The sequence below is a fragment of the Podarcis liolepis genome (assembly GCF_965112155.1).
Source record: "Podarcis liolepis genome assembly, chromosome: 1".
NCBI classification, from domain to species: domain Eukaryota; kingdom Metazoa; phylum Chordata; class Lepidosauria; order Squamata; family Lacertidae; genus Podarcis; species Podarcis liolepis.
In genome coordinates this window covers 13,621,881-13,693,969 of record NC_139554.1, presented here as the reverse complement: position 1 = coordinate 13,693,969, position 72,089 = coordinate 13,621,881, and the positions used below count along the sequence as shown (strand labels likewise).

Here is a 72,089-nt window from a genome sequence, read left to right as displayed (position 1 = left end):
CTGAATACCAGTTGTTAAAGCCTGGTTGCCAGGGGAATGTGGAATAAGTTTTAAAGGTCTAAAACTACTTTAAAAGATGCTTATTTGTTACAAATCTACTGAAAATGTTTATTAATGTGCATAACATCCTTCACCCAGAGAGAGAGAGAGAGAGTGTGCCAGGTGCATAGCCATGGGTTGTTGCTGTTTTTAAAAATCAAAATATTACAACTACAACCGTACCTTGGTTCGCGAACACCCTGCGACTCAAATGTTTTGGTTGCGCTTCGAGGCCCTCAAGCCCTTCCCCTGTAAATAACTTCACACACTGACACGTAATTTTAGTTTAAGTTATTGGGCGGAATTTAGGCCACAACTTTTATTGATTACAGTGGGAACCTCGGGTTACATACGCTTCAGGTTACAGACTCTGCTAACCCAGAAATAGTACCTCAGGTTAAGAACTTTGCTTCAGGATGAGAACAAAAATCGTGCTCTGGCAGCGCGACGGCAGCAGGAGGCCCCATTAGCTAAAGTGGTGCTTCAGGTTAAGAACAGTTTCAGGTTAAGAACGGACCTCCGGAAGGAGTTAAGTATTTAACCCGAGGTACCACTGTACAGCAAAGTGAGCGGTGTTGACTTAGGCATTGGCAACAGACAATAATAATAATAATAATAATAATAATAATAATAATAATAATAATAATTTATTATTTATACCTCGCCCATCTTGCTTGGTTTCCCCAGCCACTCTGAGCGGCTTCCAACAAGACACTAAAATACAATAACCTATTAAACATTAAAAGCTTCCCTAAACAGGGCTACCTTCAGATGTCTTCTAAAAGTTTGGTAGTTATTTCTCTCTTTGACATCAGGTGGGAGGGCGTTCCACAGGGTGGGTGCCACTACTGAGAAGGCCCTCTGCCTGGTTCCCTGCAACTTGGCTTCTCGCAGTGAGGGAACCGCCAGAAGGCCCTTGGCGCTGGACCTCAGTGTCCGCGTAGAACGATGGCGGTGGAGACGCTCCTTTAGGTATACTAGACTGACTATAACTGACTCCTGCCTCTCTGGCTGATTGCGTGGCAAGTCCCCCTCCCCCCTTGTGAAATAAAGACACAGGACACTTTATTTAAGGTTAATGGGCGTAAAAGGCCACAACTTTATTGATTACAGGAATTGAGAGGTATTGGCCTTAGGCATTGGTTCCTATCGACTACCTGGGATGGAGACCCGGCATGAAGGGTTAACCACCAGCCGGGGGAATCCTGCTGAAGTACGTCAACTAGGATCCCCCGGGTGTCACAACTCGGGGGTGTGCCTTAGGCCCACACCTCCATAGGCTTCGGACAGGGCAATGCCCCCCGGAATCCTTTACCGGACTACCCTTTACTTGGGGAAGGTGATGGCGCTTTCTTCCTCCCACGTCATTTGCATAACAATACCCCTGCCAATGCCTAACCACCAATACCGGCAAAGTTGTGACGTTTTGCTATGATGTAGGCAAAAAAACCCCCAAATGGCCGGTGCCAATTCGCCAAGTGGAAAAATTTCTACCAGGCCCCTTGATGGAGACCAACCCTCTCCCACACTTCAAGAAGTCAATGCCTAACTGCGAAACCTTACAAAGTGGTGACAATTCCTAAGGTGGTAGGCGAAAACCAAGTGGCCAAAGCCAATTTGCCAAATGGAAAAAATTGCTACCCTGTTCCAAACAGGCGACCCAATATTTGAAGCAAGGCCAAAGCAGCACCACCTACAAATAGGGAGGGAGGGCGGGTGTTCAGCAGCCCGAAGCAAGTGCCCCCAGTCATGTCATGCCGCTGCTTTTATAGGCCCCAAGAGACACGCTGCCTGCCCCAATTGGCCCAAACAGCCCGGCGTAACTGTGGGGCCCAAGTGCTGAGGCCTGGGCCATGCCCAGCAACAGCTCACCCTGTGTGGGTGCCTTAGGGGCCTGTGCGCAGCAAGGACCCTCAATAAGGAGGACCCCATCTCCCCAACGCTGCAAACCCGGACGTGAGTGTTCCAGTTTGCAAACGTTCTTTGGAACCCGAATGTCCGACGTGGCTTTTGCGGCTTCCAATTGAGTGCAGCAAGCTCCCGCAGGCAATCAGAAGGTGTGCCTTGGTTTTGAACGTTTTTGGAAGTCAAACGGACTTCCAGAATGGATTCCGTTCAAGAACCAAGGTACTACTGTACTATTATTATCATCACCCTCATTAATCTGACATTAGTTGCTCACTACAAGGAGTCTTTAACTGACTTAGCGACTCCTTGTAGAGTCTTCCAAACTGGAAGGAGTCTCTTAATAGAGAGCCGCTCCTCTCTCAGCTTCTAATAGGAGTCCGGGGGTGGGGAGGCATGAGCAAGGTCCCCAGCATGCCTAGACAGGTTTGGGAATGACCCTGTCCGAGAACTCTAGAGAGCTGCTACCAGCCAGTGTTGGATGCGTACCCTCCAACATTCCTCGTTTGAAAATGGGAACATGTTCTCACTCACTTACCCTCCTCGATCACCCATTTTTGGCCCCCTGCAGAGCATTTCCTACCAGAAGAAGGACATGGCACACACCCTCCACCATCCTAAGAAAAACCCCATAATCCCAATTTTATTTTATTCTTTGGTAGAGTTACAAAAAGAAAAAGACACGCCGATAAATAAATGTTAGAAATGTTGCAGCTAGGGTTAGGGTTTAGGGTTGGAGCTAGGGTTAGGGTTAGGGTTGGAGCTACGGTTAGGGTTTAGGGTTAGGGTTAGGGTTAGGATTAGGATTGGGGTTACTGTTAGGGTTAGGGCTGGAGCTAGGGTTCAGGGTCAGGGTTAGGGGTTAGGGTTAGGGTTAGGGTTAGGGTTAGGGTTAGGGTTAGGGTTAGGGTTAGGGTTAGGGTTAGGGTTGGAGCTAGGCTTAGGGTTTAGGCTTAGGGTTGGGGCTTGGGTTAGGGTTCTAGGTAGGGTTAGGTTTAGGCTTGGGTTTAGGGTTAGGATTGGGTTTAGGGTCAGGGTTAGAGTTAGAGTTGGAGCTAGGGTTAGGGTTGGAGCTAGGGTTACGGTTAGGGTTAGGGCTGGAGCTAGGGTTAGTGTTTAAGCTTAGGGTTGGGTTTAGGGTTGGAGCTAGTGTTAGGGTTAGGGTTGGAACTAGGGTTAGGGTTTAGGATTAGGATTGGGTTTAAGGTTAGGGTTGGGGCTCGGGTTAGAGTTAGGGTTCTAGGTAGGGTTAGGTTTAGGGTTAGAATTGGTTTTAGGGTTAGGGTTAGCATTGGGTTAGCGTAACTTAGACGCAAGAAACAACTTCAAGGTGAGTATTGGCACCTATTTTTTCTAGAAAAAACACACTGAATACAAAAACATAAGAGGAACCTGCTGGATCCAGCCAATGTCCCATCTAGTCCACATATCCTCCCAATGGCCAACCAGAGGCCTATGGGAAACCTTAAGCAGGACCAGCAACTGGTATTCAGAAGCATCACTGCCTCTCACCATGAGGCAGAACTTGACTTGTAGCCACTGATAAGCCTTTTCCTCCATGAAACTCCAGCCATGCTCAGCTTTTACAAAAACTGGAAGTGCAACATAGTGGTGGCTTGGGTAGTAGCAGATAATTTGATCAAAGCAAGACAGCCCCTACTTCCAGATTTTTGTTCCTGAATGAGATGGATTCCAGAGTGACTCAAGGCTGGCAGAAGATGAAGGCACAGTACATGGGTTCTCTACTTGATGTATGTAACAAGTCCTGTCCATCTTTGCTGTCTGAGCAGTGCTTGGAGTTTGTGAGAGTGACCTTTCAGTGCATCAAACCCTGGCAAAGCTTTTGATGCTCAGCCCTTGCTCAAATTATATGCTGGGTGTATTGTTGCACTTGCTACAGATTTGCTATTTTTCTAGAATGCGTATTTTGTATAACAAAGATTTTCAGGCGAGAATTTCACCTTGGTGCTTTTGTGCTGTGAAGCAAAGTCTGGAGAAAGGAAAATACGTTGGCCTGATGTTGTGCAAATCAAAACACTCTCTGGCTTTAGATTCCACCATGCTGTTTGTTTCTCGGTTTGAACTGAGACACGCAGTGACCCTGCTTTCAGTCAAATGGTGAATGGTTGCCCCCTAAAGGGAAGGAAAAATACAATTCAGCCACCTTCGTGAACAGTTTACAACCTCTGCCGCTGATTTGCGGGTGGAGATGTCTGTAGGAGTCCCCAAGCACTCCACCCTGGTTAACAGCATTCTTCAATAGTGTGGTCTGTAGAGAAGACAGCAACATCAAATATTCCAAAGAGGAATGATTCCTATGCCCAGGATTTTTGTTTTGTTTACATATAACGAATAAAGCACAATTTAACTTATTTAAAGGTACTTGCAATTTTTTTGTCGTTGAGCCATTTGCAACAGCCACAGAAAACCAACCCACTATATGCAGCAAGCAAATGCGATTGTACAAAATTCCCATAATTCCCAGTTCTGGGCTAACAAGGCAATCAGCATCTTTATTATATGGAAGGCAGATTTATAGAAATGGGATTCATGGGTTATGCCCAGTGAATTTCCAAAAAGAGAGGTGTCCTTGGGGCCAGTGTGGTGTAGTGGTTAAGAGTGGTAGACTCGTAATCTGGGGAACCAGGTTCGCTTCCCCGCTCCTCCACATGCGGCTGCTGGGTGACCATGGGCCAGTCACACTTCTCTGAAGTCTCTCAGCCCCACTCACCTCACAGAGTGTTTGTTTGGGGGAGGAAGGGAAAGGAGAATGTTAGCCGCTTTGAGACTCCTTGAGGGGAGTGATAAAGCGGGATATCAAATCTTCTTCTCTTCTTCTCTAAGACTGCCAAGTGTGCAGATGCACCCCACACATTCAGCTTATTCAATACACACATCTCTAGAACATGACTTCTCCCACAACTACAATTGCCAGCGCTTTTAACAAACTACACTTCCCAGGATTCTTTGTGGGAAGTCATGTGCTTTAGATGTGCACCAAGAATGCTTTAAATGTGTGTTGTAGATCTGCCTGAAATAAAGTGAAGGGTCAACACACCCTCCTGCAGCTCAGCTCACACTGCATCCTGTTTTTCTGAGTTTCATAGAATCTGAGAGCTGGAAGGGACCTCAGGGCCATGTAGCCCAACCCCCTGCAATGCAGGAATCTCAGCTAAAGCATCCATGACAGATGGCCGTCCAGCCTCTGCTTAAACACCTCCAAGGAAGGAGAGTCCACAACCTCCCAAGGGAGATCATTCCACTGTTGAACAGTGGAATCCGCAGTTGTAATCTGCTTCCCAGAGAGTTCTGGGGGGAAAGCATATTGGTGTTTTGCAACTTTGACCTGTTGCAGGACCTGCTTGGCAGGGGGTTGGACTCGATGGCCCTTGTGGTCTATTCCAACTCTATGATTCTATGATTCTATGACCTTAGCCAGACCTTAGCAGAGCATACGCAGAGTTCCAGAAAGCAATCAGTTGCAGGCAGGATGGCCAAAGCAGGAACAAAATGTTGCTACTAGTAACTTGGTTACTTAGAGGTGTTTATTATTTACAGCAAACTCTACAAGTTACTATATACAAGAACAGAATACGGTAGCTCTCTCTTAACAAACTCCAAACGACTCTCAGAACACCACACTGACCAACACACTTTCCAGTCAGTAAAGGTCATGAGTCATCATGCCTGTGTGGAGACCTCAACCAATGGTAGAGCTGTATCCAAGGTCCCATATCTCCAGGCAGAATAACTCCTCTGCTCAGTCATCCTTGGCTTTCGGCCAACTTTTAATTGACTCTGTGTGAAGCTGCACAGAATGGCACGTAGTCAAAATCCCAACAAAGCAAGCCTAGGTAAGCATGCCCTTTTCTGGCAATCCTCTATCTTTACCAAGTGTGGCAGCCATGCTAGATGTCAGGAACTGGACTGAGGGGGATGAGACTGAGGAGGAATGGTGGAGACCCCCCCCTTCCTTCTGAACTTCCCAGAGAAGAGGAAGGCTGTGGGAATGTTCAGGGATGCAGGAGAGGATATATTGTTTGATTATAGCCTTTCCAACTTGTGTAAACAAGTTCACAATTTAGCAGAGTAACATTCCCCTTTTTAAATTCACAGCAGATGCGTTTGCTCAGGCTCACTAAAGCCTCTATAATAACTGTTATGGTATTCCCCCCTTATTCCCTCAGAAAAGATAAGACACAACACAGTCTTCTATAAAAGTATAAAAGAGTTTACTCACATTTTGTTCACAATTGGATCCCAGAAGGCAGACTTAGCTTAGAAAAGGAACATACACCTGGAAACTATCTCATAAGGAGACAGTCCCTTTGTCCTCTCTTGGCTGGAAGAGAGGACATCTTAGGCTAAGCAGATGTTGCTTCTTCTATGCATGTAGTCAAAGAGAGAGAGAGATGGCTGCCCTGCCCTGTGCTTTTGTCATTACCTGTGCAGGTGAGGCCACGCCCACCTCTAGTCACATGCAGAGGAAGTCTGTCCCAGCCCAGAAGGAAACAGGAAGTTTACCTGCTGGCTGGACAAACATTCCTCCCCATCTGTAAACATGTTCACTCTAGGAATGTTGTACTTGACTGCTCTTGTGTTTCACATCCCACAAAGGCAGTATTGAATTACAGCAGTGGTTTGAGGAAGGTCACCACTCAGAGACAGGTGAACACAAGAGTTGGAGCAACTCCATTTTTACCAAGGCTGCATTCCTTTGTCGTTCTCTGTGAATTGTTGAATAAATGCCTTGGTAAGAACTCTTATCACTTCTCTGATTCTGGGCTGCCCTGTGGGAGGGAGCTGATTTCCCCTAAGCCTGGCACTAGGTTGCTCTCCAGACTGTCAGTATTTTGCAGGAGGGATTCAAATGCATACTGGAAATTTAGGTTTATGAAATTAAAGTGGATTAAAGTGCTCTGTTGCTCCAGGTGGAGAGAAATGAGATTTGGGGGCAAAACTAGGGGGCAGCATTTTTAATTTTTTTTTAGGCTTGGGGGCAGCTGTGGTTGTTAGTCACCTCCCCCATTTACTAATCTTTCGCCAACCGGTGGCTGCACCATTTTGTTCCCAGAATGCTCCAGAACAATATGTTACTGGAAAACAAATGGCAGCTGCAAAATGCTGAGAGGAGCAAACCGACCAACCCTCCAACTTCTTCCATTAGTGGTAAATCCTCCTGAAGAAAAGTCACCTCAAATTTATCACCTTACAATGGACTAACAATTTCTCTCCTTTTTTTGGTGGGGGGTAGGATTGGGAAACGGCATCTCAAGTGAGAGTTCCAAAAACTTGTGGGGACACTTTTGTTTCAGGCCTTTTAGAAAAAGGCCACGTGGAACCAGACAACCACGTCTTGAGCGTTTGCGGTGAGTTTGACTTTACCTCAGCATGGCATCTAATAAATCATGTATCCGTGCAGTTGACCATATACGGCAAGCTCTTATTGAAAGGATATTGGCACTGAAGGCTAGCTGGGGCTGGGCATTTATTAAGGAAATGAAAGATTGTCCCTACATATAATACAGCATATGTCTGTGAGCGTTATCGGTTTGCAAACGGAACAGTCTTTCTTCACTCCCCACCTCTCCCCACAATCTCACCTCCCCAGCGCAGCGCACGAGACAAACCCCTGAACAATAAATATGCTCTCAGATTGAAGTCTAGCACTCTTTGCTTCCCCTTTGAGAGAGCAGGAGGGGGGCCTGAAATCGCCCCCAGCACCATGTTTTATGCAGGAAGGAAACATACCTGCGGAGAGCGCTCCAGGTGGCAGTAATTAAAATGTGACCATGTGTCACACAACCACGAGGTGCATTCCTGGTTCAGCCTCTCACCTCAAATTTCCTTTCTTTCCTTTAACATTTTTTTTAAAAAAAACTTGTGGACCAAATACAATATACAAAGCCTGCTGAGAGAATAATACTAGCCTCATTCCTCTTCCTTGTATAGAGGGAAGCGTGGAGCCATGCACCTCAGCAAGACGTATCACTGTTTTAAGTTATTTGATGATGTGACGCATGTCTGTTTCCCACAATGGCTGCTGAAAATCAAAGATTTGCCATAGAGAATGCATTCATTTGTCTACAAAACTGCAGAAGAATGGAGTTTTTTTTGGGGGGGGCAGGAGTGACTGGAGAGATGAGCAAATTTCATGAGGAGAAAGACAGTGTAAAAGCCATAATTTGTGCCAAACTGTCCCTTTAGCCCATCAGCGTCGTACTTTCTCCCTCAGATGCCCAATAAACTCCCATTTTCCCCCTTACACGTGGCACCCCATTTGCCAAAGAGATGTGTCAAATGTTTCAAAGAGAGGAAAGAAAGGAGAATCTTGATTATCTCCAGGGAGAAGCTGCTGTTGGAAGTGGTGCTTGCCTGTGGGGAGGAAGCTGGGGGAGGGGCAGCTCTACTTTCATGTGCGTCTGCCTCCCATCCTCCCACCTGCGAAAACACTCAGATGCAGTGCTCTCTACCTCCATCTCATCAGGGGCGTGTAACGTAATGTGACACAGCCAGAGCAACCTGTTGTGATTGATTGCAAAATGTGAAAACAAATACCAGCTCCAAATCAGGGCGAAAGAAAAACATGGGTGTTTTCATAATTTCCTCCCATGTCGCAGACAATAAAAATGGAGGGGGGGGGGGAGAAGAGAGGCTGGAGAGTGTTTGGGGACAAGGGAGAGAGAACAAAAGCATGGAGAGAAATTCAAGTTTTTTGGGGGGTGGGGTGGGGATGAAGGTTCCAGCCAAGGATGTGTGTGTATTTCATAGAATCATAAAATTGTAGAGTTGGAAGGGACGCCAAGGATAATCTAGACCAGTGTTTCCTAACCATGGGTCTCCAGCTTTTTTTTTTTTTTAAAAAAAAAATACAATTCCCATCATCCCTGCTAGTTAGGGATGATGGGTGCTGTGGTCCAAAACAGCTGGAGACCCAAGTTTGGGAAACACTGATCTAGACCACCCCTGCGATGCAGGAATATGCAGATGTCTCATATGGGGATCAAACTTGCAACCTTGATATTATCAGCACCATGTTCTAGCCAACTCTCCAGGCTGACGTTCCAGACCTATTCTTGAATATATGGGATAAATAAATGGGATGGGGTGCAATTTGCTGAGCAGTTGTTGCACAATGCTTTTCTTTACGCCTCCAACATAGATAATAATAATAAATAAATAATAAATTTTTATTTATACCCCGCCCTTCCCGGTTTAAAAACCAGGCTCAGGGCGGCTAACAGCAAATATAACCCATTGATTAAAATGCAACTTTTAAAACAGCATTAAACAGCATAAAATGCAACATAAAATGCAGCATCAGTATCAATAAAATTCAAAAATTCAGGGGTCATTTTGGGGGGGGGAGAAAAAAGGGGGGAAAACCCCAATCAGTAGACATCAAATGATCACCAGGGCTAACTGGCCAAGATGGTCCTACTAGGGCCAGCAAGGAGACCAGGGAAGAATTTAAATGTGGGGTCCCAGAAAGGGTTTTTTCATAGAAGAGGAAAGGGAAAAGGGAATAGAGGATCAGGCTAATTCAAATTGAAGGCCAGGCGGAATAGCTCTGTCTTACAGGCCCTGCGGAAGGAGATCAAGTCCTGCAGGGCCCTAGTCTCCTGGGACAGAGCATTCCACCAGGTCGGAGCCATCACTGAAAAAGCCTTGGCCCTTGTGGAGGATAGTCTGGCTTCCTTAGGGCCCGGGACCTTTAAGCTATTATTATTCATGGACCTTAGGGTCCTCTGTGGGACATACCAGGAGAGGCGGTCCTGTAAGTACGAGGGTCCTAGGCCGCATAGATGATTGAGATGTCATTGATTTGATGGGTCTAACCTCTACTGTTTCAACTTCTGGATGCCCCATGTCCTTTTAAATTAAGGAATGCAGGCTCATAGCCCAGGATGGTTGGTTGATGTTTCCTCAATGGGAGCTAATTATTATGAGATAGTTGGTAATCACCCTGGAGATCCAGGGCCTCTTTTTATGGCAGGGGTGGGGGATCTAATCTGACTGGTGGACATTTCTCCTCTTTCCACCTTGACTTTAGATGCTTTGAAAGAGGGAGCAGGAATGCTGGTTTGGTGTAGCATACCTAGACAACACCACCATTAGACGAAATTCAAGAGTGGAACAAAGGAACATAGGAAGATGCCTTCTACTGAGTCACTCCATGGGCCATTTGGCTCAATATATTGTCTACAGTGAATGGAAGCAGCTCTCCAGGTGTTCCAATAGCAATCCCTCCCAGTCCTACTCAGAGATGTGAAGGATTGAACCTGGAGCCTTTTGCAAGCAAAATGTGAGCTCTACAACTGAGCTATGACACTTCTCCATTCAAGCAACACTTTGAATTCCAGTAATGCTGGAAAGCCAATGCAGATGGAAGAACTCATTCAAAGTTGGGCACCCAGATGGCCTGTGATGGACTTCATTTATGGGACCTCTGGAGAGTCAATGCTCAAGACCGACAGCATTCCCCTCCTCTCTGTGTCTCCAATCTTTGCCAAAACCAAACTAAGTTTGTCTGAAGTCTCTCTGCCTTTGATGAAGCGATGCTTTCAAGCCAGCACAGATAATTACAGGAAATAAAAGCTAAATGAAAAGAGATGAATAGCAAGACAACAAAATATGTAAACTGTTAAGGGTCTAATGCAAGCAAATTCGAATGAAGCGCAGACTGCTTTTAGCTATGACTGAACTGAGTTTGCCCAGACAAGTTTGTGCAAGGCAAAATAAGGTGAATCAAACCAGAGTGGCCAAAAACATGGAGGGGGGACACACACGCAGCAAAACGATTCTGATCTATGCATTAGTTTTCTCTGAGCCTTGACATGGGTGGGGGCTAGGTTAGTTGGGATATGTAAGAAGCACCTGGGCCACATGCAGCAGATTGGGGTGAACCAGGACTTAGGAACCAGTAGCTATAGGAGAAGTCACATCTCAGGACCAAGGCGAGCCAATGGGATGTAGTGGATAGAGTGTTGGACTAAGGTGTTCACATGTAATAAAGTTTATCACAGATTGAGATCCCATGTGGTGTAGTGGTTAGAGTGTTGGACTTGGACCTGGGAGACCTAGGTTCAGATCCCCACTCTGCCACGAAACTCACTGGGTGGCCTTGTAGTGCATAGCTGGGCAAGTTTTAAATTATTATTTGCTACTTTTTCTTATTAATAGTTTTATTGTTTTGTCTTTTTTTGTAAACTGCTTCGAGGTTTCTTTTTACAATCAAGTGGGATATAAATTTTATGAAATGAATCATATAAATATTTGGCCCATGGGCTAAATTTGGCCCGGCATGGGCCAAATTTGGTGAACAAAGCCTTATCCACAAGCCACACCCATCTGCTCTACACCTGATGTCATATCAGGTGTTGAGCAGATAGAGATGTGGTCGGATCAGCTGTGTGGTTGATTTCTCTGTGGAAATCACCAGCTGATGGGTAGTAAGTTCAATCCTGCTGGATCAGTTGCTACTGGTTGCTATGGGGCACTTAGTCATGCAGCTGATCCCTCCAGAAAGCAGCTTTGCCAATCCCATGCTCAGTGCTTGGGAAGCACTGAGCTCAGGGCATTTAATAATAATAATAATAATAATAATAATAATAATAATAATAATAATAATAATAATAATAATAATTTATTATTTGTACCCCGCCCATCTGGCTGGGTTTCCCCAGCCACTCTGGGCGGCTTCCATAGAAACCAAAAATACAGTAAAATATCGCAGATTAAAAACTTCCCTGAACGGGGCTGCCTTAAGATGTCATCTGAATGTCAGGTAGTTATTTATCGCTTTGACATCTGATGGGAGGGCGTTCCACAGGGCGGGCGCCACTACCGAGAAGGCCCTCTGCCTGGTTCCCTGTAGCTTTGCTTCTCGCAAGAGGGAACCGCCAGAAGGCCCTCGGCGCTGGACCTCAGTGTCCGGGCAGAACGATGGGGGTGGAGACGCTCCTTCAGGTATACTGGGCCGAGGCCGTTTAGGGCTTTAAAGGTCAACACCAGCACTTTGAATTGTGCTCGGAAACTGGGAGCCAATGTAGGTCTTTCAAGACCGGTGTTATGTGGTCTTGGCGGCTGCCCCCAGTCACCAGTCTAGCTGCCGCATTCTGGATTAGTTCCGAGTCACCTTCAAAGGTAGCCCCACGTAGAGCGCGTTGTAGTAGTCTAAGCGGGAGATAACTAGAGCATGCACCACTCTGGCGAGACAGTCCGCCGGCAGGTAGGGTCTCAGCCTGTGTACCAGGTGGAGTTGGTAGACAGCTTCCCTGGATACAGAATTGACCTGCGCCTCCATGGACAGCTGTGAGTCCAAAATGATTCCCAGGCTGTGCACCTGGTCCTTCAGGGGCACAGTTACCCTATTCAGGACCAGGGAGTGCTCCACACCAGCCCGCCCCATGTCCCCCAAAAACAATACTTCTGTCTTGTCAGGATTCAACTTCAATCCATTAGCCGCCATCCATCCTCCAACCGCCTCCAGGCACTCAAACAGGACCTTCACCACCTTCACTGGTTCTGATTTGAAAGAGCGGTAGAGCTGGGTATCATCTGCATATTGATGGACACCCAGTCCAAACCCCCTGATGATCTCTCCCAGCGGCTTCATATAGATGTTAAAAAGCATGGGGGAGAGGACGGAACCCTGAGGCACCCCACAAGTGAGGGCCCAGGGGTCTGAACACTCATCCCCCCCACCACTTTCTGGACACGGCCCTGGAGGAAGGAGTGGAACCACTGTATGACAGTGCCCCCAGCTCCCAGCCCCTCTAGACGGTCCAGAAGGATGTTATGGTCGATTGTATCAAAGGCCGCTGAGAGATCCAGCAGAACTAGGAAACAACTCTCACCTTTGTCCCTAGCTCGCCGGAGATCATCAACCAGCGCGACCAAGGCAGTTTCAGTCCCATGGTGAGGCCTGAATCCCGATTGGAAGGGATCCAAATGGTCCGCATCCTCCAGGCGTGCCTGGAGTTGTTCAGCAACCACACGCTCAATCACCTTGCCCAAGAATGGAAGATTTGAGACTGGGCGATAGTTGGCCATACTGGCTGCGTCTAAAGATGGTTTTTTAAGAAGCCTTAAAAAGGAGGTGTGTTCTGGAAGGCTGAGGCAGGCAAGGGCCCACAGCCCAAATGGGGCTCATTGGCTCAGGGAGGAAATGTGTGATTCTTCAGCTAGAATAGGCTCAGAGCAGGTGCCTCACCAAGCCCAGATGCTGCAATAACCATGCAAAGTATAAAAGGGAAGCAGAGCTGAGGTGCTTTGTCTGCTCAGCTGCCCGTGTTGATGTTCCAGGACTTCTATGGGACTGTGCTTTCTGACCCTGGCCTGTGTTTCCTGACCAATGGACTTTGGACTTTGCTCTTGTGGAGTGACTCTCGGACCATGTTTCTTGACTGTTGAACTTTGTTTTATTTTATAAAACCATTTTTATTGGTTTTACAAATATAATGTACAAATGAACACAAACTAGTAAAAACATATCTGTATACAGTCGTACCTTGGTTTTCAAACAGCTTGGTTCTTGAACGCTTTGGCTCCCAAATGCCACTAACCTGGAAGTGACTGTTATGGTTTGCGAACTATTTTTGGAAACCAAATGTCCGCCGGAGCTTCCACAGCTTCCGGTTGCTCCTCAGCCAATCAGAAGCCGCATTTGGGTTTTTGAACGTTTTGGAAGTCGAATGGATTTCCGGAACGGATTCCATTTGATTTCCAAGGTACGACTGTAAAGAGATTCTCTGAATCTCGAGACTTCCCCCCATCCCCTCCATGGGGTCTCATTTTAAACATCTACACCTGCATATTAACCCATGCTCCAATTTTTATATCAAACCATATTGTCCATAGTCATTTTTACGCTACAAGTGAATCAAAATCCTGCTCTTGTTTCCATCTGCTTACAGTGGTCTCCTAAGTAACTTATGGGATGCAGGTGGCACTGTGGGTAAAACCACAGAACCTAGGACTTGTCGATTGGAAGGTCGGCGATTCGAATCCCCGCGACGGGGTGAGCTCCCATTGCTCGGTCCTCGCTCCTGCCAATCTAGCAGTTTGAAAGCACGTCAAAGTGCAAGTAGATAAATAGGTACCACTCCAGTGGGAAGGCAAACGGCGTTTCCGTGCACTGTTCTGGTTCGCCAGAAGCAGCTTAGTCATGCTGGCCACATGACCTGGAAGCTGTACGCCGGCTCTCTCAGCCAATAAAGCGAGATGAGCGCCGCAACCCCAGAGTCAGTCACGACTGGACCTAATGGTCAGGGGTCCCTTTGCCTTTACCTTTAAGTTACTTATACATCTTTCCCATTCTTTTATAAAGTTTTTATCCTCTTGGCTTCTGAGTTTTCCAGTCAGCGTTACCATCTTGGCATAGTCCATCAGCTTGGTTTGCCATTCTTCTCCTGTAGGGACTTTGTCTTCTCTCCAACTCTGGGCTAATAACATCCGGGCGGTTGTTGTTCCATACATAAAGAGTCTTTTCTGCTCTTTTGGTATGTCGGTACCTGTAATTCCTAATAAAAAGGCTTCTGGTTTCTTCACAAAAGTTATTTTAAGCAATTTTTTCATTCTATTATATATCATCTCACTGACTGTTGAACTTTGGACTTGACATACTGCATATGCCGCCAGGACTTGCCGCCAGGGGATACAGGACAGCTCAGAGCTCCTGTGCACAATGTAAATGGGGCACCACTGAACACAGCCGTTCTCTTCCTGACCGTGCTATTTGCACCTTAGTGCATATAATCTTGCAAGCTGATTTCTACGCCAACAGTCAAAAAGGCAGGGTAAAAAAGTAATATACCAAGCCAGCCGCTGCATTCTGTCTGCTAACTTTCCTTTCCCCCCTTCTTCATCTTTCATTGTGAAACACATACAGTCCTTTAAAGCTTCTTTCATGGCACTGAACAACCTACTTATCCACAGTCCATGGTAATTTATATTAATAAATCTGGCAGGCTACAAGGAGCCTCCCACCTTGGGAATGAGTGTGGTGTGGCAGCTATGTCGCCAGAGATTGTCCCTCAAGCCTTCAGTGAACTTCAAAGGCCTCTTGCTGTGATCTAAGAGGTTAATACTGCAAACAGGCTGCAGTGCTTTCCAGAAAATCTCCACTAAATGGCCTTAATCAAGCTCAGAGACATCCAGGCTTTTTTCCCCCTCAGAGAGAGGGGTGGGTAAGGAGAGGCAGAAGAAGAGAAAGAGAGATGATATTAAATCCAACTTTATCCATTCCAAAGGAAAGGAAGGATTTATTTTAGATTCGTGCCCTATATTCAAACCAGCCAAGCTCCAAGTTAGTCATGATTTGTTGACCCAATGAAAAAGCCACATGATTCCCTCTATTTCTCATGTTCAGGCTTTGCGTACCAAGCTACCCATTATTTTGCCATGCACAAGAGGGAAGTTTTAGTAGTCTGTGGGGAAGCCAGAGGCTGGTGGAAAGAGGAAAAAAACACATTTGGGGAGGAAATGTCCCCAAATAGTCCAAGGAGGACTGAGCGTGCTCAGTGACCGTGGAATGCAGACTGATTGTTGGGGTGCTGGGAGATGGTTTGAATGCATTTGGTTGCAGATCTCCCGGTTGTTGAGATGTTTCCTGAACAGACAACAGGTTTTTGAGCAGCCTTTCTCAACCTGTTGGTCCCCAGATGTTGTTGGACTACAACTCCCATCATGCCTAGCTAGCAAGGCCAGAGCTCTGGGATGATGGGAGTTGTAGTCCAACAACATCTGGGGACCCACAGGTTGAGAACTGCTGTTTTAGAGCATGGACCAGAAAAGAAAAGCAGCGTCTGGATATGCAAGCTGATGTGCCGTTAAGCTGAGTGCATGGACATAGTGTGCAAGGATAATTCAGACCTGCACTGGTTCTAAAGAAGGCACATGATGTACATTTCACAGTTAGTTGTGGAACAAGGTGTAACAGTGATTCAGAAATGCATTGCCAAAACTGCATGTAGGGATGGGGAAGAAATTCAGATTGGTTTGCATTTAATGGTGTATTTACAGAATTTGAACTTTCCAGAATAACATGTGAACCAAAACACAGCTGTCCTTTGAAATTTGAACTTCTCTGAACTTTGCAGTTTTGCAGTTCTCTAGCCAAGGAATGTGTATACATGGGTAGAGTGTATATTATTGTGTGTGTGCATGAGTGCGCACATATGTGAAAATAGCATACCAACATGCATTATATTAGGGGAAATTGCCTTGCGCAAATATGTCTATTAAGCAAACTTAATACAAGTGTGTATTTAAGGAGAAAATTGCCCTAAAATGCTGGTGGGTTTTCATGAGAAGTTTAGAAAAAAATCCAGACTGATGTGAAAATGTGGAAAAAATGAGAAACAGAAACAAAAAAATGGCGTAATTGTGTATCTCTAACCATACGTGTCTGTTTTTACGGAGAAGGGGACCAAACACGAAGCCAGAAATATCCCATGAAATAAAGGGACTGTTTTTTTCGGCATCCTAAATCCAAACTCCTTAATTGAACTCTGCTGATACACGCAGAGCACAGCATGGCCTAGAAAGAGACTAGCTTCAAACCAATTAAACCTAATCTGTTTGGACAGGTCGTTTTAGGTTTTTAAACACAGGCATCAAAGAAAGAAGAAAGGTAAACATGAAGGCAATCAATCTATGGAATCTACACAGAGAGCCGCTTAAGTGGATATAGATTTCCTTCAGCCCTATTTTGCCCAAATTAATTTTTATTCAGAAATTACCAAGAAATACACCACCCCTCCTTCAACTCTGTCTATTACACGGTCCAGCCAATCAGCAAGAGAGTGCGGCTGCCAGCATTGAAGCTGACGAGTAGCTGGGTCTGATGATAATGCTGTCAAGGCACACAAGAGATGTCTAGCAACCTATTTGGGGAAGCAGATACCCACTCAGAATGCACAGGACTGTCTTGAAAGTTACTCTTGCAAAACAAACAAACAAACAAACAAACAAACAAAACATGTCTGGGACAAAACCAGGCTGTGAGGACAAAAGAGCAGCAGATCCTATCACATCTGCCTCAAAGCAAAATCGAAGACTATTGTTTTATTTATTCAAAACATGTTTAGGTAGATTTGCTGAGGTGCGGATTCCCTCATGTCTGCCAATTGCTGAAGAGCCTGGGCGTGGGGTTTGTAAATCTGTTCCTTTGCACTCTGAAGTGGAGGTTGGCATCCGTCTGTCTCAGGAGACAATGGAAGAGTGCGCCTTTGGGGGTGAAGTCAAACCATTGGCAGGTTGCAGCATCTGCTGTGGCTGTAGAGACACGTTTTGTTGCAACTGGGGCAGATGAGGGTGTCCATTTGTGCTGCTGCTGATGTACCTGTGGGATGTAAAACTGCAGTCAAGTACAACATTCCTACAGTGGACATGTTAGAAGATATTTTGTACCACTCAGGAGAAGACTTCCTGTTACCTCCTGAGCTGGGACAGACTTGAAGAGGGTGTGTTCTGTTGTACTAGCATGGAGGAGCACACGGTCTCCATGTTCTGATCAGTGTGTGTGTTCTCCATTTTGTATGTTGCTGTGTGTTTGGAGAAGTGACTCCTTAGTCGCAGTCACTTGGGACTATCATCTTAATGGAATAGTTCTAGTTGTTATGTAACCTAAGCCTGCCTTCAGCGATATGTCTGTGTACCTGAATGAATCTGTGAGTAAACTACTTGTATATTAACGTTAATCAGATCCTTGTGTTTATTCTTTTTAAGAGGGATCAGAAGGGATTTTACCAGGAGGGAATCTTTAATAGTAAGACTCAGATGTGTCAGCAACAAGCTGATCACTGTGAACATGCTAGGAATGTGGCCTTGGTGAGGCACATCTATGTTAGAAATTCTGTCCTGCCACGTGATACCTAAAATCTTCATGACGCATGTGGAAGGTGTTGAGGCAACACTCCTGTGGTCCCTACAATTAAAGACCCCAGAATTGCTACAGATGGAGCAAAGCTTTTTGAAGCCATGCTCCCCATCAAATAACATCAAAAAGGAAAGCATCCACAGTCCACAGTGACCTATTGGAATAAAGTAATCTCTCAAGTAAGCTGCTCCTTGCTGCTTGCTTGAAAAACAGGAAAATGGTTATCCTCTCCCCAGCTCCACCTCTGTTCTGTGCAGGAAATCTAAATCGGGTTGTTGTCTTGAAATAAGAAACGAATGACAAAGGTGCATCGTTTTAAAGCGTGCTTTGCTAATAGAGCTCTGTAGGCTGGCTGTGGAAAGAATCCAGCGAACATTCAAGGCAGAAACTGCCATTATCTCATCAAACTTTGGTGTCAGTTGGAATCCAGAGTGCTATGGCAGACTTGAAAATGAAGTCCCCAGTGAATCAGCAAGCAGAGAGAGATAATGTAGCAGTATTTCCATTTTTGCCCCTCCTCCCCTACAGCGTTCGCAGATTTCACAATTTCCATTAAATTTGCTCAGTGCTGTGAAATCCATTCCACACCCTGCGGAAAAGCAACAGGGCACCGAAACTGGAGGAAGGAGCAAATTCTGACCCTTTCTTCAGATGCTGATCCTAGAGAAATTGTGGCTGTGCTCTTCTCCTGCCCAGGCTCAAATGAGGGGATGGTGCAAATACAGAACCTTTGGACTGCCCCCTTTCTAATCCAGTGTTTTTCAACCTTTTTTGGGCAAAGGCACACTTGTTTCATGAAAAAAATCACGAGGCACACCACCACTGTGTGCGGAGAGGGAGATGTCAGAGCCCCGCTGCTCTCTATGGGGAATCGGATGAGAGCGGACCGCCTGTCCGCTCTCATCCGATCCCATCCGATCTGATCCCCACCCAGGATGGATGGAAAATAGGGTGGACACAGTCCGGCGCCCGCCTAGCGGGCGAAAATTTGACTTTTTTCTTTTAAAGAATCTTTCGAATTTTTCAATTTTTCCCACGGCACACCAGGCAACATCTCGCGGCGCACTAGTGTGCCGCGGAACAGTGGTTGAAAAACACTGTTCTAATCAACAGGCTAATAAACTGCTGCAATCCTACGGAGTTCCCCAGATATACAGAAATCCACTGTCTTTTCTGTGAGTGGTCCTCTTACACTGCTGAACTGATAGACCCATCAAGTTTGGTCTGAGAGGGGTGATATTTACATTATTTCACTGTGCAAAGGCCCCCTTTCCCTCTGGACTTTGGATTTCCATTGCTAATTTTACAGTGCAACATTGTCCTTGTTCACTCAGAATCCAGCCTCATTAAATATTTATTTATTTATTTTGCCCTTTTATTTTACAGAAATCAAACAAGACGGGTTTCAAATGGAAACGTACATCTACATGAATGTACAAAACAACACAAAATGGAGTAACACAAAAATAATCACGACTTTGCTCCACCCGTGTGTGACTTTTTCTTTTAGATTTAAGATCACTTGTTGTGTTCATATATTATCTTCTACCACTGTCTCTGTTTTGCCTCTTGTAACCCTTTCCCTTCACCTTGCGGTGTTCTAGTCTTCATATCAATATATCAATACCCAAACAATGTTTTTTTCGTATATTCTTTTACGCAACTTCATTCTTTCATTATTTGTTGTTTGGAATTTCCTCTTATGATTGCGGTCAGTTTTGCCATATTTATAATTTTTTTTTAAAAAAAATCTCTGCAATTCCCTTATTGTAAGTTACATGTTCCCATTTCCAGTTTTTTGCAATCAATATCCTGACAGCTGCTGTTGCGTATAAGAATATGTTTTTTTATATTTTTGGGGGATATCTTCTGTCCTCAAACCCAGAAGGAAAGCTTCTGGTTTTTTCTTAAATGATATTTTAAAAATCTTTCTTAGTTCTTCATATATATTACTCCAAAATTGTTTTATATTCCTACATCCCCACCAAATATGATACATTATTCCTATTTCCTTTTTACATCTCCAGCTTACATTGGATTTTTGTTTGTAAATTCTAGCCAATTTGTCTGGTGTTAAATACCATCGATATAACATCGTCATAAAATTCTCCTTGATCGTATAGCAAGCTGTGAATTTTATGTCATATTTCCACAACCTCTCCCTTTGTTCCATTTGTATTGTGTGTCTGAGGTCCTGGGCCCTAGCCTCCTTGTTCACTCAGAATCCAGCCACATTAAATTTAATGGGTCATACTACCAGGTAAGTGTGGGGACGCGGGTGGCGCTGTGGGTTAAACCACAGAGCCTAGGACTTGCCGACCAGAAGGTCAGCAGTTCGAATCCCCACGACGGGATGAGCTCCCGTTGCTCGGTCCCAGCTCCTGCCAACCTAGCAGTTCGAAAGCACGTTAAAGTGCAAGTAGATAAATAGTTGCCGCTCCGGCGGGAAGGTAAACTGTGTTTCCGTGCGCTGCTCTGGTTCGCCAGAAGTGGCTTAGTCATGCTGGCCACATGACCTGGAAGTTGTACGCCGGCTCCCTCGGCCAGTAAAGTGAGATGAGCGCCGCAACCCCAGAGTCGGTCATGACTGGTCCTAATGGTAAGGGGTCCCTTTACCTTTACCTTTACCAGGTAAGTGTATTGGTTGGTATCAGTCTGCCTCAGGAGACAGTGGAAGAGTGAGCCTGTTGGAAAGTTACAGTGCCTGCTGTGGCTGTAGAGACAGATATGGGAGAGACATATTTTGTTGCAGCAGGGGCAGATGAAGGTGTCTGGTTGTGCTGAAGCACTCCTCCCAGTGATCGTTCCTCCTCCGGATGCATGCGAGCTGTCAGTCTCCAGGCATTGTGGTCATCTGAAAGGGATTCCCACACTGTACGGTTAATGTTGCCAGCCTTCATGTTACATTTGCAGTTTTTATATATGGGTGAATTCAATGGGGCTTACTTCTGAGTAGACCTGCCTAGGATTCTGCTCCTACGCTCCATTTTCAGCAAATTTGCATTGTGATGGGTATTTGGGCAGCGTTGTTCTATGAAAGCAACATGTTTTGCTATCACACATGTAAATACAAACACAAGCGACACTGTTTCTTCCCTGGAAAACTGCATTACACCCTAGCTATGCAGAAATCAAAGTCTAACTACTGTATTCTATTCATCTTGGTCATTCAGGCTGGCATGGTACGTGGCAAGAGAACATCAGGACAGTCCCCACAGCCACATTCCATAGCAGGGTCCAAAAATGCATGCCAGAGCTGGCAAAGGATGGTGTAGAAGTTAGCTTTTTGCAATTTTATCTCTCATAGTATCCGGATGCAATTTCATTTATTTATTTGATTTCATAAAATCTATGTGCTGCTTGATTGCAAAAACAACCACCACCCTCAATCAAAGCAGTTTGCGATTATTGTCTACGATATACACATTTCTGCAATGCAATTTCCTGTAGTGTACTGCTTTTCTGTGTTATTTTCACTAATACATGCATGTTTAGCCACACTTTGTGACACTATGCATTTTCTGGCACACATCAAACAACAACAATTTTCTGGCACACATCAAACAAAAACAATTGCCAACAGTAGAAGAATGGCAACAGAAGGTATTGAAATATACAGAAATAGCTAAATTAACGGGGGGAAATCAACAACAGGGCGATGAAACATTTCAGAAAGAATGGGAAAAAATTATGGCGTATACAGGAAAAATAAGGTGAAATAGTGAAACCAGTAGAAATGGGGGGGAAACCTCATAATGAGAAATACAAAGAAAATTATTAGATAACAAAAATAATAAGAAGCAAAATGTATAATGTGAGTAATGTAAATAATAGTAGTTGTAAATTAATTCAGACAGACAACAAGAATTGTATATATAGAAGGATTTATTTGTTTTTGGACATATCATGGATAAATATGGAAGAAGAACAGAAATAGATAAAACGGATGACGACAATGCGGAAAAAATTAGATATGATATAAAAAAGCCAGAAGAAGGAAGGAGGTTAGCTCTTAGGAGCAGGTATAAATGTAAATGGCTCCTTAGTTTTAAGCATACGTCTGCAAGCCATGTCTTTTGCACATGGCTCTGTTTGCTGGACCTTGGGGTGGGGGCTATCAAAAATCAAAGCAGATCCCACAAGGCTGAAGCCTTTCCCACCCCTGCCCTAAAGCATGTACCATCTATGCTGGTTGCTGAAGCTAGATAATAAAAAAATCAATGATAATAACAATTGCTTGTGTTTATACTTGCCTAGCAGCTTCGACATGCAGCCGCAGCAGATTTATGTTAGACTTTATTGCCGTTATCCTATATTCCATGATCGCAAGCGGAATTTAAATAAAGAAGTGGCTTGTTAGGCTGAGTGATTAACCAGCTCCAGTTCCACCTTTGCTTTGAAGAAAGTTTGCTCGCCACTTACACATGTGGAACACATTCCTCTTGTGTCTACTTGTTCGCCTCTGGGCCTAACTGACACCCAGTTCAGTGCATAAATGCGCACTTTGGAAACCTGAGCCATCATTTAATTAATAATATACAATGTAAGCAGGCCAACGGATTGCAGCTCCGCCACGAAGTTGTTCATCTCTTTTGCCCTTATAAGGGTTAAGAGGGCACGCACACCCTCCAACATTTCTCCAACGTCCTAAGGAAAAGCGGGACATTCTGGGTCAGCTTCTGTAAATCTGGGTCTGCCTCCAGAAAATAGGGACCCTTGGAGGGTCTGCACGTCGCTGGGTATCTAGATCCTAGTGTTGGCACAACAGGAGCATTCATTGGGAGAGTTAGTGTGTAGTGCAGTGTGATGTGGACTTAGGAATTCCTGGGTTGTATCCCATCTTTCCCATGAATTGACTTGGTGGCCACTAGCAAACCATTCTTAGCAGCTCCTTCTGGACGTGCAAAATATGGATTATAAGACTGGGCTTTCTTACAGGACTGCTGTAATGACGGCAACAAAGCTATGTAAAGATGATAGGTAAGTAGATAAGAGATATAGATGCAGATACATCCACACACCCATCCATAGAGCCAGTGTGGTGTAGTGGTTAAGAGCGGTAGTCAAAATCCAAACTCTTCTTCTTCTTCTTCATACAACCACATTCCCCATACAACCACATTCTTCTTCTTCTTCTTCTTCATACAACCACATTCCCCATGGGTTAAGAACACATGAAGGCCCTTCTGGAACAGCAACCTGTCTTCACAGTGGCCAGCCAGATGCCCATGGGAAGCCAGCAAGCAGGACACAAGAGGAGCAGTGCTCTCCCCAGTTCTGATTCCCAGCCACTGGTATCGAGAGGCATACTGCTTTGGAAACTGGAGGCAGTGCACAGCCCCCGTGGCTAGTAGCTGTCAGGAGTCCAGGTTCCCAGCTTGATAACACAGTAAGCATAGATAATTAAAAAGGAGGATATATTGCAAAAACAAACAGATAGCTCTGGACGGCTCTAACAAAGCCTCTGACACCATTACTCAAGATGACCCTTCTGAAGACTCGTTCCAGCGACAGAAGATATAGAACTTAAGAACCTTACATCTCTTGTTTTGCTTCCTATCCAACAGCCCTCCCATTCGTCAACTCTTTGGACTGAGTGGATCAGCTCCAACCTCTTCCTTTTCTGAGAGGCTGTCTCTGAATCTATTTGCACCTGCTTGTACTTCCAGCGAGCTTTGGCTGTGTTCTGGCCTGCTGTCATTTACTGCCTTATCAGCCAGCAAGTCAAGGTCAGGAAGAGCCAAAGTCTGCAGCTGCCGGCTCTCCCCGTCTGACTACCATCAAAGCCTCTCTGTTCCTGGCTGCTTTCTGCAGTTGACTGCAAACCTTTGCTGGGAGCTGGCTCATTCCTCACAGTAGGTATAGATGGCCTTATCCTTTCTGTTGGAAGAGTCAAGATAGGAAGTAGTTCTTCGTGCAGTATATAGTCAAACTATGGAACTTGCTGCCATAGGAGGCAGTGGTGGCCATCATCTTGGGTAGGCTAAAGCTGTCGGTGGCTACTCGCCACAATGGCCGTGTTCTGCTTCCACTGTCAGAGGTGTTGTGCCTCTGAATACCAGCTGCCGGATATCACAGCTGTGACAGAGCGCTGTTACCATGCCCAGCTTGCAGTCTTCCTGCAGGCATCTGGTTGGCCACTGTGAGAACAGAATGCTGGACTAGATGGACCATTGGACTGATTCAGCAGGTGAGTCTTTTTATTTTTTCTTCTCTCCTGGTGTCAATGGTGGGATCAGCTCAAGCACACTGGAGGAAAAGCAGTCACGTTGACCTTCCTTGCAAGCTTGTTGTCTCCCTTGATTTCCAGCTGTTTTCTAGGGTCCAAGTCGGGGAATGGTCTTTCCAATGACTCATGAGCTCTGTGGAGATACCAGGGATTGAACCTGGGTCCTCTGCCACCAAGCCAGCAGTAGCCAATGTAGCACCCTCCAGATGCTATTGGATTATCTCCCATCATCTCTGACCATTGGCCATCCTGGCTGGGAATGATGGGAGATGCAATCTAATGCCTTCCAGAGGGCTTTACATCAACTATGTGTCTGCACTAAGCTATAGTTCTCCCCTGTGCAGTTCTGCTGCAGACAGATGTTGCTAAGCATACATGCTCAAGTGCTTTATGAAAGAAATTGTGTACCACTGGAGATAATGGTAAACAAAGAAAGCCTCCCCACATTGGGCTCCACCCCTCAAAGTTCCTCCACCTTGCCTGATCTCTGATAATGGACTTTCTTTTCCCCCGACAAAGTTCTGAGTAATGAAATTACTCTGTCTCCAAGATCTCCAGGGAGGTAATTTCCACCCCGATAAACATCTCTCCTTTATATGTACTTAATAAAAAAGAGGTATGCTTCGATATACATTTAATTATAAGAGAACAGCTTCTGCCCAAATAATGAGATGATATCAATTGAGCCATTTCTTCCCAAGATGTATTTTTAAACTTCATTTAAATTTAATTGACTCATCATCACACATGCCCCCTCTAGCAGTTCTACAAAGGTGTTTTTTTATTTAAAAAAAAGTGTGCAGGAGAAAACATTGATCAAATATTTCTAAAATGTCAAATTCTGCTTAATTGTGGGATGGACTGACTTTTGTTTTCAATCATCTCTGCATTTCATCTGCTTTGGTCTACTTCTGCCAACTATTACCTTCTGTTTTCTCCTTCACAACTTGACACCAATGCATTGTTTCAGAGCATTGTGGGAAATATCCAGCATCAGAGAAGTGGAACACAGGAAGCTACCTTTAACGGAATCAGACCATTGGTCCATCGAGCTCAGTACTGTCCATAATCCAAGGATCACAGGGAAGTTTAAAAGGCCACAGAAGGATTAATTAGCCAAAGGCTTGGGAAAAGAGGAATGTTTTTGCCTGGCATGTAAAGATATGTAACGAAGAGAGAGCATTCCACAAATGGGGAACCAGTGTAGAAAAGGCCCATCCTTGTGTTGCCACGATCCAAACCTCTCATGGAGGAGGCACATGACAAAGGGCCTCAGATGATGATTGCAGGGTCAGGGTTGCTTCATATGGGGAGAAGTGATCTGTGAGGTACTGTGGTCTTGAGCCATTTAAGGATTTATAGGTCAAAGAAGGCTGATCGCCGAAGAATTGATGCTTTTGAATTATGGTGCTGGAGGAGACTCTAGAGAGTCCCATGGACTGCAAGAAGATCAAACTTATCCATTCTGAAGGAAATCAGCCCTGAGTGCTCACTGCAAGGACAGATCCTGAAGCTGAGACTCCAATACTTTGGCCACCTCATGAGAAGAGAAGACTTTCTGGAAAAAACCCTGGTGCTGGGAAAGATTGAGGACACAAGGAGAAGGGGACAACAGAGGACGTGATGGTTGGACAGTGTTCTCGAAGCTACTAACATGAGTTTGACTAAAAGGCAGGAGGCAGTGGAAGACAGGAGTGCCTGGCGTGCTCTGGTCCATGGGGTCACAAAGAGTCAGACACGACTAAACGACTAAACAACAACAAAGTCAAAACCAGCACTTTGAATTGGGCCCGGAAACTAATTGGCAGCCAGCAAAGTCAAACCAGGATTGGTCATATGCTGAAACTGTCTTGCCCTGGTGAGCAACCTGGGTGCTGAATTCTGCACCAGCTGAAGTTTTCGAACCATCTTCAGAGGCAGACCCACATACAATGCATTGCGGCAATCTAACCTAGAGGTTAGTGCAAATTTCTCATAGCATACACATTTCCCCCCTAATATGAAGCATGCCATACTGTATGCAATTTTCACTAATATAGGCATTTATCAACACTCTTTATTCCAGCTTATGCATTTTTGTACAGAACTTGACTGCAAAATCCAGAGAAGTGTGAATTTTGGCAAGTGGCTGTGTTGCAGTTTGTGTATTGTTCTGGAAAGTGGGTGAGGTATGTTCCCCTTCAAATTTAATTTAAACAAAAATTGATCCCCACCGCCATGCCTAACTTCAGCCTAGCCCAAAACAGAACTACAACAATCTGAGGAAGAATGATTCCCAAAAGCTATCATGCAACAGCTGTTAAATTATGGGCACAAACAGAATAGACCAGCTTTACCATCCCAGTGCCTTCCAGATGTTCTGGACTCCAGTGAGATGGAGTTTTTGGAAGCCACAGACCACTGGCACAAGCAGGTCTAGGTCTTAACAGCAGGAACAACTGAGCAGAAATTTTCCCCCGCTCTGCCATCTCCCACTGGGTGACAGCAATTGGAAGTGCTTACGATGATTGTGATTAATTTCATTAGTGCTCAGTTCTCTTTAATACTTCTCTCTCTCTCCCCCCCTCCATCTTGGAGGGCAGATAATTTTTTCTCCGCGAGTAAATCCAGGGTGACAGTTTAATAGGTTCAGACATGCTTAGATCTAAAATGAGACTGTAATATTAATATACTATTGACCAGTTATGGATTAAGCAAACTGAGGGCACAGTAAAGCAAATGACTTCAGAGGGATGAGTTAATGTGCTAAGTGGTTCCCATGCAATGATTAAAAATGTTCTTCATTTACTTGGAAATTAATAGGTTCTTCAAATGAATCTAATAAAACTGGCTTATGGTGCGCTAGAAATTTAGACTCTCGTTGATGGGAAGGTGCTGACCTGTCCTCATCCCGATGCTCCCGCACAGTTTGTTGCAATCAATAAAAATAATCACTTAGGATGGAAGTCATTGCTGTGAAAGGCTGCAACTGCGATGGAACCTACAGCACCATGTTGACCGTTTCTAACCCCTCTTATGTACATTCTCCATGTCTTGTTAATCCGCTGCAGATTTTCATGCCTGTGCACCATATCGTTGATTGACAATGACAGGGACATGCGTAACATCATGTGCTGTGGCCCCTCCTATCATACAGGGCAGAAGGGATTTTCCAAAGCTACTCGGTGTGATTGGCTGAGATGTTCTGATGTCAAAAAAGGGCATGGTGGGGCAACAGCCCCATTAGCTGAACTGCACAGATCCTTGAGACTGGAAGGTGGGTACCTTGGAAAGGAGGGATCTAGCAATGGAAAAGGAAGGAAGCTGAGCAGTAGTAGCAGGTTGAGTGGGTGTCAAGACAGGACACCCTTGGGCAGCTGTTGGGACCCAAGTGCCAAACCACCACCATTGAGTTTTGGCACCCATAAAGAATGAATCTAGCCTTGCAATTGTCCCAACTGAACATCGGCAAAGCTCTGAGGACTTTGTTGGTGCAAGTATTCAGGATTTAACCTCCTTCCATCGGGCCTGTAAGACAGAGCTATTCCGCCTGGCCTTTAATTTGAATTCAGCCTGATCTTTTATTTCCCTTCCCTTCCCTCCCCCTCCCCTTCTATGAAGATCACCTGCTCTGAGACCCCACAGCTAATTCTCCCCTGGTCTCCTCACTGGCCCAAGTAGGACCAATTCAGCCAGCTAGCCCTGGGGATTATCTAATGCTTATTTCCCCTAAATTGATTTTTGAATTTTATTGTTATTCATGTTTTCATACTGTATTTTATGCTGCTTTTATAATTAAGTGTTTTAAATATGTTGTTAGCTGCCCTGAGCCTGGTTTTTGAACTGGGAAGGGCAGGGTATAAATAAATTATTATTATTATTATTATTATTATTATTATTATTATTATTATTATTAATTTGCAGAACCTTGCATTGATTGTTCAAAAAAAGTTCCCGACCTTGCCTCCCCGTTTTCCTGCTCCAAGGCACACAAAACTCTGTTTACATGACCACTGGAAGGCCTTCTCTTCTGTAGAACATTGGAATTCTGGGGCTCCTAGACCCAGTCTTATCCTCCTGTGGGAAAAACCCTAGGATCAGCTGCAGTTGTCTCTGTTTCCACATTCCCCTTTTCCCAGAATAAGGCAGAAGCTGCTTCATCAAGGTGAACACAGTCCTGCCCACACATTACTGTCATAAGAAGAGAAGAAGAAGAGTTTGGATTTGATATCCTGCTTTATCACTACCCGAAGGAGTCTCAAAGTGGCTAACATTCTCCTTTCCCTTCCTCCCCCACAACAAACACTCTGTGAGGTGAGTGGGGCTGAGAGACTTCAAAGAGGTGTGACTGGCCCAAGGTCACCCAGCAGCTGCATGTGGAGGAGCGGGGAAGCAAACCCGGTTCCCTAGAGTCTATCGCTCTTAACCACTACACCACACTGGCTGAGTGTAAGAGGAGCCCTACTGAATCAAACCAAAGACCCATCAAGTCCAGCATCCTGTTCTCACAGTGGTCAGCCAGATGCCCTTGGAAAGCCTGCAAGCAGGACTTATGTGCAATAGCAGAACTTGTGACCCCAGCAAATGGTATTCAGAGACATACCACCTTTGACCAGTTTACTGTGTCCAGTTCTGGGCACCACAGTTCAAGAAGGACACTGACAAACTGGAACGTGTCCAGAGGAGGGCAACCAAAATGGTCAAAGGCCTGGAAACGATGCCTTATGAGGAACGGCTAAGGGAGCTGGGCATGTTTAGCCTGGAGAAGAGGAGGTTAAGGGGTGATATGATAGCCATGTTCAAATATAGAAAAGGATGTCACATAGAGGAGGGAGAAAGGTTGTTTTCTGCTGCTCCAGAGAAGCGTACACGGAGCAATGGATCCAAACTACAAGAAAGAAGATTCCACCTAAACATTCGGAAGAACTTCCTGACAGTAAGAGCTGTTCGACAGTGGAATTTGCTGCCAAGGAGTGTGGTGGAGTCTCCTACTTTGGAGGTCTTTAAGCAGAGGCTTGACAACCATATGTCAGGAGTGCTCTGATGGTGTTTCCTGCTTGGCAGGGGGTTGGACTCGATGGCCCTTGAGGTCTCTTCCAACTCTATGATTCTATGATTCTATGATTCTATGATTCAATGATTCTATGATTCTATGACCGTGGAGGCAGAACATAGTTGTCATGCAGAGCCAGTGTGGCGTAGTGGTTAGAGAGGCAGACTAGGAGCTGGGAGACCAGGGTTCAAATCCCCACTCTGCCATGAAGCTCATGGGGTGACCTTGGGCCAGTCACTGCCTCCCAGCATGACCTACCTCATAGGGTTTGCTATGTGGATGAAATGAGGGGGAGAACCAAGCACAGCACCTTGAGCTCCTTGGATAAAATAGTGGGATATAAATGCAATAAATAAAATGGTAGCCATTGATATCCTCCTTGAATTTATCTAATTGCCTTTCAAAGCCTTTCAAGCTGCCACCCATCAGAACACCTTGTGGAAGCGAATTCAATGCACCGTGTATAGAAGCACAGCCCATTGCCAGTTCCGAATCTCCCATCATTCAGATTTCTCGGACAACAGTGCCAACAAGATGAGTTGGAGTGTGTTTGAGTCAATCATGTTTGCAGCCATCCAGCTGGAGGGGGAGTTTGTAGCTCTTTCCCATGCTTGCAACATTTCTATTTTCAATTCACAGAGCATTGGAGATGGGTTGAGTAACTAATTCAGCACACACTTTCCATCTTAATTGCTCACCATTGCATGTCCCTGCATCCCATTCATTCCAGTTTTAAACACTTCATGCACACTTCATTTGTTAAATACACACTTCCCTTTCCCTCCCTCAAAAGCCACCATTTTCACTGCTTTGCCATGCATTCCCCTGAAAATGATTTTGCACAAACCTTTTGCATAACATACCCGTTTCTTTGTATGCACTTTTTGTGTACCGAAAATGTGTCGCAAACTCTAGAGAAAGGCACCATCTGGCTGGGAGTTGTGTTCTGATGCACAAGCAAGTCTGGAAGCATCTGACCGCGTTGCTCTGCTGCAAAAAGCAGACCAACAAATTCCTCCTCCATCCTGACACAACACGCCCCACCAGCTTTGAACTGCAACCTGCCACATATATATATAGGCAAACAAACAAAAATCAGGTTCACCAAGGCTCTGGTGAGCCTCCATACATGGCTGACAAATTTGGAGAAGGACCACATAGCTTCTGCATGCAGAAGGTTCCAGGTCCAAGCAGATTCCCAAAGGTTCCAGGTCCAAGCAACAGGGATTTTAGGTGGCATGACTGCTGCGACCACACCGGGTGCCACGCTTCAGGGGGCTCCACAACAATGCTGTAGAATGGAGCTTGAGAGGCAGGGGGTGTTATGTATTCAGTGGTCTGTACTTCCCTGAGCTTGAGTCTGGACTAAGGCTTCTGAGCCCCTGTGTCCTGATTCAATACATGATATCCAATCACAGAACACTTCAGGATTTAGGCCACTGCCATTGGCCCTTAAACTCTGAGTTATGATTTGCAGCTTGGAAGTTTAGACAGCCAATCACATTGGCAGTGTTGTTGTTTAGTCGTTTAGTCATGTCCGACTCTTCGTGACCCCATGGACCAGAGCACGCCAGGCACTTCGGTCTTCCACTGCCTCCCACAGTTTGGTCAGGCTCATGCTGGTAGCTTCGAGAACACTGTCCAACCATCTCGTCCTCTGTCGTCCCCTTCTCCTTGTGCTCTTCATCTTTCCCAACATCAGGGTCTTTTCCAGGGAGTCTTCTCTTCTCATGAGGTGGCCAAAGTATTGGAGTCTCAGCTTCAGGATCTGTCCTTCCAGTGAGCACTCAGGGCTGATTTCCTTCAGAATGGATAGGTTTGATCTTCTTGCAGTCCATGGGACTCTCAAGAGTCTCCTCCAGCACCATAATTCAAAAGCATCAATTCTTCGGCGATCAGCCTTCTTTATCGTCCAGCTCTCACTTCCACACATCACCACTGGGAAAACCATAGCTTTAACTATACGGACCTGGCAGTGGGAGTGGTCCAGGCCTTCAGAAATGTATATAAGCAGTTGCTTTGCCCCTGTTGTCCAGTTCTATTAGTTCAATAAAGGTTCTTGCTGTTATCACTGTGTATTGCCTTGTGGGAACCCACCTAAATTTCAGGGGGTGCCAAATTTTAGCATTGCACGGGGCACCACTGAAATTTGAGAGCCAAAAGTCTGCCACTGCATCAATCCCTACCATCCTCAGGAAGGGCTTGGATCAAGCCCTGTCTGAAATGCCAGAGAGCCAGTGTAGGACAATACTGAGCTACATATAGCAATGTATATCGCAGTTTCCTATGTTCCTTTATCATACAAGAGTATCCATTGCATCTTCCTGTTCCTCGGACTGGGGACAGTCAGGAATGCTGGAAATATAGCTCGGCGCTCTCTCATTTCAACAAACCCTTAGTTTATTTCCTCTCCAGGAGGGAGAGGCATTGTGTACAGAGACGTCTTTTTTTTATTGTACCAAAATAAGCTCTTGGAAATCTTTTAGAGCGCTGCAGATGGGCTGGGAAATCTGGGGCAAGCTGCTACAATGCGTCTTGCTGGGGGCTGGGAAACTTGAAGACGTCTGGGTACTTGAAAGAGATTTTTTTGGGGGGTGGGGGACGCAGACTGGATCTCTTTCATGTCAGGCTGGCAGCTGTGAAGAAAGCAGGGAGAAGAGATGCCCACAAACTCCCTCAGCGCGTGTGTTTCAGTTCGCTGTGGAGAGCAATGGTTGGATCGCCCCAATTAACTCCTCCTAGGAATGTTTGTGGCTGGTTTGAACCGAGCCAAGCCTGCCTGCTTCTGAAGACCCGAAGCTGGGGCTGGCAACTCATAAAAAAGTTAAGTGTAGCCCCGGGCGGCTTTGTTACGAAGCCTGAAAAAGGAATTGCCCACCCTAGGACTTGAAAGGCCACTCGTTCAAACAAGGAGCGCAGGAGGAACAGGAGTTGCTGCAGGCAAGCAACTCCTCCTTTGGAGAAAGAAGGAAGGGGAGGATTCAGTTTCCTTGCCATCTGGAATGAGCCAAGCTCAGAAACCTGAGTGGCTTTATGCTAACAAGCAGGTATGCAAACAGATCGCAGCTCTGATTTTTGATTTTTTAAAAAATGTTTTAGCTTGACCCATTTTTCAAGCAACAACAGGCTAAAGCTGAAATAATAATAATAATAAAATGTATCTTCTCTATCTAGTAAGTTATCTGGTTGAAAAATAAATGAGATGTTGGTTATCTTGCAGAATTGCAACTATTAGCAGAACTGAGGTGGAGTTGCAAGGGCTGCCAGTAGCTCCGAAAGGGGTTTGGCAAATTCACGTAGAATAAGCCAGTCGACAGCTATTTGTACATTATTTTTCTCTTTGCTTTATTGATCGCATTCTCAACCACAGTCTCGAGGGGATTTACACATAAGATAGTTGAAATGGTTTTTAAAACAACAGATACAAAAATAGCATGACTAAGGGCTCATCAAGGCTTCTTTCTGTGCTTCAGTTACAGATAGGTAGCCGTGTTGGTCTGCCATAGTCAAAATAAAAAAATTCATTCCTGTAGCACCTTAAAGACCAACTAAGTTAGTTCTTGGTATAAGCTTTCGTGTGCATGCACACTTCTTCAGATACACTGAAACAGAAGTTGCCAGATCCTTCTATATAGTGAGAAGGTGGGGAGGATCTGGCAACTTCTGTTTCAGTGTATCTGAAGAAGTGTGCATGCACACGAAAGCTTATACCAAGAACTAACTTAGTTGGTCTTTAAGGTGCTACAGGAAGGATTTTTTTTTTATTCTTTCTGTGCTGTTTTGCTAGGCAAAGGTCCATTTTAAAGCACAGTGTCCAAGCAGAGCTTTTGCCCTAGTATTTTCCCCATGATAACTCACTCTTTACCACGGGGGGGGGGGGGAGGAGAAATCCATGAAAAACCTGTTCTGCCATTCATAGAATTGCAGAGTTGGAAGGGATCCTGAGAATCGTCTAGTCCAGCCTTTCTCAACCTGTGGGTCCCCAGATGTTGTTGGACTACAACTCCCATCACCCCTAGCTAACAAGGCCAGAGCTCATGGGTGATGGGAGTTGTAGTCCAACAACATCTGGGAACCCACAGGTTGAGAACCACTGGCTCTAGTCCAACGCCCTGCAAGCAGGAATATGCAGCTGTCCCGTATGGGGATTGAACCTGCAGCCTTGGCATTATCATCACCAGGCTCTAACCAACTGAGCTATCCAGGCTGTTCTGATTTAGCATTAAAGAGTGGGTTTCCATGGAGAAAGTGCCAGGGCAAAAGAAAACAAAAGTTTTTTGGACACGGAACTTTAAAGCACACAGTGGTGTAGCATGGGTTGCCAGTACCCAGGGAGGGAGGGAAACAGAGTACGCATGCACATTCAACTGTTTAACAGCATCCATGCCACCCTGGAGATTGCAGTTGCAGAGATAAGAAAAGAAGAGTTGTTTGGAGAGGTCGCTTCCTGCTCTGTACGGGGAAGCTGTTTTCAACAGAGCACACAGCTGTATTGAGGCAGCACTGGGTGTTGGGATTTTGCACCCGAGGCAACCACCCCTGTGGCCCCCCAACACCATGCCACTGAAAGCATGGACCTGTGCCTAAATAGGGTGGGGCAAAATGTAAGTGTGGATGAACCCTACTACCCTAACAAGTGGACACTTATCTGTGAAGACTCATTTATTCAGCCCGTCAAAACTAAAAAGTCTCCAGCAGTTTCCAGAAAGTGCATCTATTGGAGCCTGTTGTATCTCCAAGTTACTGTGCCCAATTTGGACCCCCCATGTTAAATTACACAGAATACACCAAAAGCAAGTGACACTGACTACCTGTTCCTGAGGTTGCAGGAGGACAGTTTCCCCTGTTGTGGGCTTTGTGGAAGAATCTGTCCACAGAGGATGCTTGAGAATTCTCTGGGCAGAATAGTCCAGAGGATCAGCATATAGTGTAGTGGTTAGAGCAGTCTTCCCCAACCAGGAAGCCCCAGATGTTGTTGGACACAGCTTCTTCCCTCGTTGTTGAACATTGACCATCCTGGCAGGGACTGAAGGGAGTTGGACTCTAAAACATCTTGAAGGCAAAAGCTAGGGTTGGGGAGATTCAAATCCCCACTCAGCTATGAAGCTCACTTGATGGGCTCGAGCCAGTTACTTTCTCCCAATCTAACCTACTTCACAGGGTTATTGGGAGGAGAAGATTGGAGAAGAACCTTGGAGGAACAGAAGGTTAAGACAGAAGTAAAACGAGAATTATATACTTGTCTTAGCTCTCTCTTTTTCTCTCCTCCATATAAGTCCTCCACAATTGTGGCTTCTTTGTCCTTCTGCAACAATGTCTTTCTTTCCAACAGAAATAAAGCGAAATGTGTTACTTTGATGAGATCCTTTGGAGAGGGATGAGCCTTGATCTCCCTCATAAGCTTAGGAATCGAGGCTTTACTAATGTTCAGAAATTGAATAAGCATGCATGGATAATTTCTACGGGGAGCTGGCAAACTTTCCTTTGCTTCACTTGTTAGTTTTTAAGGCAATGCAAGGTCAATTAAAACCATGTATACAGGTTATTGCGCAGAACGTAATTGCTCATCTTTTGTTGCATAATAAAAGGTTAAGGAAGATAACTGCCTCCAGTCTTCCTTAGAATCAAAGGAACATGCAATCACTCTGGCATGCAGTAATATTGCTTCTCCCATAACATAGTAGACGTATTGCTAGGACACTTCCTTTTCTTGGTCAAAGATTTGGCTTTCAGAATAAGACAGGTGCGGATCATTTTGGATGGAAATTCCACATATATATCGGTATTTATATTCTGAAGGCTCATCCAGAATGGCTCAGCATCAGATTTTCCATTTTTGGGCATCGAATATGACAAACAACAGGTTTTCTATATACAAAAAACAGACTAATATGCAGAAATGAATTAAAGACTGGAAAATGAGGAACAGAGAGAAACCCAAAACAACAATGACAGCCAATGGCTACTAACTACAATAACTATCCTCTACCTCTGTGGTCAGGGACGTGGGTGGCGCTGTGGGTTAAACCACAGAGCCCAGAACTTGCTGATCAGAAGGTCAGCTGTTCGAATCCCCGCAATAGGGTGAGCTCCCGTTGTTCCGTCCCAGCTCCTGCCAACCTAGCAGTTCGAAAGCACAAATTGTAAGTAGATAAATAGGTACTGCTCCAGCGGGAAGGTAAACGGCGTTTCTGTGTGCTGCTCTGGTTTGCCAGAAGCGGCTTAGTCATGCTGGCCACATGACCTGGAAGCTGTCTGCGGACAAACGCCGGCTCCCTCGGCCAATAAAGCGAGATGAGCGCCGCAACCCCAGAGTCGGTCACGACTGGACCTAATGGTCAGGGGTCCCTTTACCTTTTTACCTCTGTGGTCAGAGGCAGTAATGCTTCTGAATACCTGTTGCTGGAAACCACCAGAGGGAAGAATGCTCGTGTGCTTGAATCATTGACTCATCGGATTGTAGAGTTGGAAGGGAACACAAGGGTCATCTAGTCCAAACCCCTGCAATGCAGGAATCTTTTGCCCAGTGTGGAGCTCAAACCCTCAGACCCCATATATCTGAAAGATGACCTCCTTCCATTCAGACCCTCTTGGGTGCTAAGATTGGCAGAGGAGGCCCTCTTGATATTTCCTCTGCCCTCAGGCAGCTTGGAGAATGGTGGCCCAGAAGAGGGAGGGCCTTCTCTGTGGCAGCCCCTAAGCTGTGGAACTCCCTCCCCAGAGAGGTGTGCCTGGAACCATAATCATACACCTTCAGGAGGATGCTGAAGATGCACCTCTTTATCCTGACAACTTGAGGTCCATAATTTTAGGACTCACTTTACTTTTTATGATTTTAAGCAGGTCTTTTTTCCAGCCAGATCTCCGCTCCAGCACCTTTGAGGTGGGTGCCATTGCCATTCTATTTTTTATGTTTTTTATTTGATTTTCAAAAATAAAGAAATAATAATAATAATAATAATAATAATAATAATAATAATAATAATAATAATTTATACCCCACCTTCCCTGGCCAAAACCAGGCTCAGAACAAAAGAGAGAGAAAATAAAGCTACATCCAAATGTCATAAAAATTCCACATATCAAGACATGGGTCCTATTAATTCTATTTTCAACTGCACATTAATACTTCTCCAATTTTTCATATTCCCAAATTATCTATACTTTCTGTTACATTACAAGTGCATTTAGAATCCTGTTTTGTCCTGCATACAATGATTTTGTATGTACATAATAAACACTTCCTATTCTTTTTTGGATTTCTTGTCTTCTTGGTTCCTAAGCTTCCCAGTTAATTTTGCCATTTTGGCATAGACCATCAACTTGATTTGCCAACACCATTGCCAGGCTAAAAGAACAAGGTAGAAGTTCGTGGTGAGCTCCGGCACCTCTTCTTCTAGAAAAAGAGCACTGATTGTAAGTTGTTTTAAACTATTCAACGCTGTGTTTTAATATTGCAACCAGCCCTGGTGAAGGGCAGGTAATTAATAAAATGATAAATAACAATCTTGCTTGAAAGTTTCCTCACATGCACTACTGTGAGGACAGCATGCTGGACTCAGATGGGCTTTTGGCCTGTTCTAGCAGACTCTTCTTATGACAGATTCACCTGGTGTTTATTAGGCTGCCTTCAAGAACCATGGATGGAGCCTCGCCTTCAACTCAAATCTGGCCTTTGGCAATACAGCCCAGAAGTCCAGGAAGACACATTCTGAAGGCAAGACAAACAGGCATTCGTTGGGGTCCCCAGCCTCCTCGTTTAGTCTGCCACTCTGCCAAAGCCGGTCAGCGGCACGGCAGCTGAGGAATAATGCTCAAGCTGCTATGTCGCTCATCCTGCAACTGAAGTATCCCTGCTGTAGCTGCTAATGCATCCCATGACACCAAACAAGGCCCTCCACATCGCCAGCTGTTAACGAGGCTCCTGGAAAATGCCTGACTCCAACAGAACCTTTTAAAAGCAGTCTGTTCCCTCGGCTGATTCCGAAGTCAGCATTCTATCTGCCAAAGCAAAATCCAGTTTGATGTTACTGGGTTGGGTGGGGGGGTGCGTGGAGAGAGACAGGGTGGGTAAAAGTCAATGTATGCGTAGATCAGATTTTTCAGAAACCAAGCTGTGCCAGTTCTAGAGTTATGGAAACAAGGTGGGGTGCTCAGTCCCAGGCTAACTCTGCCGGCAAATATAAATTGAGCACGAAAGCAGTAGGTGAATTCTGAGGAGCAGGAGGAGAAAGGAGAAGTGTTATTGCCATGCCTGCTTCCCCATTGCAGAGGATTGCATCTTCAAATATTTTCTCATTATCTTGTGATTTCACTTGCAGGGAACAGTTTCTGCATGCACAAGAAGATTCCAGCTAAACATTAGGAAGAACTTCCTGACAGTAAGAGCTGTTTGACAGTGGAATTTGCTGCCAAGGAGTGTGGTGGAGTCTCCTACTTTGGAGGTCTTTAAGCAGAGGCTTGACAACCATATGTCAGGAGTGCCCTGATGGTGTTTCCTGCTTGGCAGGGGGTTGGACTCGATGGCCCTTGTGGTATCTTCCAACTCTATGATTCTATGGTTCTATGATTCTAAGAACGAACCCTTAATTGAATCTGAGATTGACTTCCGGTTTTTCCACCTTCCGTTAAGGGTGTGCTCCGCAGGTTCCCCGCGCTCAGCAGCTGTTAGAGGAAATTTTAGGGGGCAACGCAGAGGCTACGTGACCCCCCAAAAGGCTCTGGAGGTGACCCAGAACCGACACTATCTGGCAGCATCAGAAAAGGGAAGCCTCTGAAGCTCACGTCCCATCTAGGAGGCGAGTCAACGGAGAGTACCCAGACGCGAGGAGACGAGCAATCCTCAACAGCAAGCCTCCAAACCCCAAATGGTAATAACGGCGGCAAAATTTCCAACCTCCTCAATCCCCTTAACCAAGGGAACAGTTTCTGCATGCACAAGAACGAACCCTTAATTTTACTGTGACATCAACTACCATGTGAGGAACCTGAAAGTGTAAGCCACATAAAAGACCCCATTGTTGTGTCTGTGACATGAATACTGGGCCTGAGAGCTGATCTGTGTGCTGGACAGAAGCACATGACGCATCTGCTTTTGGATCATACCACATCAGATTACCAGTGAGGGTCTCCATGTTCAAATGCTTCTCAATGGCAGGGAGAGAGGAAGAGCCCTCTGAAAACAGAATACTTTGCTCATCATTGTGGAAATAAACTCTGCTCCCTGGAAAGCTTATTTTCTATAGGCAGGAAGCTTCTTTGGGGCTCATCAGCCTGGGAAGGGAGCCCATGTAGGAAAAGAAAAACTCTGATGCTAACCTCTGCTGCCTGGCAGGATATCTTTGGGAGAAGAAAAGGCTAAAACCTACGCAAATCCAGACTGAAGTCCCTAAGATGGTTGGATGGCGCCTTGTATGCCTCCGTCTGGTAACTCATGCAGTGAAGCTGGTGCCGAACGCATTGCTCTGCTTTCCTTTGGACCACATCAGGAAGGCCGAGAGGGAGGTCTTGTTGTCTGGGCAGCCCGAGACCTTCATACACACTGCCCAGGCTTGCACCCCAGGGAGGTCACTTTGGTGCTGCTAATGCAGTGGTTTGACTTCACCCCCAGAGGCACACTCCATTGTCTCTTGAGACTGATGGATGCCAGCTATTTCCCAACCTGCAAAGTGAAGTAGCCCTCTCTATGGGAAATGACACTAGATTATATTCAAATGCATGCAAACAATTTGATCCTGACTTGTTTTTAGGAGGTAATTCAATTATTGTTTGATTTTATACTAATGTTATATATTTGATGTTAGCTGCCCCGAGTTTTGGCCAGGGAGGGCAGGATACAAATGTTGTTGTTGTTTAGTCGTTTAGTCGTGTCCGACTCTTCATGACCCCATGGACCAGAGCGCGCCAGGCACTCCTGTCTTCCACTGCCTCCCACAGTTTGGTCAGACTCATGTTAGTAGCTTTGAGAACACTGTCCAACCATCTCGTCCTCTGTCATCCCCTTCTCCTTGTGCCCTCCATCTTTCCCAACATCAGGGTCTTTTCCAGGGAGTCTTCTCTTCTCAGGAGGTGGCCAAAGTATTGGAGCCTCAGCTTCAGGATCTGTCCTTCCAGTGAGCACTCAGGGCTGATTTCCTTCAGAATGGATCGGTTGGATCTTCTTGCAGTCCATGGGACTCTCAAGAGTCTCCTCCAGCACCATAATTCAAAAGCATCAAATCTTTGGCGATCAGCCTTCTTTATGGTCCAGCTCTCACTTCCATGCATCACTACTGGGAAAACCATAGCTTTTACTATACGGACCTTTGTCGGCAAGGTTATATCTCTGCTGTTTAAGATGCTGTCTAGGTTTGTCATTGCTTTTCTCCCAAGAAAAAGTTTGTTGTTGTTGTTGTTGTTGTTGTTGTTATGCATAGCATTTTCTGTTAAAAAATGTTATGAAGATATTTATATATCACCCACTCACATAAAATATAAAGGTGGCATACAAAACAAAAAAAATACCATACAATAGCTCCTGTCCCACAGCATGACACTGATCTGCCATTGGGCTCCCATGCCCAAACATCTCAACAGCAACTCAGAAGTAAGTCTGATTGAGTTCAAAGGGATTTGCAGCCTGATCCTTCCCAGTGACTCTCTGCCCTGTTTTACAGCTCCTTTCCATCCTCTGTCTTCCACCTCTGTCTCCTCTTGCCCCTACCCCCTTCCCTCGGTCCCTGTTGTTTCCGGGCTCTGCGTCACACCGTGTGCCTCCTACAACAGGGAGAAAGTCAGGACAGGAGGAAAGAGGTGAGCTAGGACTCAGATCTGCTCCCCTCCCAAATCTGCCCCTGAAGTGCCTGCCTCAGTCAGGCTCATTATAAAGCCGGCTCTACCTGTGCGCATTTTCTCCCATGCACTTCAGCCCTAAATGGTCCGCAGGGGACTTTTACCTACTCAGTCCAGTATACCTGAAGGAGCGCCTCCACTCCCATCATTCTGCCCGGACACTGAGGTCCAGCGCCAAGGGCCTTCTGGCGGTTCCCTCACTGTGAGAATCCAAGTTACAGGGAACCAGCCTGAGGGCCTTCTCGGTAGTGGCACCTGCCCTGTGGAACGCCCTCCCACCAGATGTCAAAGAGAAAAACAACTACCAGACTTTTAGAAGACATCTGAAGGCAGCCCTGTTTAGGGAAGCTTCTAATGTTTAATAGACTATTGTATTTTAATATTCTGTTGGAAGCTGCCCAGAGTGGCTGGGGAAACCCAGCCAGATGGGCGGGGTATAAATAATAATAATAATAATAATAATAATAATAATAATAATAATAATAATAAAAAACATGAGTGGAACCCTCCAAGTGATCGGGGACTCTTCCTTATAGGGGTCCCCAGCTGTGTAGAGAATTCCTCTTGTGTGCAAGTGGGCACAATTATAAATCCCTTGCAAACTGCCCTAGCTCAAGATGGGACAGTCTTAGACCGAATAGGCCAGGCTGCCATCCTTGGGGATGTCAGGGGCAGGGCTTACAAGGTGGATAGAAGAGCAGATCATCTACTCGAACCATCTCTGGGAGAGTGAAACAAAGAGCATGGAAATAGGGAGGTGGGGAGAGAGATAGCTTTGCAGGGGAGAAAGTGACTTGGAAAGAGAGAACAGAAGATTTAATTAGACTGAGGGAGACTCGGAGGCTGAGATAGCACTGGGGACCCTGCGGGAGTCAGGAAATTGGTTCAGGCGGAGAATGGAGATCAAGAAAGCCAGCAAATTGCCAGGGAAGACTCCTGGCACATTGGATCAATGGCAAGTGCAGGATTTAATTCCAGCTATCATAAGACCAATGTGGAAAACAGATGACAAAAAGCTATTGTCTTGGCGATGTCTGCTTGCCTTTGAAGAAACAAATGTGACTGGTCTGTTTGCTTTTCTCATCTCTCTCTCTCTCTCTCTCTCTCTCTCTCTCTCTCTCTCTCTCTCTCTGTGTGTGTGTGTCTTTCAGCGGCGCCATCGAGGCAGGACTTTGGGGCAGGCATCCAGAGCCCCACTCTGAACAGTTGCTCTCCTCCACCCCAAATGCAGAAGAATTGGCTCTCCATTGTCAGCAAAAGCAATTTATCTTTCGTTGGTTTTCTAAATTGGTGTCCTGCCTTTCCACCACATACTGCTCACACAGCAGCTAAGAGCAAAAAGAAGAACATGATAAAACACAACAGAAATGCCACGAAACACAAAAGTTCTTAAATACATAATAAGAATATGGGAATACCCATTGCCATCTGAAAAGCACACACCGCACTACTCTGTAAAACAATTAAGTCAGATAGGGTATTCCGTTTGCACAGTGTTGGATACAACCCTTTAAAAATCACTTCCTTCCTTCCTTCCTTCCTTCCTTCCTTCCTTCCTTCCTTCCTTCTTTCCTCTATCTATCGCCTTCATTGCTTTACATTCAAAACAATATCAAAGCAGCATGCAAAACAGCAATCACAGGCAATGCAAGAGAATCTCCAAGCGATGTAGAAAACAGAAATCAAATACATCCTGTTAATAATCAAATACGGAACCTTTTGAAAATGACATCCTTGTGTTTGGTCATTATCACTTAGAAGCGCAGAGGCATTCATATCCCTCCGTGCAAAGCCCCAGTCACTTTGTACAACAAAGACATCAGACAGAAGAAAAACTCAGCTGGCCTTGGAATGCAAATAAAAACAATCTCCACCCCCCCACACACACCTGGGGCACTAAATACTAGGGCTGTGCACTATTTGGGGCGGAATCCCATATCAAGTCAGGCCCATCTCATCCCATCCTGCGAAGGGGAAGTACCCACTTTCTCTAGTCTCTGTACTCACCCCCTCCCATCTCACCTTCTTATTTCTCCTCTCATAGACTCATAGAATTGCACTTTTCTTCCAAGGAGCTCAAAGTGGTGTACATAACTCTCCCCCCCTCCTCATTTCACCCTCACAATACTCTTGTGAGGTGGCTAGCCTGAGATACAACGACTAGCCCAAGGTCACCCAATGAGCTTTGTGGCTGAGTGCGGATTTGAACCCTGGTCTCCGAAGTTCTAGACCAACACTCTAACCATTACACCATACTGGCTCTCCAAGAGATGGCAGTCTAATATCTGCTTGAGCCACTCTAGGAAGGCATAGCCCACCACACCCTATTAGTTCCATTGTGTGGAGAGTTCCCGCCCCCCCCAGTGGAAATAAAGACACATGACACAAATATTAAGGTTAATGGGCTAAATAAGGCCACAACTTTATTGGTTACAGGTGATGAATGGTATTGGCTTAGGCATTGGTCCTAACCGACTATATCCGACTTCAGCCCATTCGCTTGAAGTCTGGGAAGGGTTAACCACCAGTAGGGGGAGTCCTGCTGATGCACATCAACTAGGAACTCCCCCGGGGTCACCGCTCGGGGGCATGCCTTAGGCCCTCACCTCCATAGGGCTTTATCGGACTACCCTTCAATATGCGGGGCAGGTGACGGAGCTTTCTCCCCTCTTCCAACTACAGAACAATACCAATGCCTAAATGCCAATACCAAGAAAGTTGTGATGATTTGCTATGAGGTAGGCGAAAACCAAGTGGCTGGTGCCAATTTGCCAAGTGGAAAAATTCCTACCAGGCCCCTCAGCGGTGAACAACCAAGGTCCATAGCAAGGTCAAGGAATGAAAACCTTATAGGGCGGGAGGCTGGGAAAAGCAGAAACAGCCGGCAGGCGGTGAAAGAGGGAAATCCCTGGCTGCATCCTGCCTTAAGTAGGGCAGGCCACGCCCCCAGAGCCAGCCGCTTGGCTGGCTAGGGGATGACGCGGCTGGGAATCCCCCAATAGCGCAGAGCTGGGCTCCAGCCACTGCGTGCGTGGTGGGGCCGTGAAGCCTGCAACTCCACCTCCTTTGAAGGGCGGAAGTGGCTTTGCTGAACCACTCTTAGAGTTTAGGAGTTTCTCCTAAATCTACCTTCCTGCCTTAGGATCTAATTCAGCACTCAGCGGGACAGACCTTCAGGTGCTGGGAGGACGCTATCATGTTTCATTGCAGACTTTCTGTCTGTAGGTTTTCATTGGGATCGATACAGATACTGGCAAACTGTCTAAAATGTGGGGTGTGTGTCCATAAAATAAATAAAATTAAAACCAAACGCCTGCCTCAAACTTCTAGATGCAGGGCAGAGGTCAGCTTGAATTTAAGAAGCAAGCGAATCACGACATCCTTAAATCTCTGTGTGGGTTTGTGCCATGTGTTTCCCTGTTTGTTCATGTGCTTGTGCTTTATCTGTGAACATCACTGAAGGGGACCTTCCATAACTGGAGAGCCACCACTGAAAAGGCCCTCTCCGAAGAAGAAGAAGAAGAAGAAGAAGAAGAAGAAGAAGAAGAAGATCATAGAATCATAGAATCATAGAATCATAGAATCATAGAATCATAGAATCATAGAATCATAGAATCATAGAGTTGGAAGAGACCACAAGGGCCATCGAGTCCAACCCCCTGCCAAGCAGGAAACACCATCAGAGCACTCCTGACATATGGTTGTCAAGCCTCTGCTTAAAGACCTCCAAAGTAGGAGACTCCACCACACTCCTTGGCAGCAAATTCCACTGTCAAACAGCTCTTACTGTCAGGAAGTTCTTCCTAATGTTTAGGTGGAATCTTCTTTCTTGTAGTTTGGATCCATTGCTCCGTGTCCACTTCTCTGGAGCAGCAGCAAACAACCTTTCTCCCTCCTCTATGTGACATCCTTTTATATATTTGAACATGGCTATCATATCACCCCTTAACCTCCTCTTCTCCAGGCCCTCTCCCACCACATCTCATATAGCAGAGGCACCCAGAGAAGGACTTTTGAAGAAGACCCTACATTTTAGGTAGGTCATGGAAAGGTCAGTGAAAGGTACTTCCTTATCCAACTTCCAACACTTAAATTGAAACCTCAGGAAAATTCAGAACAGCTCTGTTTCCACATCTAAACCTTCAGCGACGATGCTTTAGAATTCCTGGTTTAAATTCACAGCAGTCTCTTCCAATTTTGCAGTGGGTGGATGTGCTCCTTGCCTACACATCACTACGGAGAAAGAACATCGCCATAGCAAAAAGACAAGATTCCCTCAGTATTTTAAAGTTGCCAAAGGTGTTGAGAGGATTTTGTTTTTAATTAGTTCCTATCTGCAATGCAATGCTATAAAAGTATAATAAAGCTCAAATCTCATTTGTTCCACTTGATGTTCCTCCCATGCAATGGGGGTGGGGGTGGGAAGCCTCTATAAAAAGCAGCATCTGTGCTCATGTTGTATGCTAGAAAGTTATCACATGGCCACTAATTCCATTGACATCTTTTAATTGTCCGTTCTGCTGTCTATTTCCATTTGCTACATCATTATTTGGGAAACTTTTTAGTAGCATACATAGAGCAGCATGGAGCTAGAGCTGTTAACTTTTCTAACAAGGCTGGCACTGGAAACTGACATGGCCATTGATGTATCAAGTGCCTTGCCAGATATATAAAATAGTTTTTAAAAAAAAATCGTTCCAGCAGGAGATTATATTTCTATACTTTGCTCATAAACATTTATTTTACAAAAGAAAACCCATTCCATTTAAGTTAACGACTTAGTGGTACCTCATCTGTTTGCATTCTGTGCAAAATGCCAAGTTTAAAACATCAATAATGCCGAGAATTGAAAAACCATAAAAGCAGGAGGAGGCAGTGGCGAAAATGAGGTCTTGGTTTGATTATATTCTGCGAAATATTTCTTGGTGAGAGATGAACCTATCTGTCAGTTTCGGTTTCTCATTCTTAACCTCAATTCTCCACAACAGAAGATATATTTTAGGGAAGTTTTTAATGACTGATGTTTTAATGTATTTTTAACCTTCTGTTGGAAGCCACCCAGAGTGTCTGGGGAAACCTAGCCAGATGGGCAGGGTAGGTATAAATAAATAAATAAATAAATAAATAAATAAATATAATTAATATCCTCATGAAAAAACTTCAGCATTTAAGTGCATTTCCCCCAAATATACACGTTTTTGAATGCATTTGTCTAATACACACATTTCTGCAAGCTATTTTCCCGAATATAATGCAATTTTGTATGTCATTTTTGTATGTGTTTTTTAATGCACCCTTTACCCTAATAAAGACATACTTGTACACACTGCATTTACACACTTTCCAAATTTGGAGCAGTGTGAATTTTGCAGGATTGCTGTGTTTTGGTTCACATTTTTTTTTGGGGGGGGGAGTGCAACTTGCTTTTAGATGGAAACTGAAACTCATTTCTTCCCCATCTTTAGTTGTGGAAATATTTTCCCTTTGTGAAAGGAAGCAGGATGCATTTTGAATTTATAACTGAGGACAAGATACACAACCTCTTTATATTCTTAGAGATAAGAATCTGAAACCATGTGTTAACACAGCTCCATCATCGTCATGAGCTGGGAAAAGTCTAAATCTTCACATGAGCCAATGCTAAACAAATATACTATATATATATAGAGAGAGAGAGAGAGAGAGAGAGAGCGTGCGCGCTAAAGCCCATTTCTGGTTTCTTTATTTGTCACAGTATAGTGTGACCATGAACCAGAACATAAATGAACGAATCTATATCTCAATGGCTCCCATTCAGCACTATGGCACAAAGTACGTCAGGAAAAGTACATTTGTACAGCACAGTACATGAAAAATCAATTTGCTGTAACTAGCAAGGATGTTGGAGAAGGGACATCCTCCCCAGTCATGAGAAATGTTAAGTGCCTTTGCATTTATAATTGAGAACAAATCATGTCTCTTCTCAGATTTTAAAGCATGTGTTTGTGGGGGCAGAAATATGTCTTGAGCTTCTCACAAGACAGCTGGACCTCTGGGAGGGCAAAGGTGTGTCTTATTCCTTCTTATAAGAAAATAAGTGATCTGGACTGATCTAACCTTTATGGAGCAGGGACCCAATGGTACAGGGTTAATTGTAGAGAGAGCAGTCATTGTTGGACTCAAAGCATTATTCAAATATTTTTCCTGTATGAACCTGGAGATCTCCCTTGAGATGCCCTTCCTTAAGTGGGTTTAGATGGCTACTGAAAAGAGGGACTTTCCTTTAAAAAGGACCATGAAACTCTCTCCTAAAGGATATCTGCCTGGCACCTTCAGTGCTATCCATCTGGCACATTCTCAGGCAAAACCCCTTCTGTTCAACTGGATTTTTGATAATTAACTTTGGTGGTGTAATGTAATGTAATGTAATGTAATGTAATAATTTAATGTAATGTTGTTGTTTAGTCATTTAGTCATGTCCGACTCTTCGTGACCCCATGGACCAGAGCACGCCAGGTACTTCTGTCTTCCACTGCCTCCCGCAGTTTGGTCAAACTCATGCTGGTAGCTTCGAGAACACTGTCCAGCCATCTCGTCCTCTGTCGTCCCCTTCTCCTTGTGCCCTCCATCTTTCCCAACATCAGGGTCTTTTCCAGGGAGTCTTCTCTTCTCTTCTCATGAGGTGGCCAAAGTATTGGAGCCTCAGCTTCAGGATCTGGGCTCACTCAGGGCTGATTTCCTTCAGAATGGATCGGTTGGATCTTCTTGCAGTCCATGGGACTCTCAAGAGTCTCCTCCAGCACCATAATTCAAAAGCATCAAATCTTTGGCGATCAGCCTTCTTTATGGTCCAGCTCTCACTTCCATACATCACTAGTAATCTAATCCAATCTAATCCATTATAGTGTTTGGTTTGCTCCATAACAGTTGCCCACTCAGCTTAGTCTCTATATCGCATACAGGCTACCAATAGTTAATTTCTACCAGTCTCCATTCTTTTGATGCAGAATTATCTTTTGCTTGCTGTTCTGTTTTGTAATATGGTATGTTTTAATTGAATTTTGTAAGCTGCCTTGAATGCTATTTGGCAGGAGGGGAAAAGGAATGAATGAATAGAATTACCTCCCCAAGGTTCTCGCCAACATACACCTGGCTCTTCAAGGTAGTGCAATTTTTACCTGTCAGGGCGTAGACATTCTGCTTTAAAGGGAATGAGGTCTAGGCAGTGGGTCCAGCACAATGGTGATGATGACCTCCATTGCTGCTTCTTTCATCCCAGGCCAGGCTAAAAATGCCAGAAAGAGAAAAGGGAAATTTTGGTGGTTAATATTATAGTGCTCTCCCCAATAATTATGGTTTCCTGATCTTCAACCAACTCTTTCTCTCTCTCTTATTCTCTCTCTCTCTCTCTCTCTCTCTCTCTCTCTCTCCCCCCCCCCCCCACTTTTTGAAATGTTAGGTAGACCTTGTCTTGCTTTCCCCTGTGAAAATAATGCAGCCACTTCACTTCATCTCAGAAATGCTGGGGCTGGAGACACAGAGGGTTGAGAGACACACACACAAATACATTCAAGGCCAAAAAAGACCTCAGAACTCAACTTGAACTTAAATTGAACTTCCACAGTGTCTCAGCGCTGCTTTTTCAAAGGAAGCTCAATCATTAGCTTCCTTTAATTCCTTCTTTGCAAACCTGCCTTTCCTGCTCAGGGGGGCCAAAAGTATTAATCTCACAGGAAAGGATGAGCTCACAGTATTTCCCAGCTCATTCTGAAGCTGGAAATGCCAAATGTCTCCAAGGGGCTCTATTTTTATGATATTTCCAAACCAGATCTTGGGCGAGTTGGAATGAAGGTCAGGCGACTCTGTGTGTCTGAAATACAACTTCTCCCTCTGAGCCTCCTCAAGAACTTGCCTTGGCTTCTGGGAGGCCTTCTTGTTGACCGAAGGAATTATGCTTTGTGGAGCTGAGGGAAAGATCTGTTTCCATCATGGCACCCAGATTATGAAATGCTCTACATCTTCACTGCCTGTTTTTTAAATGAGGCATTGAAAAGTGCATTATTTCAGTGGGCATTTCCACACACACCCCTTACATGTTTAGCCTGGAGAAGAGGAGGTTAAGGGGTGATATGATAGTCATGTTCAAATATATAAAAGGATGTCACATAGAGGAGGGAGAAAGGTTGTTTTCTGCTGCTCCAGAGAAGCGGACGCGGAGCAATGGATCCAAACTACAAGAAAGAAGATTCCACCTAAACATTAGGAAGAACTTCTTGACAGTAAGAGCTGTTCGACAGTGGAATTTGCTGCCAAGGAGTGTGGTGGAGTCTCCTTCTTTGGAGGTCTTTAAGCAGAGGCTTGACAACCATATGTCAGGAGTGCTCTGATGGTGTTTCCTGCTTGCCAGGGGGTTGGACTCGATGGCCCTTGTGGTCTCTTCCAACTCTATGATTCTATGATTCTATGTTTTTCCCTCTGTTTTGAGCAATAGACTCAGATGTAAGGTGAGGCATCAGTTGTCACCCTGGACATTTATTTATTTTCATGTACAGCGGTGCCTCAGGTTACATACGCTTCAAGTTACATATACTTCAGGTTACAGACTCCGCTAACCCAGAAATAGTGCTTCAGGTTAAGAACTTTGCTTCAGGATGAGAACAGAAATTGTGCTCCAGTGGGGCGGCGGCAGCAGGAGGCCCCATTAGCTAAAGTGGTGCTTCAGGTTAAGAACAGTTTCAGGTTAAGAACAGACCTCCAGAACGAATTAAGTACTTAACCCGAGGTACCACTGTATTGTTTAAGACAGGGTTACCAGATGTCCCCGGTTCCCGGGGAAAGTCCCCGGATTTGCAAATCTGTCCCTGGACAAATTCCGTCCCCGGAATGTCCCCAGATTTGCAAATCTGTCCCCAGGAAACGTGGCAGCAGCAGCCTCAGCAGCCCAGAGCCAGCCTGGTAGCGCAGTTGGCTCTGGCTGGCTTTAGGAGCTGCTCGCTGCTGTAGCGCCCACCATTTTTCCTGCACCACAGCAGTGAGCAGCAAACAAACAAAGGGGGAAGGGGATCAGGGAAGGCTCAGGAGTCACGGGAGAGTAGTGAGCCGTTGCCCAGTTTTTTTAAAAAAACTCTGCGCATTTATGTTTCACAGGGTGCGAAAGAAGGGCTTTGCACCTTTATACAATATGCATGTGTGCTTGGGCCCAGGGTCTTTTGCCTCACCATCCCCACTTCTGACTCCCTGTTGCTACTCAGCTTCAAAAAGCAAAACAAAACAGAAACAAAAAACAGGGTCCCCGGATTCATTGAAAAATGTCTGGTAATCATAGTTTAAGACTACTTGAATTATGTTGTATTTTTGTAATTCCGTAAACTTCTTGATGCTGTAAACTCCCTTGAGCATGGTTTGGCTATGGAAAGGAAGCATGCAAATAAACAAAGGTGACAAATGTTATGTATTTATTTCAAGTCCATCACTTAAATTATTGCTTTGTACTTTTTATATTTATAAAATGTGTTTGATGGTCTATTATATGTATATAATGCTGTACGCCACTCTGATTTTTTATGGTACGGCGGTATATAAATACTTCTATATAAACCAACTTTCAATAATGTATTGTCATTTGTTGGAAATAAGGCAGAACCCCATTGTCTTCTATAACTGACAGTGTTAACTTGCCAGAGCATCATATGGCATGGGACATTATTTTTAACGTGTCGTGAGGAAAAACACTTGGACCATCTGGTACTTTCCTGCCTGTGTGGCATTAGGCCTTGAAATATTCTCGGCTGTTTACTTATTTCTGAGATAGTAGCACTGTGCGGCATTGGGGATGTGCGTGAAAAAGAAGAAAAGAAGATTACCTGTCTCTCCCTTTAGCTGTTTCATTTCCACAGCAGGCAAATGATGCACACAGTGTAATTATATGGAGGGGAGGTTATTTGATGTTTAATTTTGCCTCAACAAACATTACTTGCTTGCTAAGCAGCATTTTAGCCCTATCAGTGTCTTTCTAATAGCTGGGTGGTGGGGGTTTTTTTTGGTTCTTTTTAATTACTGATAATTAGTATTTACACAGAGCCGTTAGCAAACAATTCCTGAAGTGCCTATAGTAATTACATATGTAAATAGTTATGAAAGAAAAATGTGCATGGTGTAATGAAGTGAATAGGGCTGGAATACTCAGCAAAAGGGAGGTCATATCTTAATGGCGAAGGAAAAGAGAAATAAACAGCCCAAGGGATTCAGACCCAGCCACTGCTCATCCCCAGCATCATGAGTGGTCAAGATGGTTTACTGAAAATAAGAAGAGCCTGTAGGATTGGGCCAATGGCCCAGCTAGTCCAGCATCCTGTTCTCACAGCAGCCAACCAGATGCCTGTGCGAAATAATAATACAGTGGACCCTCGAGTTACGTACTTCTCTGGATACGTAATCTTTGGGTTGCAAAAGCAGAAAACCCGGAAGGATTTTTCCAGATTTTGCTGCTTGCGCATGCACAGAAGCGTTCTATCACACCGCGTGCGTGTCCAAAATCATAGAATCATAGAGTTGGAAGAGACCACAAGGGCCTTCGAGTCCAACCCCCTGCCAAGCAGGAAACACCCTCAGAGCACTCCTGACATATGGTTGTCAAGCCTCTGCTTAAAGACCTCCAAAGTAGGAGACTCCACCACACTCCTTGGCAGCAAATTCCACTGTCGAACAGCTCTTACTGTCAGGAATTTCTTCCTAATGTTTAGGTGGAATCTTCTTTCTTGTAGTTTGGATCCATTGCTCCGTGTCCGCTTCTCTGGAGCAGCAGAAAACAACCTTTCTCCCTCCTCTATGTGACATCCTTTTATATATTTGAACATGGCTATCATATCACCCCTTAACCTCCTCTTCTCCAGGCTAAACATGCCCAGCTCCCTTAGCCGTTCCTCATAAGGCATCGTTTCCAGGCCTTTGACCATTTTGGTTGCCCTCCTCTGGACACGTTCCAGTTTGTCAGTGTCCTTCTTGAACTGTGGTGCCCAGAACTGGACACAGTACTCCAGGTGAGGTCTGACCAGAGCAGAATACAGTGGCACTATTACTTCCCTTGATCTAGATGCTATACTATTGATGCAGCCCAGAATTGCATTGGCTTTTTTAGCTGCCGCGTCACACTGTTGGCTCATGTCAAGTTTGTGGTCAACCAAGACTCCTAGATCCTTTTCACATGTACTGCTCTCAAGCCAGGTGTCACCCATCTTATATTTGTGCCTCTCATTTTTTTTGCCCAAGTGCAATGCTTTACATTTCTCCCTGTTAAAATTCATCTCCCTGTTAAAATTCAAAAGTGGCACCTCTGGTTACAGATTTTTCAGGGTGCGCACAGACCCCCCGGAATGAATTACATCCGTATCCAGAGTGTTAAGTTGTGGGTGAACATATCAGACGACACAGCGGTTCTTCAAATAGCTCTTGTTTATTCACAGGCCAGAACAGAACTGAACTGAAGGGCTCAGTCAGCCTGCTTATATAGAGCTCCAGTACAACGTAACTGTAACAATTTTCTAAAACTATCCAATCACTGAACATCACTTTCGATCCCTTATTTGCATAACTACAGTATTCCCCTGCTGGCCCAGGGTGAGAACTTCAGTACATAACACAGAGGCTCCACTGTAACAACAACAACAACAACAACAACAACCTATTATTTATACCCCGCCCGCCTGACTGGGTTTCCTCAGCCATTCTGGGTGGCTCCCAACAGAATATTAAAAACACAATAAAACATCAAACATTAACAGGGCTGCTTTCACATGTCTTCTAAAAGTCAGATAGTTGTTTATTTCCTTGACATCTGAAGGGAGGGCCCCACTACTGAGAAGGCCCTCTGCCTGGTTCCCTGTAACTTGGCTTCTCGCAGTGAGGGAACTGCCAGAAGACCCTCAGAGCTGGACCTCAGTGTCCGGGCTGAACGATGGGGGTGGAGACGCTCCTTCAGGTATACTAGACCAGGGCCATTTAGGGCTTTAAAGGTCAGCACTAACACTTTGAATTGTGCTCAGAAATGTACTGGGAGCCACTGTAGGTCTTTCAAGACCAGTGTTATGTGGTCTCGGCAGCTGCCCCTAGCCACCAGTCTAGCTGCTGCATTCTGGATTAGTTGTAGTTTCTGGGTCACCTTCAAAAGTAGCCCCACAAAGAGCACATTGCAGTAGTCCAAGTGGGAGATGATGATGATGATGATAATGATGATAATAATAATAATAATAATAATAATAATAATAATAATAATAATAATTTATTTATACCCTGCCCATCTGCCTGAGTTTTCCCAGCCACTCTGGGTGGCTTCCAACAAAATATTAAAATACAATAGTCTGTTAAACATTAAAAGCTTCACTAAATAGGGCTGCCTTCAGATGCCTTCTAAAAGTCTGGTAGTTGTTTTTCTCTTTGACATCTGGTAGGAGGGCGTTCCACAGGGCAGGTGCCACTACCACTACTCTGGCAAGACAATCTGAGGGCAGGCAGGGTCCCAGCCTGCATTCCAGATGGAGCTGGTAGATAGTGGCCCTGAACACAGAATTGAGCAAGCAGGATCTGAACACAAGAGCACTCCCCCATCCTGTGGCTTTCAGTAGGATGGTGGGTAGTGTAGTACAGTGGACCCTCGGGTTACGTTACCTTCGGGTAACATAGGTTTCGGGTTGCAAATGCAGCAAACCAGGAAGTGTATACTTCCAGGTTTCACTGTGCGCCATGCGCAAAAGCGCTCTGCATGCTTCGCGCATGTACAAAAGAACTCTATCGTGCTGTCTGTGTGTGCAGAAGTGTCGCCTCATGTTACAGATTTTTCGGGGTGCGTACCGACCCCCAGAACAAATTAAGTTCGTATCCAGGGGGTCCACTGTAGAGTTTGAATGAATAAACACACTCTCTTTGTCCCCATCTCATGTTCATTTTTAGCCATAGCACTGAGTGGATACTGTAGCCCCACATGGACTCTATGCATAATATTAGTTCCGTAATACAACCAATGTTATTTTTTAATACATTTAATACTCTTTTAGCTCCACCCATAGCTCTTTGTAATAGGTGAATCGGTCATTTTCAGTTTTTCTTAAGTTTCTCATTTTTCTCAGCTTGCCTCCATTCTTGCCTCCATTCTTGCATCAGTTTGCATTTTTTATTTTTTAAAAAAACCTTCTTGAAAATGCTTGTGCATTTTGGGCCACATTTAATCTTATTTTAATAGGTTGTTTTGCCCACTATTCACATGTTGCAAGCAATTTCCCTTAAAACGATGAATTTCTGAACACTTTGTGTGTTTTTTTCTGGGCAGGGTCAGTTGGAAGATGGCATTGCAACATTTAGAGTGGTGAGAATTCCCAAAGGCTGCTGTCTTTCAGTTTTGCAATGGTTTCTGGAGGTACAGACTAGTTAGATTCATGTCAAAATGGACACAACTCTCTCCCCCATCTCTCCCGTCTTTGGCATGAGCTGTGAGAAAACGAAAAGACATCCCAACCTGCCCCTTTTCAGAAAAATCTAAAGTTTCCTGTCTGTCCATTTATGCCACAGAAAGATCATAATGAGAAGGAAGAGTAGAAAATGATCCCAGTTCCTGCACTGGTTCTTACTGGATAGATTACACAGCATATTCCATTAGTATGGATTATTAAAATAAAATTATCTTTTCCATGTAAGCCTCTACAGACCTATGCAGAATTAATCCTTCCATTCCATTATAAGCTAGTAAACCTTTATGTTTTGGAGAGAGAGAGAGAGAGAGAGAGAGAGAGAGAGAGAGAGAGAGCTCCATTCACCTGCAGGCAATCAAATCCAGGAATATGTGCATTATCGTGGCTATGAACTCATGCTCTCTGTTTTCCCTATGCCTCTCCATAAGTCCTGATGCATTCATATTCATCAGACTCGTTGGCATGTGACATGGCAGATAGCCATCCAGGGCTTTCTTTCTCGAGAAATCCTGTTTACAATATCAGAAGCCACAGATCGCATCAGACTGAGTCACTGGATGGAACCCTAATCTTCTCTCCTGAGGAATAAAAAGACCTGATAGCTCTGAGCGGCCTCACAGAGAGATTAGGGCATAACTTTACATTGATGTGAGGGTCTCCTCCCTCCTTCCCCATTTGTCAGCCTCCTGATTGGTGCCTGTCACATTTATAGCGGGACTCTGCTTAATCCGATGGACATGCCAGCCTCCCAAAGCCTGGATCACACTTAGGCTAATCCCCCCTCTGGCATGAGATGGGCAAGCTGATCTTATATTCACATTTCAGCTAATTCAGGTCTCTGCTCTATGCTGAATAGCTCCCCAAATTAATGCTTTGATGGCCTGTAATACTTACCCTGGCAAAGCGCAGGGAGGGGAGGGGATAGATGAATTTGCAAGGGCTCCTGTTGTTATTTGGAACTCATTCTTTGATAGTGATTGGGTTTTTTTGTTTTTATCAGCAGAGGCTATAACTTCAGGTGAAGTGTTTCCCAGGATTTCAGAGCATGACATTATAATTTGCATTTGGTACCCAGCGTGACTGCTCTGCGAGTTCCCCATTACTCACACCGGATCTTGTTAGAGAGGGGAAACAGCAAGGAATGGATTAAAAGAAGCCTAACAGAGAATCTAAAGCCCTCAGAAGGCGGGTATTTTCCAGACATTTGTGCATTTAAAGAAAAAATTCCCAGGCATAGGTGGCATGCTTATTTCATTACAAGAAATTAAAAATTAAGAGCAGAGTTTAAAACAACAACAACATTACTTATTTCCTCCCTTCCAAAATCAAATATCAAAACAACGTACTAGGAAAAACAATGACAGATCAGTCCTCCAAATGCTTTCATAACATGTCAGATTTTCACCAACTGGTGAAAGCAGGTGAAAGAAGTAGCTAGGTAGGCTAAGCTAAGCAGGGCCTCAACCAAAAAGGCCCTGTTGCATATACAGTATCCTCTCTTTAAAAGACAAGGGGAACATGAAGCAGGATGATCAGCTAAGTATGAGGCTAGGTAAATATGGAAAGAGGTGGTTTGTAAAATATCCTGATCCCAATGCAATGGCTAATCTGCCACAGGGCTCTATGTTGTTATCAGTTCCAGATCAGTCTCCATACCAATCTGCTGAACGCAAAAAAGGATGCAGGAGGATCGAGGCAGCAGGGAGGTTGTTGTTGTTGTTTAGTCTTGTCCGACTCTTCGTGACCCCATGGACCAGAGCACGCCAGGCACTCCTGTCTTCCATTGCCTCCCGCAGTTTGGTCAAGCTAATGTTGGTAGCTTCGAGAACACCATCCAACCATCTTGTCCTCTGTTGTCCCCTTCTCCTTGTGCCCTCAATCTTTCCCAACATCAGGGTCTTTTCCAGGGAGTCTTCTCTTCTCATGAGGTGGCCAAAGTCTTAGAGCCTCGGCTTCACGATCTGTCCTTCCAGTGAGCACTCAGGGCTGATTTCCTTCAGAATGGATAGGTTTGATCTTCTTGCAGTCCATGGGACTCTCAAGAGTCTCCTCCAGCACCATAATTCAAAAGCATCCATTCTTCGGCGATCAGCCTTCTTTATGGTCCAGCTCTCACTTCCATGCATCACTACTGGGAAAACCATAGCTTTTACTATATGGACCTTTGTCCATTGAAAAGAGCAACAAATAGGTTCCACTGGTGTGTTAGCACTCTGCCAACCTCCAGACAGTCTCACTCTCCAATCCAGGTAGTAACAATGATCCACCTGCCAGGAAGCTTGTACAGCATCTCTCCTGCATCTGGCAAACCACTTCTGCAGGGCATAAGCATTTGAAAGCAAGCTTCATCTTACCTATCCCATTTGGGCAAATGTGCACCCATAACCTGATTCATCACTCAAGTCTGTGTGCTTGTAAGCATTAAAAGGCTGAACTTACTTTGCCCACAATGAAACTAGGATGCACTGCTGTATTAAGCATGGGCAGAGCAGGTAATTCTGCCCCATTTCAGTCTGACGCTTAATCCATAGGTCTGCTCTATCTTGTTCTTCCTGCTGGCATCCTATTGAATCTGGTCTCATCTCTTCCACCTCACTAACTACAACTTGTATGCATTCCGTGTGAAACGTACTTGATGCTTTTCAATGCATTCACCAGGAACATAGTCATTTTGTACAGATCTTTTACACAAAACAGCACTTTTGCGTTCTTTTAAAAAGAAATCAGGAGAAGGCTGGAAACTGGTCCAAACCAGCTCATGAGCACTGGGTTGGTCCACTGCAAAATGCAGATCAAATTAATTCTTCGCCATCCCTAAACTGTATTAGTCCCAGCTCACATCACATGCTCTTTTTTCTTCCCACAAACAAAATCAGGCATGCATTTGACATGAACTGAACTATCATAAATATTGGGGAGTGTTTGGCTCAATACAGATTGGACATTATATCTGTAGCTGTAGCTGTGGGAATCAGACCAATCTCTTTTGGGACACTCTGTGCCTTTCTCATTCGACTCGTTATTCAGGACCAAATTTAGCGTGTCTTTCCCCCCATTCACAATAGCGAAGGGAATCTAAAAATGGTTATAACCCCTTTCCCCCTTTTCACAGAAGTGAACGAAATTTGTAAACAGAGGAGCCCATTCAGAGTGGATGAAGCCTGCCAAATCATAGACAGATAGTTCACCCAGGGCTTTTCATGCATGGCACCTTTAAAGTTCTGTTTTATATCATTTAAAAAACAGCTCTCTTATTTTCTGCCAGAACTGGACGCCATTTTTCAGGCACTCAACTTCCTGGCTTCTCACAGGCATCTGATTGGTCACTGTGGGAGAAGGATACTGGACTAGTTTCCTGTTGCCCTGTCTGAGGGGATGAATCCTGCCAAATTTCAGAACGGTATCTGCAGTGGTTTTCCTACGAGAATATACTTTGTGGGTGGATACAATACCAATCACCGGGAGTGGGGATGGTGGAGGAAAAATATTAACAGTGGCAATGCTATGATCTTCACATGTTATGTTGTTGATTTTAATAAGAATGGCTATGTAATTTTGGCAGGATTATTTCAAAAGCCATAATGGCCCAAATACAGGAGATTCGTAATCTATGTCATGAACCTCTTGTGAAGATAAACACCATTTCTCTTAACTCCGGACCCTGCAATCATCATCGGAGGCCTGTCTTCATGTGCCTTTTCCAGAAGAGGTCCAGAGAACAAGCCTTTTCTGCGCTGGCTCCCCGTTTGTGGAATGCCCTCCCCAGGGAGACTCGCCTGGCATCTTTGCTACATATTTTTAGGGGCCGGGCAAAAGCATTCCTCTTCTCCCAGACTTTTGGCATTGGCTGATGAGCATTGTATGTGTTGGTGGGAGGGAGAATCATTGGTTTGTTGTTGTTGTTGTTGTTGTTGTTGTTGTTGTTGTTGTTGTTAGGGCCGTCTTTAGCATATGCGCTGCTGGGGTGCAAAGATCTGCCCAGCACCCCAAAATTTAGTTTAGCCCCCAAATTAACTTTTATTATGCTTATGTCAGACACCACGCTTACGCCTTATCTCTTGTTTACGAAAGAAGGGAGGAAAAAGAAACAAACTTTTTTCATTTGCTCATTTATTTACAACCCACTTATACTTAAGTATACAACACCACCACACTTAAACTTATATTGTTTAGGCACCTACTTAGGAGAAACATCAGTCATGTCAAAGGTGCCGCTAGCAGCGCAGCTCAATACAATACGTAACATAATATTTTGATGTAAGAGTTAATTTCATGTGCACAGCACCATTGAGAATGAAAAGCCGTCACTGAGCCTGGCAAGCGCCACCATTGTGAATGACGTTACAAGGGCTGCCGCTGGCACATCGCCTCTTTGGTAAATGAGCACACAAAGTTGAAAGTCCTTTAGTGAAACAGTAGTGTCAGGGAACTGCCATCAGAGGCAAGAGGAGAGGTAAGACACTCCAATGATGCAGGGGAGGGAACTAGCAAGGAGAGAGAGAGAGCTTCCGCTGGGGAAGGAAATCCAGGGGACACCAGGGAGAAAGGGGAGGCTGAGAGTACTGCGGAGGGGAGGCTCCGAGACTCTTCCAGTGAAATCAGTGGAGAGAGCACAGGACCTCCGCTTGGCACGCCCACGCTGCGCAGAAGGCTTCCACGCAGAGAATCTAGGAGGAGACTGGGCGTCAAAGAATTTCTATGTTGGAGGAAGTTTAGGAGACGCCCACTCACGTATTCTGCCAGTGACTAAGACAGTCGCGTTGTAAGGGCTGTCTAACCAGGGAAAGGTTTAGCTATACGACTAGCTTGGAGCAGTTTGCAGTTTACGCACAAGCAACCCCAATTCCCATTACAAGTAGGTATACATTTCGGTAATACCTAGGCATATATGTATTTTGTTTTTCTAGCTTGATAAAATTATTTATTATTTCATAACAGGTAGATACTTAAGAGCTTAGGCAACTTCAGCGGCGGGTGCCGGGCGCCCCCAAAATTCAGCGCCCGGGTGCCCCGCACCCCTTGCACCCCCAGGTAAAGATGGCCCTGGTTGTTGTTGTTGCTGCTGCTGCTGTTGCTATGTACTTTGTGTACTCTTTTTATATTTTTATGTTGTGAACTGCCCATGATCTTCAGAGGGCAGTATACAAATTTAATAATAAAAATCACATACAGTATGTCACATCTACAGGTGATCTATGGGTGGCCCTGCAGAAGTTTTTGGACTGTAACTCTCATCATCCCTGACCATTGGCCATGCTGGTTGGGGCTGATGGGAGTTGGTGTCCATTAGCATGTGGAGAGCCCTGTATTTTCTACCTGAATCTGTAACCAAACACATCCAGACACCATCATAACACACAACCATTGTTTGCTTGGTGTTGTGCTGACAGGAGGTGAATTTCATCAGGCTATATAAATCATGAATGTTGAATCACATCCGTCTGGTGACCTTCTGAGTAATGCACCCCTCACTAAAGAACAGGCACCAAATGATGCAACACTGAGAACAATAATGATGCATTAGTGAGATCATCTCTGATGATGGAATGTGCACAAGATGGAAAAGAGCAAATTATGGGCAATGAACCAGTTGTTCTGCTAATAATCAGAATGAGCCCTGCCAAAATGAATGAGAAGGAAGAGGAAAGCCAGCCCAAAATGTGATTTTGGTCTGCCATTTGACTCATGAGCTTCTAGCTGATCATGTGCCAGTCTTTTTAGCCAGTTAATTAATTAAATTTAAATGTATTTGCATAATGATCCAAACCTCAATATAGACTCCTGTGGTTGCAGAGGGATATGTGAGATAAACAGCAATCAAAGGAAGGGAATCTTGAATATATTCCTTTTCCAGTTCATGTTAGAATAGGGCTTCCATATGTCTGGAATTTCCTGGACATAGCCGGGATTTGTCCTTTGAAAATGGCATCTGGTTGGATTTATTTATTTTTTAAAAAAAATCAGTTCAAATGTCCAGGAAAACCCGGGCATATGACAGCCTATATAGGAAGTGTTGAATTTTTGCTGAATTTTCAAAAAAAAACCTGAAAAGCTTTTGTGTCCAGATTTTCACTTCTTGAAATATGGTAACCCTATGTTAGAATTGCATGCTAGAATTAATATAGCCTCAAAAATAAACTAGTGTGTGATGCGGATCCAGGGCTCCACTAGACAAGAAAGCAGGAGACCTGTGATTTAATCACACATACCATTTTTTTTATTTACAAAAATTGCAAATAGAGTTGTTTGAGGGTCCAATCTGAATGAGGGTTCCAACACTGTGTTGTATGTACTTCTTAACACCCACCCGTCCTCCCTCGTGATTTTCCTTAATTACCAACTGGATCCTACACACAGACCCCACAGACCAGCTATTGTTTCAACTGGGTGAAAGCATAAGAGAAAAGCAAATTTCCCTTCCCAATGGCTCCTTTTGTAATTTCGACAACAACAACAGATATTACATGATGACCTGAGCTCCATTGATAAAGGAAGCATTATAAGAGTGGTGGCAACAGTGAGAGTTTATCAGTAACCCCAATGTGTCTTTGCCAAATCGTCTTCCTAAACTGAGCTTTGAGTGGACCAGAAAGTCAATATGGTATAGTGGTTATAGTGTCAACTTTCTGACATCATAAATTAAAAATTTAAAAATTGTCCAGTAGCACCGTAGAGACCAACTAAGCTTGTTCTGGGTATAAGCTTTCATGTGCATGCACACTTCTTCAGACAGTAAGAGCTGTTCAACAGTGGAACAGACTCCCTTGGGAGGTTGTGGAATCTCCTTCATTGGAGGTTTTGAAGCAGAGTTTGGATGGCCATCTGCCCTGGTTGCCTTAGTTGATATCCCTGCATTACAGGAGGTTGGACTAGATGACCCTCGGGGTCCCTTCCAACTCTACAATTCTATGATTCTATGTCGTAGTGGCTCTCTGGTGTTTCAGGAACCAGCTTTCCCCAGATGTACCTAGAGACACCAGGAATCAGACCTAGAACCTTCCACATGCAAGGCAGATGTTCTGTCGCTTAGACTGCACATCAATATCCTACGTAGATGTGAACTGTGCAATCCATTTCATCTGTACTCCAGTTAGAGTGTTTTTTAAATTAAATGAAACAGTAAATCAAAAAATATTATCTCATATTGGTTAGTACATACCAGAATTCTGAAGGTAGCGTGGGTGGTTATCTGCTTGTAGATCTCTAGATATGAATATTCTGCGTGTTCCAATTAGAAGTGATATCTTCATTCAAGAGCAAGCATAGTGTATTCACCCTAATCTGTTTGCAAGCCTAACTCTAGAGCAAACATTGAGAGCTGCCAAACTGGTGTTTGTTGTTGTTTTTTTTGGCATAGTGTGTTACTCAAAAATGAAATAGCTACCAGAAACTGTGGAAGAAAGATGCTGTAATGTATGCAACACATCTGATATAGAAATAATTCTGAGTTAGCAGGGTGAAAAGTTACAGAGGTTTTCTTCTGGAAGTCACATCTAAATGAAATGCAACCCTGCACAGTCTTAATACAAACATGCCCCACTTTACATTCTTCTGTTATCAACAATGGATTTTTGTCCATTGTAAGAGACCTTAGGTTGCTGAACTGCTGAAAGGTTTTTTAATAAAAAAAATAACCAGTTTGAAACCCATCTATTGAAATCCAACGAAGAGAGAATGTGGAGGCACCAGCGAAATTTGCACTTCCTGAACAAATAAGTGAATGGAAACACATATCTCCTTTGAAATTCTCACTCCTTTGAATTTTGTGGTGCACTTCTTCAAGCAAAGATTAATGAAAGGGGCGTGCATCAGTGCACACATTGCTGAAAACAACATACCAAAATGCACCCACCAGGCCAATAAAAATTGCAATAAAAATGTGTAGACTAGGAAAGGTGCACCTAGAATCATAGAACTGTATGGCAGTGTCTACAAATTTTATTACAGACTCATATGCGGAGATGGGGCAAAGTGAGATTAAGATGCTGAGAGAAACTGAAACTGATCAACTCATCCACTTGTGCCATCACTGAGAGGTTCAAAAAGGGAGCTCTCTATGGCCACATATGGACCATCCATTTAAAATCTTACGATGCCACTTCAAATACTCACGACTTTCCCAAAGAACTCTGGGAGCTGTAGTTTGCTAAGGATGCTGAGAGTTGTTAGTGTTGGAAAATTCCATTCCACCTTAAGTTGCAGACATGTGATATTGTTACATGTCACATGTCTGTTTACATTCCAGCACAGTTTGCTGGGAACTTCCATTTGTGTATAGCTTTTGCTTTTGACTCTCTCTCTGGGGAGACGAAAGAGAGACAAAATGTTTCCTTTGTCCTGATTTATGCTTAATAAATCCGTAGCTTGTTAGTATGTTTCCACAAGCCTCATGCCACTTCTGTTTGCGCAGTATGCTCTGCTGATATAGCGTGCTCAGGCTTTGAAGGCTGAGTCGCTGATTTACGTTGCACCAGAGGTCGGGGGATCGTCACGGCTGGAAGGGCATGATCCAGCTGGGGACTAGCCAGCTGGCATCTCGACCCCCGATGGATGCAGAAAGTTAGGAGACCCTTTTTCCACTCACAGAGCTCCAAGTTCCCTGTGAATATGGGTTGCTAAACCACCCTGGAAATTGTAGAAGGTGGAGGGCACACAGATTGCTCTGCCAGCTTGGCACTGGTACATCAACTGGGGCCAGACCAGGCCTGATGCTGTTGAGTGATGGCAGCAAGGCCATCTATGAAGCCAGTAGATCCTGGGCTGGCTATGCTCCACCCACTCCTCTGGAAAGCCCCTGGAGTCAACCTTCAGGTGATGACTTTTCAGTGGCCAATAGCAGTCAGCAGGGCTGGGAAGAAGGACTCACCTGCCCAGTGCAATGGGGGTGGGGTTGTTTGGCCACCCACTTTACCTTATGGTTGATAAATAGGCAGCTGGCCTGTAGAAGCTATTTGATCCCTCTGTATGTGTGCATTGTCCCCAAATACCAGCCATCTCAACCTACAATCAAGGAAACAGGAAAACCTCATAAGATCTGCAAACATTTTTAGCAACTTCTCAGTGGGATTGAAATATCGTCTGCTCCCCTTTCCTTGGGACAGTGGCCTTTGTCATTCTGAGATGCCTGAATAATACTATAAATATTGATCTGGAAAGAAGCTAATAAAAAAAATGGAGCATTATTATGAGTGTGTCAGAATGGTTTTTGGTGTCAACATATTGTCTGATGCACCTCCTAGATGGAAATTGCCAGTTTTCATGGGTTGGTTTTGTAACCATATCTTTGAGGCACAACAAATCAATTTGATATATCAAAGGTTCTTTACTGGTATCAGAATGGAGAAAAGGGTATGTGCTGGGTGTGGAAAAACAAGTCTCCTGTGCTCCATTGTTCCTTCTCCCAAACTGCATTTAGGTACAATTCTGCAACACCAAGTCCAGGACCTCAGACCTTAGAAGCACACCACCTATAGATATGAACATAGGAAGCAGCTTTTTGCTGAGTCATACTATTTGTCCATCTAATTGCCAGCATCCACTGGCAGTGACGCTGCATTTTATCTTACATTTTTGTGTCTCACTAATATATGCATTTCTCCCTAACATATGCATTTTTTTAGTTGAAGAGCTGCATTGCAAAATTCAGAGAAATTCGAATTTTAAAAGGCTGGCTGCATTTCCATTCTCATTTTGTTTTGGGAAATGTCGACATTTAAATGAACCAAATTTCTTTCCCATCGGGAAGTCCCTATTTTCACTGGAGAAAAGTTGGAGGGTATGGAGTTGTTGCTCCACCACATTTGGAGGGCCACACGTCCCCCATCCCCGCTTTTGAGGAGCCAGCTTGGAACCCCCAACAAGTTGCCTTGAGGACATATATACCAGATGTAACACACGGTCGTAAATTGACTGTATTATAAATAACAGTGGCAGGGAAATGGCCATTTAGACTAATGTAATTGAGTCAAAATGGCATCAAACTCCTTCTGATCTTGTTTCATGCGCTCAGGGAGCATATCTGCCTTTCCTCAGCCACAGGAAAATTTAAAGCTATTGCGGCTTCTCACCATCCCATCCAGCCTCGCAGGAACCAAATCAAGCTGACCTTTAGGGAGGGGAAAGTAACTTCACCGGATGCAAAGAAGATTATCTATTTAAATGACAATGGGGAGTGACAAAGAGAGACACTGACAGGACGACAAGTTGATTAAGATGGAGCTTTTCATTAATGGGTATATAGCAACTCTAATTGTTACAAAAACTATATTCAGCAGTTTTCCATCATTCTAATTCCATTCCAAGTGAGTTTAATCTAATTTGCCCAATGACTAATTCCTGGCCTTGAATGAATTAATGCATAAGCCACTTTTTTTTTCCACCAAAGGCACATGCGACTTCTTGATGCTGTCACACAGCGAAAGGTTTCCTTGTAACAAGCTTCTTTGTGCGCCTTTTGCGTGCCTCAATCATATTTCGCGTAAGTTTCAGATATAAAGTAATCCTTTCTTTGTATTGTATTCCGAAGGCTATTGAGGACAGAGGGAAAGAATAGTTTCCCCGGAAAAGCAAAAAATGGATGTTCTGAAAATCCTATGGTAATGTCACACCGACAAAGCTATGTAAGAGGTTTCTTTAATAAGGAGCAAACATATCAGCTGTGTAGAACTCTACACACCTGCCTGATCTGGTGCTTAGAAGCTGACCCAAACTAATCTGGGATGATTTAGGGCTGGCATGATCCAGATGGAGGCCTTGAACCAATTTTGGGGCCTTCTAGAGTCATGTGGTTCTCCCATCCCAACCATATGATTAACCAGAGTTTTAAACCTTAATTAAACATGTTGTTATTATTACTATTATTGTTATTTATTATTTATTAAATTTATATACCGCCCTTCATCAAAAGATGTCGCAAATACAAAATAAAACACAAGAAAATAATTAAACTGAAACAACAAAGCAATAGCCCCCTCTTCCGCCTAAGGAGGAGGTGGGGTTGCGGGCTTCATGGCCCCTCCCATGTGCGCGGCGGGCGAAAGAGAGCCCCGTGTGACTGGGGGGATTCCCGGCCACGTCATCCCCTGGCCAGCCAATCGGCTGGCTCGGGGTATGTGGCCTGCCCTATTTAAGGCGGGACACGGCCGGGGATCTCCCTCTTAGCCATCAGGGTGGTTCTCAAATACAAAATAAAACACAAGAAAATAATTAAACCGAAAAAACAAAACAATAGCTCTCTCTTCCTACAAACACAAGGCTGTAGGATATTAATCAGTCAGAGGCCTGGTTGAAGAGGAACATTTTCATCTGGTGCCTAAATATATATATATAATGAAGGCGTCAGAGGAACCTCCCTGAGGAAAGAATTCCACAAATGGGGCGCCATGGCAGAAAATGCCCGTCCCTGTGTTGCCACTCTGTGGACCTCTCATGGAGAAGACACATGAAGAAGCGCCTCAGATGATGGATGCAGAGTCCCATGTGATTGGGAAAGGGGGCATTTCTCCTGTTTGTCTTATATTTTAGTGAGGGGAGCCATTTTTTCTCTGTACAATTCCCCAGGAAAGGATTATGTGTCATTACGTACAGTCACTTCCTGGAAGCATTTTAAAACAAGATAGGATTTTACCGCACAGCCACAGAGCTGCTCTAAGCAACTGTAAAATGTTAGAGGAAATAAAAGGTCATCCTCAGATCACCAGGTTTTCCAGGGTTTCCCCTAAAAATCTGCCCCCATCCCCTGGAAAGAAGTCGAGCCACTTTTGCAAACAAGCTAAACTGGATGGCACAGGATGTCTACATGTTGATCCACCCCTGTTGAAGACATTCCTCTTCCCACATCATACACATCACATGGGAAGAGCTCCAAATTAAATCCAGACCATTCCCTACACATGCTATTGATTGTGAGGAATGAACAACAAGCAGATAGATCTAAACAAGCTGGATTAATGAATGAACCCGGAACTGGTTTTTTTTTTTTAAAGGATACATTATAAGGTCCACTTAAGTGAATTCTCTAGACTTCTCTAGGAAAGGATGTTAGGAAAGGGACCAAAAGTGATGGTAACCATGTTTGGTTTCATTATTAGTACTCCTAAGGCTACATGCATTCTGATCCTACTCCTCAAAACCACCGGCTCTGACCACTACACCTTCATAAATGCCTGAGGGAAGAACATATCCTCATTCAGCAAAATGTGCATAACCTGATCCATGAAATTGGAAGCTCTGTGTGATTGGAGGTGTCCAATCTCATGAAAGAGCCTATAATCCTGATCATCTGAACACACATAGCTTTCAGCCTACTGTGTTGGGATCTGGCATGGATGGTGACATTGAGGATGGGACCATCATGGACAGCCTTGCAGCCTTCTCCATGAATTATCTGAACGTGCAGAGCCTAATTTCCTAAGAGGGTCATTCACTCCTTTCAAGGACACAAATTGCAGCCCATTTTGGAATCCACTGTGAACTTTCAGGGCATATTAGACCCTTTTGCTGGAAGGAAGCTTATGGCTAAATTGACCTCCTCCGGAGCATGTCATTTTGAAGATGACTGCAGGTATTACCTTGTCTCATTTCCTCAGGCTCACTTAAACACAGTTCAGCTGAAGCCTCTCCTTTTTGAGATTTCTATTAGCACTTGCATTTGAGGAGGAATAAATCACTGAGTTCCAGCACACTGCATGCTTCCCATCTAGCCGAGGAGCGTAGCATCACACTCCGGTTGGCTCTAATTGTAGGGCAGGTAACATTTTCAGATTCACAAGCCTCTTCATTCTCCCTTTATCCCTGTAGGATCCAGCGAACAATGCTGACCAATGCAGGCATGGATGGGGCTTCCAAACTCCCCAAATAGCCCTGTTACAAATTGCTTCTAGTGCTTCTACTGCTAGCTTAACAGGAGCCAAGAGAGAAATCCATGAGCCTGATCTTTGTGCTTGTCCTATACTTTCATCCTCATCCCCAAGTGGCAGTGTACAGGTTCCATCTCTGATAGGAAACCCAGGAACCGTGATTCAAGGTGCCACTACTCTATAGAAGTGTGTGATGATGCTCTGTTGGCCATCATGATATGGCTGTCCCCATTTGCCTTGCCCCACCTACCAGCCCTAGGAGCCTTCATAAGGGAATTGCTCAAATAATTCATTGACTTGACCTGTTGGTTAGCTGTATGCTGACTGACATGTTTATATTTGTTGCTGTTGTTGCTTATTTAATTCCTATACCACACCATACCCAAAGGTCTCAGGGTGGTTCAAGCAAATATAAAACACATACAAATTACATAAAATCAAAACAAAACCAGCAACCCAATTAAAAACAAAACAAAACCTAAAAAAGAGCCAGCATTTTTAAACAGGGTATAAGACGTAGATCAAGTCAGGCAAAGTCCTGGTTGAAAAGGAATGTTTTTGCCTGGCGCCTATAGGTGTATAGTGAAGGCGCCAGGCAAACTTCCCTGGGGAGAGCATTCCACAGATGGGGAGCCACTGCAGAGAAGGCCCTGTTCTCGTGTTGCCACCCTCTTGACCTCTCATGGAGGAGGCACACAAAGAAGGGCCTCAAAAGATGATCTCAGGTTCACAATTAAATAAACTGTCAATTGTTACTAATTTTAGTGTACATAGTTCTAGTTCTAGTTGTCATCTGTCTGTCTTGGGAGATGATGGAGGAGTGTCTTTTTATGGGTAAGGCCAAACTGCTGGCAGGTTGCAGTGCCTGCTGGGCTGTAGAGACATGTTTCCTTGCAGCAGTGGCAGAAGAAGGCTTCCAGTTGTGCTGCTGCAGATGCACCATGGCGTTTCTCCTCTCTGTGCTCTTCCCAGTGGTCATTTCTCCTCTGGTCACTGCTATGGATACATGATTTGACTGCCTGTCCCCAGGGATGCAGGTGGCGCTGTGGGTTAAACTACAGAGCCTAGGACTTGCCGATCAGAAGATCGGCGGTTCGAATCCCCACGACAGGGTGAGCTCCCGTTGCTCGGTCCCTGCTCCTGCCCACCTAGCAGTTCAAAAGCATGTCAAAGTACAAGTAGATAAATAGGTACCGCTCTGGCGGGAAGGTAAATGGAGTTTCCGTGTGCTGCTCTGGTTCACCAGAAGTGACTTAGTCATGCTGGCCACATGACCCGGAAGCTGTACGCCAGCTCCCTTGACCAGTAAAGCGAGATGAGCTCCGCAACTCCAGAGTCGACCATGACTGGACCTAATGGTCAGGGCTCCCTTTACCTTTGCAGATGGCTGCAGCGCCTGAGGTAAAGGATTCCCACATGGTGGGGGTGATGTTGCCATCCTTTATGTCATGTTTGGCACATGTAACTGCAGTAATATTATATACTTTATGTATTGCTATTGTATAAAAAGAGCGCTGCCTCCATGCATGGGAGGCTGACGTACTCTTATAATGGATGCAACAACTGTGGCTTTAATGAATCCTTGGCCCCCCAAAGCTTGTGATGTAGTCCTTTGAGCGGGAGCCTTGTAGCTGCAAATAATTCAGGCCCAATAATTATGAATCAGGAGCTGCCTCTTCTGTGTATGTCGAACATTCATATGTACTTGATTTAATTTACGGAAAGCTTTAAGAAAGTCAATACCTAACAGGCAGAAGAACATAAAGGTTTCTTTCCAGGAGGCCTCCATTTCATTAAGAGTCTGCTAGATAAGATCGACATTTTTAGAACTCCTTGCAATGCCTAAGCAGTAATTTCTCACATTTACAGCTTGTCATATGGAAAGCTGACTCTCCATCACAATTTTTCTTCCCCGCCCACCAATACCATCAGTGCCACAGCAGTGGGTTATTTACAGCGTTGCCATGTGATCAGAGGAAAGGATGATAGAGATTAGATGTGTTTTTGTATGAGGCAGAAAGTGAAGGATGGGAGAGGCACAGGGATGGCCTTTAACTGAAATGGATTTTTTAAAGGATTAAACAGGCTCTTGATAGATAGGTCTCCCAATGACTATTAGGAAGGCTGCGTGAAAACAGCCTTGCAAAATGTTGCTGGACTTCCTGGCATGTTCTCAGACCCTCCAAGTGTCCCTATTTTCCAGGGACAGTCCCAGAGTTGCAGAAGCAGTCCCGGTTTCTGATTTGATCCCAGATTGTCCCGCTTTTCCTTTGGACATCCCTATTTTTATTGGGAAGATGTTAGAGGGTATGGAATTGGATGTCCCTATTTCCATTGGAGAAACGTTGGAGGGGATGTCGTAGCTCATGGGGGGGGGAGTAAATATTTTGGATGAGAGAGGCCCCAGGTGTAGGCCACATTCACACCCTATGTGAACTGCCCTGTGATTTTTGACTGAAGGCCACTGAGCTGCTAACAACAACAACGACAACGACAACGACAGCAACAACAACAACAACAACAACAACAACAACACTTCAAACAGGCATGGCTTCCCCTAAAGAAAGTTGGGAACTGTAGCTTGTTAAGGGCCCTGAAAGGTATTAAGAGACCCCTATTTCTGTCAGAGATCTACGATTCCTAGAATGGTTTAATGGAGACCCTGGGAAATGTAGCTCTGTGAGGTGACTTATTTTAATTCCGTTATAGTTTCGTTAATTTTAAGCTATTACATTTTATATGTTTTACCTTTTTTCTATTATATCCATTTTTGTTTTAATTTTTTTGCAAGAGGCCTTGAGTCTTGGTTCTTGGGGGGAAAGGTGGGGGTGTAAATAAATAATGCCATTCATATTTCAGTTTTTAAAAACAGCATCAAAAACAACCCATAATTACTAATAGGATGGGATAAAAAACGGGGAGGGGAGGGGGGATTGAGCTGCAGGAACAGCAAATAAAAATGTTCCTTCATTATCTCGTTTGCAAACAATAAGTGTCAACCTCCCTCCTAGACCCTTGTAAGAAGCTCTTTGGGAATGCAAATGCAGCCCTTTTATCTCCTTGCCCTTTTATTAAAACAACTGTTTAGACATTGCTGATAAACAAGACAATTAAATGGAAATGATGTCATCTCCTGGCATTCATTCACATGAACGAGTCTTGCCAGTCTCCGGGTGTAAGCAGGGGAAGGCTGGGAAGCAATAATATTCAAAATTGCATTAGCAGACAACAGCAACATGAAAGAGGTATCGGCAGCCTTTTGTGTCTGAAGATTGTACATGACATCCCAAGCAACTGACCCCAGTCTTTCTTATTGTGAAACGGGGACTGCTTTTATTATCTACTGCTGACATCCCTGTCATTATGAGGATGAGATGTATGTACTGCAGACAGAGCTCATGGGGTTAGAGAGGTTTATACATTGCATTCTCCATTAGCACCAGCATTAGCAATGGCAGGCAGGCTATACCCTCTTTGCCACATTGTCTCAAAATGCAGTGTTCGTTTCCCCCGTAAAAGTAAATGGCAGACATTCGCTCAGTAAAAAGGTGCTCAGAGACCCATGGGGTGGGAGCTCTAACTGCCGCCATGCTCTTCATGATCCCAGTGTGTGGACTGAGGAACATGTTTTGTTGCTAGATTGCAGCCAGATGCTATAAGTTATATGGAAGAACAAGCCTTGCTGAAGAAGAACCAGCAGGGCTTCAGTGCAGACGAGTGCTGTCTAACCACCGTATTTTTTGTTCCATAAGACGCACCTAGTTTTTAGAGGAGGAAAGGGGGAAAGCCCCATTTTTTGGGGGGGGGTCAGCTCACAGTTGTGCAGCTTCTTTTGCAAAGGGGAAAAGCCCCGTTTTTTTGAGGATCAGCTCAAAGTTGTTGAGCTTACTTTGCAAAGGGAAAAACCCCTGTTTTTATGGGGTTCATAGAATCATAGAATCATAGAGTTGGAAAAGACCACAAGGGCCATCGAGTCCAACCCCCTGCCAAGCAGGAAACACCATCAGAGCACTCCTGACATATGGTTGTCAAGCCTCCGCTTAAAGACTTCCAAAGAAGGAGACTCCACCACACTCCTTGGCAGCAAATTCCACTGTCAAACAGCTCTTACTGTCAGGAAGTTCTTCCTAATGTTTAGGTTCTGTTACCATAAAGCACCAATGCTGCAGCAAGCAAAGGCTCCAGCAGCTCAGTCAGCTGCTTGTGGCTGGAAAGCCAGACAGGATGTTTGTGACTGTTGCCATGGGAACAAAGGGGCAGTTCATTCTGTGCTGTGCACCGGATGTTAGCTCAGTGTGTGTGTCATATGACCTGTACTGGAAGTACATGGGTGGAGTTTCTTCTTGCTGTTGTCGAGTGCAGACATGTTTCTCTGTACTGATATGAGAGACAGAAATAAAGGATGTAAATAGTTTTCTGTCTGCTTCTTTCTCCTCCTGGGGGACACCAAAGGGGAGAGAGTAAGAACGGTGTGTTCCTCTCACACATCTGAGAAGAATCGCCGAGACCTCGCCTGCTTATCAGCAGAGTGGAGACACGGGGAGGTCGACAGGAATATCTGCCGGTGCCTACGCTGTGGCACATTCCTCTGACCCTAACACAGAATTCCAACAGTGGCAGCCTTCGGATGGTTGCTGTTTTTTCGATCCATCGGACATCTGGATGAGAGGCTGGTGAAATGTCCTCCTCTGCTCCATGGAAGCCTGATGGGAGAGGCTGATTCTCTGCAGCCAGAAGCTGACCAGAAGAAGCTGACAGCCAAGCCGATGCTCAAGGTATGAGACTTTAAGGGCTTAAAAGAGTGAATGCAGAATGATTCATTCCCTGCTTCACGGAGAGCGTGTGTGGGAAAGCAGCTCCAACTTAGAAGAGGCCTGCATACCAGGCATTTTTGTGGTTTCCTGTCCGAGGAAAGGAATGCGCTGTTGCCTAGCAACGTCCTTCAGAAGGCTGTGCCTCAGAGAGGAGAAATGGAAAGTTACTAGAGAGGGCTGGACAGTCAGACTATGCTTCAGAGAGGCGAAAACAAAGTTTGTTATGACTAGGTCCTCACGAACTGCTGGAAGGGACTTTCCAACGCAGCCAGTGTCAGAGTTGCCAGGTGTCAAGAGTGTAAACAAGCCAGCTATTGGATTTTAGAGGCTTGAGTTTTAGAGTCAATGCAAGAACTCAAAATGGATGTCAAGAAGGGGGGGAGGCTTGCCTTCTCCACCCCTCCTGACCAATGACAATTATTCATCTTGGTCTGTAAAGATGAAGGCCCTGCTGCAGAATCAGAGACTGTTTGGGGTGATTGAGAATCCCATCCCAGCAGCACCAACGCGTGCTTGGGAGTCACAGAATGTGAAGGCTAGGACTGCTATAATTCTGTGTGTGTCAGACTCGCAGCTTGTGCATATACAGCATTTGGAATTTGCGCAAGAGGTTTGGAACGCGCTGCGTACAACGCATCAGAGAGATGCCGGTTCTTCAGCGTTGCTGTATTTTGAGAAGTTGACCAATCTGAGATTAGCGCCTGATGGAGATGTTCAAGCGCACCTGACAGAGATGAAGTTTTTGCGTCAACAGATGGTGGAACGCAATTTTCGTCTACAGGAGGAAGTGTTTTGCTTCATGATGATAAACAGCCTTAGCCGCACCTACAAGGTTGTTGCCAGTCAGCTTGGTTCGCTACCTGCTCAGGATCTGACCGCGGAAAGAGTGTGTGCCGTCGTCCTGAACGAACACGACAGACTTGCTGCACTGGAAGTGAAAGACAGAGGGAGGCAAGAACAGAGTTCGAATCTTCCCACTGCTGGTGATGCCGTAGCATTGAGTGCCGTCCGATGCCACAATTGTGGACAGACTGGGCATCTACAGCGAAACTGTAAGAAGC

At 44.8% G+C, this 72,089-nt stretch overlaps 1 long non-coding RNA gene across 1 annotated transcript; it reads right to left on the bottom strand.

Annotated features, from left to right (window-relative positions):
- Nucleotides 1–41,045: 41,045 nt before the first annotated feature.
- On the bottom strand, nucleotides 41,046–60,643 carry LOC310686032. The gene is made up of 3 exons (XR_014515661.1): nucleotides 60,517–60,643; nucleotides 47,076–47,182; nucleotides 41,046–41,246 (listed from the first exon to the last, which is right to left on the bottom strand). It is a non-coding gene; the product is annotated as an uncharacterized lncRNA (long non-coding RNA).
- Between the last annotated feature and the right edge of the window lie 11,446 nt (nucleotides 60,644–72,089).